This window comes from Girardinichthys multiradiatus, chromosome 22 (assembly GCF_021462225.1).
Source record: "Girardinichthys multiradiatus isolate DD_20200921_A chromosome 22, DD_fGirMul_XY1, whole genome shotgun sequence".
NCBI classification, from domain to species: Eukaryota; Metazoa; Chordata; class Actinopteri; order Cyprinodontiformes; family Goodeidae; genus Girardinichthys; species Girardinichthys multiradiatus.
Window position 1 is genome coordinate 19,750,116 of NC_061814.1, and position 72,089 is coordinate 19,822,204.

The following is a 72,089-nucleotide window of genomic DNA, read 5'->3' on the forward strand; positions in this document are numbered from 1 at the left end:
AGCTAAAGTTAAAAATTTATCTTTAGGCACTTCATTTCTTACCTGTAACACTTAAATTATTCCACTTTCTTGAGGCAAATCTTCTCATGCATTTCAAAAGTTCATTTTCACAGACATAAACTAGTTTTGTGCATCAACAAGGTGATTCTGAAAAACTATGAAGAACCTTTAGAAAGCCTTGTTATTTGCACCGCAAAGCCACTTTAGAACATCACAATAAAGCCTGGATATTTGACAGTATAATATAAAGGAGGTAATATAAAGGATGACACAATTCTTTTTTTTTTTACTCAAGTAGAACATATTCTAATTGCATCAAAAATGTATTCTCTAGCACCTTTGTTCAGATTTTAAAGAGAATTTGAAGTGATGGAAGACATCTAGTGCTAACATGTAAGACTCAAGGACCAATTTAACTGTGATATAATTGGATTAACTGAGCTAGATTAATCAAGGTGCCAGATGTCTTTATTTCCTGTTTTGAAGACTGATGCTGATGTCACGACCAATTAAAAATTAGTGTTATGAGAGATGACTGAATCTTTCTCAAAATTCCCTACCTTGCCATCCCCAAGATCAGTGTTACCAAATTCATTTTTTAAATATTTAGATTCAGATAATAACTGAATTCACTTCATGCATTTCTATTCCTGCAGAACATTCAGGGAAAAGCCAGCTCCTATCTCCACCTGTCAAAAGGCAAGAGGCAAGGCATGCTTTAAACAGGTTATCAGTCCACCAGAACAACACAGAGACACACAGAACAGACATGCATGCCTTCAAAACAAAGGCGAGTTTAATGGATCACTTACCGTAACATGCATAGACAGTGAAAACAAGCCGGAATCCCTGGAGAGAACTATCTGATTGTGAGGGATTTGCAAGAAATCATTATTAACAACAACAACATCCAGAACTCAGTTTAATTCAGTTGAAATGACTTTAATTGTAATTTTATTCTGTTCAGTTCTGGTCTGCTCAGTTTGAATAAATGATGAGCTAATTTTAGTTCACCCTTTAGTTTATCCACCATAATAATATGATAAAAACATCATCTCAAAATAATAACCTGTTTAAATTGATATTGAATGAGGTGCTGTGCAGTCCCATGTAATTCCACTGCACTCCCAGTAATAATCTGGTCCAATTTAAATACATTTAGATTCAACCCATTAATTAATTACATACATACACTCATCAGGCAGTGTATTAGGTACACCTTGCAAGTACCAGGTCAGATGCCCTTTTTCCTTCAGAACTGTTAGAGTTTTTGGAGAGGGACTGAATCCCAAGTGGGTTGAGTTGGGTTAACAAGTTCTGTTTGTCAGATGCCCTGAAAATAAAGGCATCCATGCAGTGTTCAATGGAAGTACCTTGGAGTTTTTCTGGTTTTTGGTATTCAATATAATACACAAAGAAGATTAGATCAAATCTAATCTTTAAACCATATGGTATTTCAAAAGGGGTAAACATATAACATCTAACACACCTAACACATTAATTTCCATTCAGTCTAGTAGGTATAAGCAGTTAAAAATCAGCATTATTTGGGGCAGCTAGGCTTATTAGTATTCTAAAAATAACTTTTGAAAATTTCCTCTGCTTCCTTCGTCCATTCATTTTCTCTCCTTCAGCTACTTTGAGCTTTCTCCTGGACTAATGATCTTTATTCTGCATTATTCAATTTTAGATAATTTGCTAATCACTAAGGTGAGGAGGCTTGGAATTTTTGGATTAAATTTTTTCTCCCCAGCTTTTTAATCTACCTCAGACCATTACAGACAAGCTCTGTGAAAGGACTGAACAAAGCCACAACGGGGTTTTAGGCACAAGATCAGATGCATGAAACAGCATTAAATAAAAATATAGTTTACATATAATGGATATAAAGCTGCTAAATAACAATTTGCAAATGCTCTCAGGGATAAAGACCTTAATTTTTGGACACCCCTCTGGTGTAATGAAACTAAAATTAAACTGTTTGACCATAATGCCCACTGACATACTGTCAATGTAGCATCTTAAGACATCAGCCAGGAAGTTAAAGCTTAGAGAAAAATTGGTCTTCCGATTCAACAATGATCTTAAGCATACTGCCAAACTAGTTACAAGGTGGCTTAAGGACAACAAAGTAAATGTTTTGAAGTGGCAATCAGAAACACTTGATCTCAGCCTGTAGGAATTAGCTAAGCCTCACAGACTTTATGCTTCAGCTGGGGCTGGTTTCTATTCCTTTTTTTCTTTTTTCCTAGCCAGTGAAAATGCATTGTGCTGGAAATGGAAAAGAGCATTTACAGCAAGAAGAAAAAAAAATCTGAAGAAAAAGAAATAAAAAAAATCTTTAAACACTCAAACTAAATTCCTATCAACAACATTCTAAGATAGAACTAGGCCTCAGAATAAGGAGCAATCGCACACTGTGCCTCAGGAGGCTCAAACTGCACCACCCTTCAAAAGGGAGCTTTTACCCCAGCCTTTATACTGGAAGCTCCTCCTATTAGAGAAACCATTCATTGGTGATCAATCACCATAACAAACTTACAAATAAATCAATACACAAAGAATATTTATCAATGTGCAGAATGATTAATATAACTATAATGGAATTAAGATGTTTGGTTACATATGCATGCATCTATTCTTTTTTTTTTTTTTAAATGGTGTGGCACACACAAACACCCCTAGGCAGTGCATTACCAATGGAACATCCCATATCCAGCTTGTCCATACAGGTCCTTCTCAAAATATTAGCATATTGTAATAAAGTTCATTATTTTCCATAATGTCATGATGAAAATTTAACATTCATATATTTTAGATTCATTGCACACTAACTGAAATATTTCAGGTCTTTTATTGTCTTAATACAGATGATTGTGGCATACAGCTCATGAAAACCCAAAATTCCTATATCACAAAATTAGCATATTTCATACGACCAATAAAAGAAAAGTGTTTTTAATACAAAAAACGTCAACCTTCAAATAATCATGTACAGTTATGCACTCAATACTTGGTCGGGAATCCTTTGGCAGAAATGACTGCTTCAATGCAGCGTGGCATGGAGGCAATCAGCCTGTGGCACTGCTGAGGTCTTATGGAGGCCCAGGATGCTTCGATAGCGGCCTTTAGCTCATCCAGAGTGTTGGGTCTTGAGTCTCTCAACGTTCTCTTCACAATATCCCACAGATTCTCTATGGGGTTCAGGTCAGGAGAGTTGGCAGGCCAATTGAGCACAGTGATACCATGGTCAGTAAACCATTTACCAGTGGTTTTGGCACTGTGAGCAGGTGCCAAGTCGTGCTGAAAAATGAAATCTTCATCTCCATAAAGCTTTTCAGCAGATGGAAGCATGAAGTGCTCCAAAATCTCCTGATAGCTAGCTGCATTGACCCTGCCCTGGATAAAACACAGTGGACCAACACCAGCAGCTGACACGGCACCCCAGACCATCACTGACTGTGGGTACTTGACACTGGACTTCTGGCATTTTGGCATTTCCTTCTCCCCAGTCTTCCTCCAAACTCTGGCACCTTGATTTCCGAATGATATGCAGAATTTGCTTTCATCCGAAAAAAGTAATTTGGACCACTGAGCAACAGTCCAGTGCTGCTTCTCTGTAGCCCAGGTCAGGCGCTTCTGCCGCTGTTTCTGGTTCAAAAGTGGCTTGACCTGGGGAATGCGGCACCTGTAGCCCATTTCCTGCACACGCCTGTGCACGGTGGCTCTGGATGTTTCTACTCCAGACTCAGTCCACTGCTTCCGCAGGTCCCCCAAGGTCTGGAATCGGCCCTTCTCCACAATCTTCCTCAGGGTCCGGTCACCTCTTCTCGTTGTGCAGCGTTTTCTGCCACACTTTTTCCTTCCCTCAGACTTCCCACTGAGGTGCCTTGATACAGCACTCTGGGAACAGTCTATTCGTTCAGAATTTTCTTTTTGTGTCTTACCCTCTTGCTTGAGGGTGTCAATAGTGGCCTTCTGGACAGCAGTCAGGTCGGCAGTCTTATTGTGTTCCCGGCAGAGTACAACACAAACAAGAAACAATTCAATGAGCCAGCGAGATGTAAGCAAATAAAAAGAACTGTGTAGTTGGTTGTTTGTCTCTATTGTGTGCAAGTTACTTATCTGAAGGCATGGGTCATCCCATTACAGAGACCACAGAACATTTGAGTCCAGAGCTGAAAAGATGTTTACAAGAACAGTGGCCTGGAAATCTGATTCAGTTACACAGTTCTGTCTGGAGGAGCTGTGAGAATCTTGTGGAAGGACACCAACAACATTTAACTCAACTCATAAAGTTTAAAAGGCTAGTCTAACAAAAACAAAGGATTTATTTTAACTCCTGAATTTGAAAAAAGTTAAAAAAGAAAAAGAAATCTATTATTTAGTTGTTTAGCATAGATAAATCAGGGAATCCTAAATGACCAAAACCAGGAAAAGATTTGTCTTTTTATACAATGTATGTAAGTACCCGGTTTCAGCTGTATACCCAGGGATAGAATATAAGTGAAATCTGCTTGCAAAATAAGAAAAAGGAAGGAAGGTTCACACTGAAAAAGAATAAACAGAATCCAATAGCTCATGCTCATGACAGGAAGATGTAGAACCTTATTAAAATAAGAAAGAAAAACGTGAACCAAGACAATCTTTGACCTTAACCTTTAACCTTCCAGGTTAAGTGTTTTGTTGTCAAATAATGTCTGATGTAAACATTGATCTTACGGTCAGTCAGCGCCAACAGTGAATATTGTTTTTCAAGGCTTGTTTTTTCCACATCTACATGTATCTTTTCAATACTTTATTGTGATCCTATTACATTACATTTTTTTTTTTTTTTGGTTTAATAGGCTGTAGGTGAAGGAAAACATATTTGAATAGTAGGCTACTGTTTGTTTTATTTTTAAGATGGAGCTCTGCAGAGGGACTGGGCACTCTTTGTTAGAAACAGGTGGTTGAGAAAACAAAGAAAATGATCAGCCAGCCTGAACACATCCTTTCAATGGGATTCCCTTATGTTACCTTCAGGCTGATGGTACTGTACATTGCGCCCAAGCCAAGAACTAACCGTAATCTTAAGTACCTTATTCCTCCTAATATTAGGCTGCTGAAGAGGGACATTTCTTATCTAAATGCAGAGGACAAATTTCGTTGTAATGTACATGTGCAATGACCAATAAAGATGATGATCTCAAATAGTTTTTACTGACGTGGTTTACTTACATGCACGTATATATGCCAGAGCCAGATGTTATGATAACAGCAGTAATAGGATGTGGTTTGTCGTGAATGTTTAGCTTTGATTTGTATTTAGTGCCCTCTTGTGATCAGTCTCTGATATGTCATGTCTGTTTCTAACAACAAAACCCCTAACTCTTCTTTACACCTTTTTTGTTTTTATTTCATTCAATTTAAGTTAAAGAGATTGTTCTTATTTCAAATGTGTGTTAAATCTTGCTGTTGCTTTCTTGTATACTTCATCTCTGCATCTCTGAATTCCAGTTCCTGAATTTTTAAATAAAACAAATATAGATGTTATGCACAGATGTGAACACATTTCACCATCAATCTTTGGAAACCACAATGCCAACATGACTTGAGCTATTAATTTGACTGCTTGACCTTTACACTTAACTAATCTTTGAGCCAAATTCCGAACTAAATCCTGCACGATATGGAATCAATAATTATATTAGGTTCACAGATACATATTTAAGATTATATCAAAATCTTAAAGACATTGTGCAGCAGCCCAATCCGCTCACACACTAGTGCCAAATCATCCATCTATCCATCCATGCTCTGTACCCTTAATACTTGAAGGTTGGGGGGATAATTATCCACTTTAAATTACAAACACATGTAATTTAAAGTGGATAATTAACCAACCGTTATTTTGGATTGCTGGAGGATGCTGGAGTACCAGGAAAGAACCAATGTATGCACAAGGAGAACATGCAAAGTCCACTCAGAAACACAAGGCCTGGCATTAGAACCTCAGTCCTAGAGTTGCTCCAGCAATCAGCCTTTACTGCTAATGGTTAATTTCCAAACAGAAGAGATTCAGAAAATCTTGAAGAATGCAATTGTTGTAAGAAAGAGCATGCAGAGCTGAACTCACACAGCATTACACAAAAATGTAAAACACTTCACCGACAGTTTAAGTCTCACATGCTTTAAATTCCTTCAAGTGCAGCACATCTATAGTTGTATCCAATCCTATTTTTTTGATTACAATCTTTATCATGAATTAAACCAGCTAAGGTGAAAGTGATGTAAAAGCCAGTCACAAAGCTAGACTGTATGATCCACCAGTCTAATCTTCACTATGCTGTTTACAATTTTACATTGCTTTATATGGCCTGTTTTTCACCAGTGTTTATTTCATTTTATTGTTTTTATGAACCATGTAACCTCTATAACAGAAAAAATGATGTCCAAAAAAACTTTTTTTTTTTTAATACTAGATTTTCACACCCTTATGACAGAAATGAACAATAAGAATCAAATTTGTTTATTTGTACCACATATAAGTTTAAAACACTGTATTACAACGCATGAACTTAACCCAGTCTTTTCAGTTATAAATTAGGTGGAAACTTTAAGGCTTTAAACATATTGTTGCATGGACTCTAATTCACTTTGTGAAATAAAAGTTAGTTCATTGTCATATTGACTTGAAGTGTCCTTCTTTCAAAGAACCAGAAACATGAGTTCGTTCACTCTAGATTAACTTCAGGTATTTTAACTCTTTGTTTGGTGTCACATTTCTCTCTGATCTTTCACTTCCATCTAATTTCAATGCTGCTCAGTCTGCTTCAGCTGTAACTCCAGAGAAAAGCCTTTTTGTCCAATATGCTGGCTAGTTTACTGTTAAAAGGCTGGTAAAACTGACTAAGGAGGGTTCTGGTGGCTGGGAACATAGGACCAAGGCTCCTGTCTTTTGCCCGGCGCGTGTTGGACATGGGACGTTTGGTCAGTGCTGCTTCCACTTGCTCTGACAGAGGACCTGTGGGGAAAGTGGAAAAACATAGAGGTAAATAGGAGACATTGTGAGTAATTTATACCCAGGGAAATGCAAGCTTTCCTAGAAATGATGGATACATGCTACGTACCTACACTGAGAAAATCAAAAACTTTCTTAATTGTCTTTTTAAGGTTGGCTGCATAGTCCTCCAGTCGAAGAACTAGAATCTGCTCTCTTTGGAAAATGGTCAGCCAGTCCAGAACAAACACATAATACATTCCCAGAGTCAGTCTCACCTGTGAGCAGAAAGCAACATAAATAAAAAAAATTAGTCCCTAATGATGGGGTTGTTTTGTCAGAGATAAACACATTCAATTATGCTTTAAACTCAGCTTTATAAAGAATTCAGCTCTTAAACTTTTTTTAAATGTAAAATATAGCTTAAAGGACAGAAGTAGAGAATAAAGCATCAGTACCGCTTCTGTTTCACTCTGGGCAAACCTGCAAAAAAACATTGATGCAGCACTGCTGCACTCTGTGACATCTTTCACTTCAATAATCATGTCCATTCTGGGTTGGTGTGTGTCAGTGCTTTAAAGACCAACCTATGGCTGTAGACCTTTTTTAAATAGTTGATGTGCATATGCTTTTGTATCACCTATGTACATCATCTAAGAAAGACTGAAGAATTAGGATGTGTGTTTCACTCTGAATACTGAACAATGTTCTTTATCATTAAGTATAACACAGAAAAGTAGAAGATGTGTTAGACTATGTTTTAAGCCAGCTAATCACATAGTCACGGACTGTTAAAATGAACCTCATTATTAAATCTATGTCAATATCATCCTTATTTCTAGTTGAAACCTGGAATTTACATACACCGTAACAAAAGACAACCTTTTAGTCTCGGTGTCTAAGAGTAATTAAGACATTTTTTCCCGGTTTAGGTTATTTAAGGTTCCCAAAACTACTTGAATTTGCTAAATGCCAGAATAATGAGAGAGAGAATGTTTTTAGAGGTTTGCTGGAAATTTGGCTCATTCGCCCTCGCAGAACTGGTGAAACTGAGTCAAGTTTGTAGGCCAACCTTTTTTCACACAGCCCACAAATTGTCAATGAAGCTACGATCAGGACTTTTTGGTCCACACTTCAAAATTTGGACTTCGTTGTTGTTAAGCCACTTTGTAATTAATTTGGTTGCATGCTTAGGGTCATTGTTCATTTGGAAGACCATTTGGACCAAAGTTTTAACTTCCTGACTGATGTCCTCATGTTCTTTCCTCATTGTGCCATCTGTTTAGTTAATTGCACCAGTCCCTTAGCATCAGCTGGTACATTTCTCTCATCCTTTTTGAATGTAGGGCACAGATGCCAAAGTTTAAGTGTATTGGCAACCTTAAAAAGACATAGTTTAAATGCCATCCAAAGAAAAATCCTAAAAAGGCCAACAGGTACATAAGAAATACATTCAGTATAAATAGAGAGAGGAAATGCTTCAAACTGGTACAAACAACTTGGTTCCATTTAGTCATTAATTTGTGTGATCGATATTTAAAAGCCATTAATGTCCTTCTTGTGTTGCTAGGATAAATATTTCATTCTTGTTTGCTCACAAGTAATGGTAAATAAAAGAAATACGCCTTCATCCAAATGTTGTTACACACTAGGTCCTCCAGAGGTCACTAGAATATCTAAAAAAAAAAGAAGCTCTATGCCCCTTTAGAAGCTAAACAAATTTAAATGCCCGATTCAGTGTTGATTTAATAATATTTTTGATGGATTCAAAACTAATTATGGCTCCTCAAGTGAGCTTATAGTTGCTTTATAGTGAAGCCAATCTCCCAAAAAAGTTGTTTTGTCATCGACCATTTGGCACCGAAAAAGGAGGAGACACCAGTAGATAAGTTTTAAGTCAGAACATTATGTTGGAAATATTTCCCCTTTCAAAGCATGAATTGCTTCATTAAAGTTCCAATTCTTCTGCAATTCTTCTAAAACTATCTCTGAAGCCACGGTTATAGCAAGGAATGAATATAGTATAAAGGATTTTGAGCTGGAATATGTTTTTTTGTTGTTTTCTTGTTTTCTTCTTGTTTCAGAGATAATAACATATGAACAAGTTTAGAACAATACATCATAATGAGCAAATAGAGCTGTCAAAGAGAGGAAAGTTATTGGACACCAAAATGTGATGCAGGAATATAGCTGACCGTCATGGTGTTAAAAAGGCTGGTATTGTAGACGCATGATCGCAGTGACCTCTCAAGGAGACAGCACTGGAACAACTGGACAGACTCCACGACCTTCTGATGAAAATCCTCTGCAGACTTGTTGGCCAAGGTAAAGTACAAGTAGTCGGAGTAAAGCCTGGGGACAGAATAAACTGAGTTCTAGTTGGACATTGAAGTGCCTGTGACACTCTTTTATCACAAATGCAGAAATTGAAAGAAAACATCTTAATATTGTTAATATTGATGGGCAGTAATTGCCATGATAATAGGATTAAAGATGTGATAAATGACAATTGTGACACAAAATAAGCATATATCGATGTAAAATTTTGCAAGTCCAAAGTTCCCCGGAAAGGGGAAGTCTCCAGTCATTCACTGTGTGAGCGTCAATCAAACGGTTCAAGTAGTAGCCAAGTTGCGTTAAAAAGCAGCGTTAATATGGTAAAACTACGATTGCTGGTTGTGGCAGCAATACAATGACAGCAGCCGTTAGTCTGCATTATTTCCTGAAGTGAAGAAAATCAGAGCTGCCTGGATCAGAGCTGGAAAACTGATGAGGGACAGATGGGCTGGTCCCACCAAGCACAGCCAGTTGTGAGCGGAGGACTTCTCGGCAAACTGCTTCGAACAAGAAACCACTGAATTCACAAGAGAAACAATGTCAGAGGTCGGGATATCTGACAGACGAAAGAGAATGTTTAAGCAGATTGTACAGCCACGCTGTTCAGAGCAAAGTTCACCAAAGAAAAGGTTGTTGCTGTTGCTAAATGGATCAAGGCTCAGCAGGTAAGAACACATCTTTGTCACAAAAGTACATTTATATATCGGCAGTAATTGTTAATAATTAAACATTTCTAAATTATTATATTTATTATTAATAATAATAACCCAAAATTATTATTATTGTTAAAACAAGACAAATTACATGCACATACAATATATTTAAATAAATGTTTTTCTTTTTTTTTTCTTCTTTTTAACCGTGTCCTGTCCGGCAGAGTAGCGCTCAGAACTTCAAAAGATTCTAATACTGCTCCATGCTGCTCACTTCGCCTCCGGTGAGCAGCATGGGTTACATATACTGTAACCCTGGATTACACTGTATCTGCTCCGGTCCGCTGTGGTTTACTGCGAAGCCAGGAGGAGCTTCAAGAAGCAGACGCAGATCACACAATAAAAGCCAGTGATAAATGTGGTAGCAAGTTCAAAACAACTCATTCTGTGGAAGTTAAACCAGTTAAACTGATTCACTTTTCGTTTCATGCATTTTCATGTGTTTAGTTCTACAATGGGTAAGTTCACAGGGTGCAGCGAAGGTATATTTGTTGATTAGTTTGGTGCATTTAATGTTTAATTGCTAAGTTTATAATACCTTAGTTAACCCAGTAACTGATCTAAATCTAACTGATTGATCTAAAGTTAACAACTGCAAACATATACACGTGTATATATAAATATATGTGTGTGTATATATTATTTATCCGTCTTTAGTAAATTATTTTTAAAAATCCGGATATTGCGCTCGTTCTGTTTCCTGATGGTGAGGTATGATTCATGCATATTGACTCCAGTCGTGCCCCGGCATCTGGCAAAAATAGACTCTGGTCGAATCAGATGGCCGTCTGCACGCTGCAGCACTTGTGCTCTGCCATCTGATGACAGCTGTCTTTCCTCCTCTGACTCTGCTGCGTCTCTCTCTGATAGTGACTGAAATATATGTAAAGAAATATCCGATTCTTCGCTGCTGTCTGTTGCTGGCCATTGTAGCAGCAGTCCGTTTACGTTCCGGGGTTCCCCTTTTACATCATAAAAGAGCACAGAGGAGTAGTCTGGAAGTGCCTTTTTAGTGAAATTTATGACCATATACAGTATCTCAACAGCTGTTCATTTCTGTGGCATGAATTTACTTTTTAAAATATTTATTAATGTTTCCTTTCAGTAGATGTAATTGGATTTATCATGAAAATTCGATGTCACAGGCACTTTAAACTGTACTGGATGAAGGAGCGATTCTTAATCAGAAGAAATAGTTCATTTTGTTTTGCAACAATGACACATGACAGAAAAGCTTTGTTAAGTGAAAGGAGTTTTTTTTTACCTCTCCACTGGATCCCTGAGCATTATGATGATCTTGGCACCGGGTTGGACTGCATGGATGAAATCCTGAGCCAGGAAGGGAGGTCCTATCCGCTCCTCGTATCCACTGAGATAGCTCCAGGCTTGATTATCCCACATTGTGGATGCACTGGCTTCACCTGGGAAACAGATTTTAAAGGCATTTTAGTTAAATGCAGTTAACTTTTATTAACGTCAATTCACTAAGAAATGGTAAGTAAATCAATTCAGTTACAGTCATGGGAAAAACTACTTGCACTGTGATTAAGTGATTTGTGGTACCACCTTGAGCAGCATTAACATGAAAGCAGACATTTTCTGTATGACATTATCATTCTCTCAGATAACTGTGTTGGCCCACTACTCTTTACAAAATTGCTTCAATTCATTCAAGTTTGCAAGACGTTTATTTCTGCACAGCTTTATCAAAGTCCCACTGCTGAATTTCAATGCAGTTGAAGTTTGGAATTTGACTGGGGCATTACAACAACTTTATTCTGCTATTTTCAGTCATTCTGTTGTAGATTTGCTGCTGTATTTGGGATCTGTAAGGGTGAAATATTTGTTGCACAGGACAGTAGTTAAGAGACTAAACAGAGCTTTTTGAGTGTCTGTTCACACTCTTATATTGCTTTGCAGATCTATTTTACACTATAAAATATCCCAACTAACAGGAGAAATATTTATCTAGCTGGTCTTTGTGCCTTGCTCTACAGTATCACTGTTATTGGACTGAGTTGTGAGAACTGTTTATCCTCTCTGGTTTCATTTTATTTCTTCAACATTTTTGAGAATCTCTCTTTACTTCTAATGAAAACAAGGACATAAAAAGAATCAAAGACAACGTTTATTGTCCAACAGGGTGAGGTAAAAACACAATCTATAGAGATCCATAAACCTCTCACTATAAACTGATTTATAAGCACCAAGAAGTCTGAAATATTGCATTCAACTAAAAAAGTTTAACATTTGCAACACCAGCAAAATTTCCTTGCTGGCTGAAGAACAGTAAAATGTTGTTCTTCCTGTTAAAATAATGACAAAAAACACGCTAGAACATTTTTTATCTTCAATTCTCACATTTGACTGTAAGAAAGAAAAGTATTATTGCCTTTGTCTACATTCGCACTGCAGGTCTTGATGCTCAATTCCGATTTTTCCTGAAGTCCGATTCATTTTTGCATCGTGGTTCACACTACTATTTAATTGCGACCACCATCAGACTTTAATCTGAACGATTAATGACCCCAAAGCGACCTGCATGGGCAGAAAGAGAATGTAGACACCACACAGCAGAACACTGTTTCCAGAAGTAATAATGGATGCCGGTGTCCCTGTGTCAAGTTGAGCAATGGAAGCCGACAATATTATGACCACATCATAACAAGCCGGAGAAAAGTAAGAAAAAAGAGAGCACAACTATTAGCAATAGTCTTTGGTGGAGACGTGACTGCTACTTCTGTAGAGAAGTCTGTGTGGAGCCGTAGTCGGAGCCAGGACAATGATGTAAAACACGAATAAAATGCGACATGACCATTCTGAGAAGGACGCTTTGGAAATTAGCGGATACATATCCGATTTAGTACAACGTATGGAATTGGCACAATTTGGATTTCTTGGAGGTGAAAAGATCGTAATTGGGACTTTCTGACTGTCATGAGAAAGTTGGATTTGGGCCGCCTTTGGCTGCAGTGTGAATGTAGCCTAAATGTATAAGCATTTTAAAAAGAGATGAATATTATTATTTTTTAATAATTTTATAGATCTAAGCAGCTACTGATTGAATTCAGGCTGAGATTGCCTTCAAGCACGATGATGTCCTCTAATGTAATGTCTTAAAAGCCAACATGCTAAACACAATTCTTTTCACCAATGCATTTAACTAATGTGCTCTGACTAATTTGATGAATTTTATTTTAAACTTCCCACTCTCCTATATTCACTCAATATTTTTTTCAGTTTTGGTCTTAGTCTATTTTTTTTGTTTTGCATTTGATGCTGCTCTTATGAAAATTATTCCAATGCATTAACAATTGGGGCAATCTTTTCTCAGGTTTTCTGTTTTATGTTTGTTTTTTTATTCTCACTCAGAGTTTCATGTCAACAGTTTGAAATAAATGTGCTTCATAAAAATACTGCAAGAAAACGTTTAACAAGAAACCTGATTTAAAATGTTGCCATGAAAGAGCTAAGGCTCCTAAAATATAAACAACAGAAGGATAGATGTATTCTTTTCTTTGAAATACAAAAATCATTAACCTTTCTTAATCTCCTCACTCAACCACAGTGACAACCCCCCTCCCACCCCCCACCCCGCACACACACAACCACACTCACCACACATTTATATCTTTACAAGAACTTTGCATTGCATTCCATTATTTTCCATTCATTTCTATGGACAAACCCTGACCCTAACCCTATCTAACCATTACCAGAACACACCTAACCCTAAACCTAACCTAGACTCCATTCAAATCTTAGTTCTAAACGTAACCCCAAACCCAAAAACAGCACTTCTTCTCATGAGGCCCAGGTCTGGGCCCCATAAGGAGCAGTGGGTCCTAATAACACAGTATATGTTGGAAAAATGGGCCTTACACTGTGACAAATGCTACAACACACATACACACATAGACACACACACATGTTCACCTGTTATAATCTGAAGCACATGCTGCTCCGTGGATGAATTCCCACTGATTCCTTCTTGGATGTTTATGGCTGCCATGTCAAACAGATCCAGGTAATCCTCAATCGGAAAATGCTCCTGGAAGCCTTTTTTGAAACGGATGTAACCTGCAGAATTAAATTTAAAACAGCCCTCATTATAAGCTCATTATTGAATTGCTTTGCCAAAGAATGTCTTGAATAAACAAAGCCAAGCTTTCTTTGTTGCAAATTTTAAATGGAGACCAGTGATTAGTGGCATATGCATGCAAATTCTATAGTATAACCTAACTTTTCCCTTTTGTATGTGCTAAATATGTTCAAATAAACACACTGAATTATGATTTTCTTTTAACATGTAGTATGTCCTGCCAGACAATAACTTTCCAGGGGGAAAAAAATTGTGAAAAACCTGTATATGTCGAGTAGATGCAGAAGGTCTCATTTAAGCCACAAGTTCATTTGGATTTTTTTAACATTTTATATTTTTGCTTATAATGACTCAAATGACTAAAAATGTAGCCAAAAGAAATATTTGTCTCAACTGAATTATTATTAATGGTTTAAAGACAAGAAACAGTAAGAGTTGGAAAACTTGCAGGACTGTTAACAATCCAACTAAACATAGAATCAGCATAGGTTTATTTAATGCTAGTATTTTTAATATTTAAAGCATGCTGAAATGAACTTAATACTGCATCTGGCTGCATTTTCAATGACTGTTTTAAATTTTTAAGTCCAGAACTAGTTAAGTTAGAGGACTGAATTAGCAGTTAGGGGATCCAAGTGCCTAACTTATTCAGACCCCTTCAACCATTTCCAGATTTTCACACATTAGAGCCAAGAACTTCAATGAATCTTGAGATTCCACAAGTCTGGCCATTATAACAGGCTGGGAAGACCAAAGCCACTGTTAAAAGACAGCCATAAGAAGTCACACTTCAAATTTGCAACAAAGCATCATGTGAAAGAAGGTGTTCTGATCTTATAAGACCAAACTTATTTGCCTACATGAAAAAACACTCATGTTTTTTCGTGCATGTTTTGGACAAGAATCCCAAATATACAACCAGGGCCACAATGGTATGGTTTACATCAAAGCACTTTCATATGTTGGAATGGCCCAGTCAAAGTCCAAACTTAAATCCAATTGAAAATGTATGGCAAAACTTGAAAATTGCTGCTCAAGAATGCTTTCCATTCAATCAAAGTTAGGGCTGTTTCACAGTGAGCAAAACATTCCAATGTCAACATTTTACTTTCACTTCACAATTGTGTTGGTTTATCACATCAAAATCCCAATAAAATACATTACAGTTTGTGGTTGTAACACGACAAGATGTAAAAGAGTTCAAAGAGTATGAATACTTTTTTAAGCCACTGTATTTTGAAATTCCGAAAAGACCCTCTTCTTTAGAGTTGAATGATTTAGCTCTTTCACTACCAAAGATTATCAAGAGGTGTCAAATATGTCCTTTGCAAACCATGAAGCATGACTGCTCCTGTAACAGGACAATAATAAGGGGTGTTCTATTTTTCTTCTACTTTTGTCAGATTTTTCTGATGCAATTCTGCTGCAAATAAGTCACAAATTACAGCATCTTCCATCATACAATATGACACTATCAAGATTTTATAATATGAATCTCACACAGTTTGACATGTATGAGTCTTTTGTAATTTTTTCCTTAAACCACAGTATTGCAAATGTTAGAATCACACTTCCAGATCCAGATCCTTGTAGACTCACCAAAGCGTTTCCTGGTCCACCAGTGTGGCTCCTTTATGGTGTTAAATGTAACCTCTGGAAGCATCAAGAGTCTGTGAAACAAGTCTGTTGTGCCACACTTTGGCTGGCCTATAATGTAAAAGTATGGCAAGCAGCGCAGGCGAAAGAGTTTCCCGTCTATGTTGCAAACGTGCTGATGGAATCTGGCTCTCATGTGGTCACACACATTCTTGAAGCTTTTTGAACGTAGACTGAAGTGGTTGTTCTTGTATGGGTCTGTGCCAATATCACTAGATAACTCCTGGTACCAGCATGGGCTCTTGATATGGGGCAGGAAATGGTCAGGAATCACTGAAAAGAACTAAAGAAAAAGTATAAAATATGCAGTTAGAATGGGGGCAAAATAAAGGCTTCTGTTTGACACTGTATAAAATCCTAATATTAAAGTACTTTTTTTCGAGGCACTGTTATCTTTATACCTGTTGGCTTGTGTTTACATTTCCATGACTAAAACATCAAAATCAGGCATTTAAAATGAAGGGTTATATTACAGGATTTTGCAGCTTTACTCTAGATTACTCATCACCTACTTGGCCATGTTTGTATGACTGTTTTTCACTTTGATACATGCCTGACACAGAAGACTAACTGTTATTTAACTTAATGACTCAGACGTGTTGCAGCATCTGTCATTGATATTTCTAAAAACACTGCAGTAGTGTGGGCTGTACATGGAAACCTATAATGAGGCTATAATGAGCAGAACAGTATTAGCATATTATACTAGAGATTATTACAGGGAACCCTAAAGCAATACTTAGAGAGAGTGTGTCGCTTAGAAAAACAGGTCATTATAAGCTTCCCCAAAAAGGTATTTTCTGCAGGGATTATTCCAAGGAGAAGCTGCTGCTGACTAGTTCTTCACTGCTATGATCTACTGAATGATGGGTACAGTTCCTTGCAAAAGTATTCACACCCCTTGAACATTTTATGCATTTTGCCAAGGCAAAGAGGTAATTAATCACAGAAGAGACAAGAGCCTCATTGTGACTGTGAAGGAATGACAGAGATCTACAGCTCAGTCAAGAATCTCTCGAGAGTTGTGCACTCCACAAATCTCCCTTTTATATAAGCGGAATTATTTGTAATTTGCCACAAACTAGCAAAAATGTCAAACGTACTCAGCTCAGATGAATCCAAAATGTAACTTTTTGACCCAGAAGTAAAACACTATGATGTAAAACTAACACTACCCCCACCGTGCAGTATAGTGGTGGCAGCATCAGGCTTTGGGAATGCCTTTCTTCAGATGGGATAGAGAAGCTGGTCAGAGTTAATGGGAAGATAAATGGAGCTAAATAAATAGGTAATCCTGGAGGAAAACCTGTTAAAGGCAGCAAAAGACTTGAGACTGGGTGCAGGTTTACCTTCTAGCAGAACAACAACCCTAAAAATAGTGCCAGGTTGAGCTGTTTTGCAGAGAAGAATAGGAAACATGTTTGGTCTCTAGATGTGCAAAGCTGGTAGTTGAAACACCACAAAGGTTTCAACTTTTCAGTCCTAAATATCAATGCATGCCACATTTTCTGAATTTCAAACCATGTATTCTTTTCCTTCAACTTCACAATTATGTGCTACTTTGTGTTGGTCAAGCACATGAAAACAATTCAAAAATATGATGAGGTTTGTGGTTATAACATGAAATAATGTGAAAAAGTTAAACAATACATTTAAAGGCTCTGTGCAATCTGTTCCTATAGAATTAACATATTTTAAATTATTTAGTTGGCTAATGCATATCAAAATGTTCCTCAGACTTACATGTGGGTCTGTGTTGATGACATCCTTTTTATCGGGTACCTTCCTGGATGTGTTCTGCTCATTGCAGTTAATTATCTCTACAAGCACTTTCATGTCAATTAAACTCTTGTCCAGAGAAATGTCAGCTGTTGTGCTGGTTGTGACAACCACAGGTGTGAAAGGATGGGGAAAGGCAGAGAGCAAAAGTCCTTTTCTCTCCCACATCAGTATGTACGAAGCCGTGATGAGGAACATCAGCATCAAACCCACGAGGAGGCTAACTACTTTGACTTTCGAGACGCATGTCAGGTTGACTAAACACAACACTAGGAACCCCTTGATGTCCAGACTTTCAAGCGTGTTTGTGTTCCTGAAGTCCAGAAACGTCTTGATAGATCTTTTCCCAAAGTTGTCAGTCAGGGGCAAATTGTGGGGCCTGTGGTCCCTGTGTGTGTTGCTTCCATGTTGGTTGTCTTTTAGAGACATGTTGGCAGAGAAGCAGAGCAGGCACGTGGAAAAGGAAGCCGGGATATTGCTGTCTTAACATCCACTTTCTCATTTGTCTTCATTTTACATGAGTCCACCACTAGTAAAAAGGTCCTCCTGTAAAACAGAAACAGGTGTTAAAGACATGGCTAGAAAACCAAAAAGCAACATTAGCTGCCTAAAAGTCCTTCAGCAATATTCCTTACTACCACAAACAGGGAGGGCAATATTTTTGTATGGGTTATTTAAAGAAATTTTATTTTTAGTCTCATGCATTCGTATTTGCGTTTAAAACCATGCATTTCTATAACACACCTGCAGTGTGTGTGGTCTGCTATATAAAGATCTGTTGCCTAATGGAGAGGGCTGTACCCTGCCCACAAAGCCTGGCTCAGTGGTAAATGTTTAAATTGCATAATAATGGCACGCCATTATCAAAACCTGTGAAGTGCCTTACTCTGGTAACCTGCAAATATTATTTTTAAGGTCAGTGTTTAACAACAACGAGGATTAATACAGGAGGATGTGCATGTGGCCAGCTTTATTCCTGACTCTTCATTGGGACTGGCCTCTGGGGTGGCCATGGCTCACTTGAAGACTATCTGTCTTGCCGTCAAAAAGAAATAGTTTGATTCCACCTTCCTCTTCCGCCACTTGTAGACGTGTCCTTGGGCTAAGCACTTAATGCCAAATAACCTACCGATCTGCGTATCAGTGTATTAATGTGTGCACGCTTATGAGTGCAGCTTGGTGAAAGTCACTCTAGTGTAAAAGTGCTTCGACTATTCTGTATGACTCGAAAAGTGCTATAATACTTCAGTTCATTTGCCACTTATTCCAGCTCCACCTGTATTGCTATTTAACATATATCCAGTGTCAGCAACCCAGGGTTGAATTACAAGGTTTTTAGCCAGCTGTGTAGTACCACTAAAGTATATTCTTCAACCTAAGGGTTGGTTAAGCCAAATCTCTCAAAACATTATCTAGATATGTTAGGAACTTGATTTGTAGTACAGGGTCCAAGTGCAAATATCATCCTTTGTTTTTCAGTTTGCTCTGAATCAGCATGATATCAAGTAAAAATATTTAAATCGAAAATGGATTTTTCAGTTTCATAATCAACACATTGAATTAGACAGAGGTTATTTAGTGTCTTTAGCTGGTTTTCTATTAGCCTATCATACCAGAATCTAGTTAACGTAGCAGCGACCATGGCTATAACATAAAGGCATGACAGGCAGTCTTTAACATTTTTGGTTTTTTTGCTCCTGGTTTTCTGTTTCAACTTTAAATATGGAAAAACTCTATTACCTGGGTTACTAAAGCAAGGTCTGAATTTATGTGATGTTAAAAGGAGGTTGAAAAAAGTCTTGTAAAGTCACACAGAAAGCTCTCACACAGATCTGCAGATGCTTTAATGGGACAGTGCTGAGAAGATTTATCAAAAATCCATTCTCATATCCTCATGCCTATTTGGGTAGCTGCTGGGCTTGAGAGGAGAACTTATTTCGGATCCCTCTAGAGGTATTAAGGGCCTGATTTAATGAAATATCAGAAGACAGAGATGCCCTCCTTAAAATGCCACAGAAAGCAACTCATAATGAAGTACTACAACTTAGAGTTGAGGTGTCATTGATTATATTCATAAATGTCCTAAATCCAACACTACGCTTATAGTTAATATACAATTCATTAGAAAATATATATAGTCATATATATATATATATATAAAATGAAAATATAAGCAGAAGATTTGAAAATGTAACAAAGCTACAGTAGATGCAATTGAGGCATCTGTGTTATGTTTCATTGACGTAGTTTGAAATAGAGGAAACTGGGTTGAAACCAAGAAAGTAAAGGAGCCATTTCCAAACTTTTTTAAACAATTGCAGAAACACACATACAATATTTAGTAGCTTATCTATATATCCGACAAACATGATCGCTCATGTGCACTTCCTTTTCTTTATATTTGTGTGGTTTTATTTGCTGTGTTCTACTTAACAGGCCTTGTTTTTTTTTTATTTGCTCACATGATTTGGAGAACATTTTATTTTCAATGTTGCAACATTTACTGCAACACTATACAATACTCACAGTGGCAACCAGCCATGTTCTGGTCACTGCTCTGCTGGAATAGTGCATTTGATGTTTAAGCTGTTATTCCCATTGTTGTCTAATCATTGTCCTTGCTATTTGCAGGTTCAGAAGCCTAATTTTTCCCAAACTACAGAAAGTAAAACTCATATTTTATATAGATTCACTACACGTAGAGTGAAATGTTATAATCCTTTATTTCTTGTCATTTCAATTGTCTGTAATTACCTGTAAGCCATATCAATGAATATGGCTTCTTGATATGAAAACCACAAATTCAATCTTTTTGAAAATTGTGTTACATAACACTAATTAAAAAAATATTATGGCCTACACAATCATGGGGAAGTCTGCTGACTCGACAGATGTTACGAAGACGATCACTCAAGGTAAGCCACAAAAGGTCATTGCTAAAAAAGCCGGTTGCTCACACAGGGCTGTAGGAAAATGTGCAGTAGGAAAAGGAGCACCAGCAAAACAATAACCATAGCCTTGAGAGGATTGGCAAGGAAAATCCACTCAAGAATATGGGGGAGCTTCACAAGGAGTGGACTGAGACTGGAGTCGGCACATCAAGAGCCACTTGACACAGACAGATCTTACACATGGGCTAAAAGCATCTGGGCTAAGAAGAAAAGAACTGGGCTGTTGCTTAGTTTTCCAAACTCCTCGTTTCAGATAAAAGTGAAATAGGCATTTCACTTGCAAATCAAGGTCCCAGAGTCTGGAGGAAGAGTGGAGAGGCACAGAATTTATGTTGCTTGAAGTACATTGTAAAGATTTCACAGTCAGTGATGATTTGGGGTGCCATGTCATCTGCTGGTGTTGGTCGATTTGATTTTCTTCAGTCCACAGACAGCACAGCCATCTACCAGGACATTTTGGAGCACTTTGTTGTTCTTTCTAATGGCAAACCTTATGGAGATGCTGATTTCTTTTTCCAGCAGGACTTTGCACCTGCACACACTGCCAAAGGTACCAAATGCTGGTTCGTTGACTATGGTGTTGCTGTGCTTGATGTGCCGGCAAATTTGGCTGACCTGAACCCTATAGAGGATCTATGGTGTATTGTCTAGAGAAAGATGAGAGACACCAGACACAATAATGCAGATGACTTGAAGGCCGCTATCAAAGCAACCTGGGTTTTCATTACACCTCAGCAAAATCACAGGCTAATCTCCTCCATGCCACAATGCATGATGCAGTAATTCATGCAAAAGGCCCAACCACATATTGAGTGTAAAAACATGAGCATACTTTTCAGAAGCCTGACATTTCTGTTTAAAATTTTCTTTTTTACTGGTCTTATGTCATATGTCAAAATATTTACTAAAAGTTAAAAATTGTCCTGTCAAACCTGTCTGTATTACAAATGGACATATTACAAGAATCCTTCAATCAGTATGCTAAAAATATATCAGTCAAAAACCTTTTTTTCTGTATAACATTCATCAGTATCCCCATCAGTTGTTTCTGCTGCAGTCCACTTGCTATAGCAAGACTAAACTGGTAGCACTACAGCGGAGCACACAGCATTTTACCTCTGTATCAGATCTAGGTATAAATGGTCATAACTCATATTTTAGCTCACCAACATCCCATAACTGAAGAAATCGTAAATTGAGAAATTTTAGGAAAAGTCATGAAGAAACATAGGGCAAACAATTTAAAAGTTTGTGAGGCTTGAACTCTTATAGGGGTAAAAATGACCCCTAGTATTACCAGTGATACAGACCTGAGGAGCATAGAAAGTAAATGGTTTCTCCACTTCTTTAGTTCTGAAATACTCATAATATTTTTTTCTCAAGGAAGCTGAAGGAAATTTTGACCCATTTACTGATTGATACTATAGACACAATCAATGACTGTAAGTGACTTGGCCACATGTAGAGATGTTATGATACTCAAAAATCTGAGCAAGTGGGAGCATGTAGATGTTTAATAAAAGTGGCCCGAGAATGGAACCCTGAGGAACCCCGCATGTAATCTCTGTTTGCTCAGATTGTTTATTTTTAAATGACACAAAGTAGCCCCAGTCTGGCAAGGACTCTGGCACATCTATGATAATATTATTAATTCAAAACAGGTAAACAAATTGCATCTTATGTCATCGAATCTTATCTACATCTAATACTCAGATTATGATGTTTCAGTATGAATCAAAAAGGTTGAAGGGACTATTACTACTAGCAAAGCAAAATAATTATAAAGTTATTAATTTTCTTTTCAATCCAGAAGCTTCAAACTTTGTAGCGGTTTGTGTCATATAGTTTCATCCTCTTCATTCCTTGGACAAGAAATACCATATTGCTTCATTTGCAGATTATATATATTGTTGTAGAAACATTTGTTTTTACCAAGACAGAGACCAATGATTGTCACTCACAATCAGCTTTATTATAATCTTGCAACAGAGAAGGATTTTTTTACAGCATTGGAGATGCACTCAGTAGTGCTGCCAAATTGTTCTGCCTAGACAAAGCAAAAGTTCTTCTTATAAGCTACAACAGTTTTCAAGGTAACTCTCGTGGGACCCAGAGAGACGTGGTGAAACCTGTTGTCCTAGACATGTTGACAATGGAAATTCAATTCAATTCAGTTTATTTATATAGCGCCAATTCACAACACATGTTGTCTCAAGGCACTTCACAACAGTCACGTACATACATTCCGATTAATCCTAATCATTGAACAGTGCAGTCAGAGTTAGTTATTAATTCAAATTGGATAAAACGTTTTTCTGTCTAAGGAAACCCAGCAGATTGCATCCAGTCAATGACTTGCAGCATTCCCTCCTCCTGGATGAGCATGTAGAGACAGTGGACAGTCACTAGCGTTGACTTTGCAGCAATCCCTCATACTGAGCATGCATGTAGCGACAGCGGAGAGGAAAAACTCCCTTTTAACAGGAAGAAACCTCCAGCAGAACCAGGCTCAGTGTGAGCAGCCGTCTGCCACGACCGACTAGGGGTTTGAGAGAAAGAGCAGAGACACAAAGAGAACAAAGAAGCACTGATCCAGGAGTCCTTTCTATGGGAAGGAGAAGTAAATGTTAATAGATGTAGCTCCTTTAGTCGTTTCACCTAGAAAGAAAGAACAGATAAACTCTGAGCCAGTTTTCATGGTTAGAGTCTGAAAGAGAGCACATAGAGTTAGTCACATTAAAAGCCTAGTCAATTGCCATGTCTAGGAGAGAGAAAGGGTTAAACAAATGGAACCTTACACAGTGTGGCATACATGTTATCTCATACAAGTGAATAGGAGAAGGTTGAAAAAGCATCTCGGTAAGACTAAACAGAACCATCTGTCTTAACCCTGGAGGCAGAAAAGAATAACACAGAAGGGTTTGAATACTTTTATCAGATCCTGCAGAGACTCTAGAAGAAAAGAAAGCAAGGCACTAACATTTTCCATAACAATATGCACACAGAAAATCCACAGACTTCTGTGTAATGATTATTGTGTTTTTACTGAGTTACTGTATTTTATTTTCACCTTTTAGAGTTTAAAAACCAAAACAATGAAAGAAAGTCCCCAGTCCCCTTGGGACATTATGACCCTGGCCCCATCCTCAAGCCAAAGCCAAGTTAGTATTAGATACTCACAAGCAAAATGCAGATGTAATAAAATGTGTGTTTATAGGAAAAAATACTATTCTTAATTTACAAGGAGATTGAATGTCTTTACTCAGTCATCATTTATTTATTAATTCTTGCAGGAATGAGAAACATTTACAGAATAAGGTGTGTTCAGAAGTTATTCTGCATGTGCTCTGCACCGACAGAGAAAAGCACTGCCCTTTCGACAATTTGTTTATGAGAGGTGGCCTTCAAGAGCAAATTCTTGGGGCGTCTGAGACTAAATGGAGCAAACCATTAAATAGGCCATCAGCTGTGCAAGACAGAGTGAATTAAAGCAGACAGCATAGCTTCTTATGCCCTGTGTTTTTTCTGAACCCATTACGTCAATGTTTTTTTGAAATTATAGGGAAATTAAATTAAAACGTGTTTCAACAAAGCTGAAAAATCACAAAACTGTTTTCTTTAAGTACCATACTGTCCAGTTGTATTTGTGATCTATTATCCCCAATGCAACATCTATTTAGTAGTTACCTCAGAAGTATTTTTTACATTAAATCAAATTGATGTGGCGTCTGTCTCTTACTTTGTTTTGAGCTTTCTCTCTTACCTCTTAGTCAGCTTAATTTTTCTGCTGTACCATATCTTGCATCAGATATCATTAAGCCCACTAACCTGTTTGAGTCATAGAAAATTTAAATTTAAATACTTGCCCCAAGTCATTAAATAATTCAAATATAAAATATGATTAGGCAGTTCTTACTGGGTTTCTCTGCGTATTACTTTACCCTGCAGTGTTATTATTAGTGGACCCCATATTAAAAATTTTTTGCATACACACCATTCGTACATGAGGCCCTTGGAAACCCATTCCATAAAGATCTCTACTCACTGTTGTAGAGCTAATCAGAAAACCACATGAAGTTTGAAGATATTGACTCCGCAGAAATTTGCCAACTTCTGCACTTTTATGCTCTGCGCTTGGATGAGTACTTAGGAGCCAAGCCACCAGTCCTTCGATGCCAATGTTTTTGCCCATGTGTACCTGTGAGGTGTGGGCGTGTCCACTTATCCGGAACCGTGTCCTAACCTGGATCACTTACAGGGGTTGGACAATGAAACTGAAACACCTGGTTTTAGACCACAATAATTTATTAGTATGGTGCAGGGCCTCCTTTTGCAGCCAATACAGCATCAATTCGTCTTGGGAATGACATATACAAGTCCTGCACAGTGGTCAGAGGGATTTTAAGCCATTCTTCATGCAGGATAGTGGCCAGGTCACTACGTGATACTGGTGGAGGAAAACGTTTCCTGACTCGCTCCTCCAAAACACCCCAAAGTGGCTCAATAATATTTAGATCTGGTGATTGTGCAGGCCATGGGAGATGTTCAACTTCACTTTCATGTTCATCAAACCAATCTTTCACCAGTCTTGCTGTGTGTATCGGTGCATTGTCATCCTGATACACGACACCGCCTTCAGGATACAATGTTTGAACCATTGGATGCACATGGTCCTCAAGAATGGTTCGGTAGTCCTTGGCAGTGACGCGCCCATCTAGCACAAGTATTGGGCCAAGGGAATGCCATGATATGGCAGCCCAAACCATCACTGATCCACCCCCATGCTTCACTCTGGGCATGCAACAGTCTGGTTGGTACGCTTCTTTGGGGCTTCTCCACACCGTAACTCTCCCGGATGTGGGGAAAACAGTAAAGGTGGACTCATCAGAGAACAATACACATTTCACATTGTCCACAGCCCAAGATTTGCGCTCCTTGCACCATTGAAACTGATGTTTGGCATTGGCATGAGTGACCAAAGGTTTGGCTATAGCAGCCCGGCCGTGTATATTGACCCTGTGGAGCTCCCGACGGACAGTTCTGGTGGAAACAGGAGAGTTGAGGTGCACATTTAATTCTGCCATGATTTGGGCAGCCGTGGTTTTATGTTTTTTGGATACAATCCTGGTTAGTACCCGAACATCCCTTTCAGACAGCTTCCTCTTGCGTCCACAGTTAATCCTGTTGGATGTGGTTCGTCCTTCTTGGTGGTATGCTGGCATTACCCTGGATACCGTGGATCTTGATACATCACAAAGACTTGCTGTCTTGGTCACAGATGCGCCAGCAAGACGTGCACCAATAATTTATCCTCTTTTGAACTCTGGTATGTCACCCATAATGTTGTGTGCATTTCAATATTTTGAGCAAAACTGTGCTCTTACCCTGCTAATTGAACCTTCACACTCTGCTCTTACTGGTGCAATGTGCAATCAATGAAGACTGGCTACCAGGCTGGTCCAATTTAGCCATGAAACCTCCCACACTAAAATGACAGGTATTTCAGTTTCATTGTCCAACCCCTGTACCTACTGTTTGACCTTGGATCTCCTTCATTTTTGGCTGTCTGGTTTGGCTCCCCAAGACCCCCTGGACTCCCAGATTCCCAACCTCCCCTGCAACCTCCGTGAACTATCTACCTGCCCGGAACCCAAGAAGCCAAGAAGCCTTTGTGCCCTCCCGTGGTTGACTGACCTGAGAAAGACCTGAACTTTTTTTGTGCTGTGAAAATAAACCCTTTTCTAAAGAACTATTTTGCTCCTGAGTGAGGTTTTGTGATGACAGTTTCTTTTTTTTCAGTCTGATCACTTTAATGCAAAATTGAAATGAACAGAAAAATCATCTGGGGCTGCAAGGAGGTACATTTGTTAGGTAGTGTTGTCTTACAGCGACTTGTACAGGTTAGGGATGGGAAATTATTGCACCATTTATTATTACTGTGAATTGTTCACAGTAATGACAATGATTCTACAAGATGATATGTGCCAACCCCCAAAACCTAAAATACTGTTGGGTTTGTTATTTTTTCAGACTTTTTCACTGTTGATCCCAGTAAGGCAGCAATAAATATAAATATCTCAAAACATATGACTTAATGTTTATTAAAAACAAAATCCCCTTGTTAAACGGTGTCATGAAGTAATCTTTTCAGTATTTTTTTGCTTTTTTGTCTGTTTTTTAATACGCGTATTTGAGTTTGTGGGTGTTTGACTACAGTGACATGTATTCACACACATTTAATGTATTGCCAAAAAACAATTCAATGGATTTCTAAATACTTTTTTTGTCACCAGTTTATCATAATAGCAATAAATGCCACATAATATCATAATACTCTTAAGTCCATATCCCCCAGGGTGTACCTGCCTCTTGGGCACTGGACATTGGAGATAGGCACCAGCACTCCCATGACCCTGAAAGAATGAAGTGGGTATATAACACCTCACAGAAGTAGATGCCCACAGCCAACACAGATGACAGGGCCCAAGGTGCTAAAGATCACAAAAAAGTGTAGAAAGTAGAGATGACAAAGAGAAGAGTGAGGAAAATGTGGATTTATCACAACTGATGTCGTTATTGCATGATTTTCTAATATTGTGCAGCTCCAAAAGCATTTCCAAAGACTGGATAGATGGATAAAGATAAGTTACTGCAACGCAAATACTTGTTCACTAATCTAGGTTATGGGTTATTCTCTTCAGCCCACTCATTGGTGGCCTTGACATTAAACTTTAATTACTTCATCTTATTTTTTAGTTTAAAAACATAAACCAATAACCAATGGTGTCCAATGTCAGTTCTCAAGGATTGATATCCTGCATGTTTTAGATGTTGCCCTGGTTCAACACACTTGAATAAATGTGATGACATGCTGAGGAGATAATCCAGCCATTTGAACCATCTGGGTTGGAGAACAGATACATTAAAGCCTGCAGGATGTCAGCCTTTAAGGACTCAAGTTGGATACCCCATAACCAAACCCTGGTGTGTTAAATTAACCAAAGACTGGTTCAGTCACTGTGATTAAGAAGTGAGTTAGCAACGTAACCCGATTGCTTTATTTTTAATCCAGTTGTTTTTAGAGTGTAGCCCTGTACTATTTTACCAAACATTGTTTGTTTCTTGAACATTTTGTTCCATTTTATTTAATGGCAACAACATTTTAGTAGCTTACAGCTGGAAAAAAACAAAGGATGGCCCTCATTATTTTTAATCAGCTGTGGATCTTCAGACTCTGAAGCTGTGTTATGTTTGGGGTGTTAAAATGGGGGCAGGCTCTGACATTAAATGGGAAACTAAAGCTCTGCACGATTGATGAATGATTGTATGCACACAAGGCACAAAATGGACACTAGCATTTTTGTTACATAGTGACCCTCCACCTTGCACTAATAATAACTTGATGCTAATCCGGCAGGTCTCATCCTTCTTGGGCAGCGGAATAATAGCAGCTGATAACAAGGACTCCCCTACACAGAAATGTTGCAGGACAAGTAGAAGTGTACAGCTTTATTTTGGCTTTGCATCATGAATTTAAAAAAAAAAACTTCCCAAAAAGGTGAAAAGCTTATCATGAGGATTTTCATTAGTTAAACTAAAGAGGCAATCAGAGCCAGCACTCTGCACAGACGCACACATGGAGATATACACGATCCTGCCTCACTTGAAATATGTTTAAATCATGTCTTTAGGTTTATAACTTTGTAAGCACATCTTGATCCATTACAGTACACTGTGTGACAGAACCTTGGACACAGAGGATGAAAATTGGTAGCAAAACAAAATTCTAATGCCATTAAAGGTCTGGTCAAACAGAGATAAATGAGAAAACTGAGGTAATAATAAAACCTTCTCTGTGTGGGCAGGAAATACTTAAAAAGTCAAAGTGATATGAAAGAAACAAAACAACAAAGTTTCCTGATTCTTTGACAGGAAATGTCAAACTGGCCTGACAGCACAAACAGCTCAGGAAACCGCCTTAATCCATCTCTCCATGCTGGACTATGCTCCCTTCTCTTTTCACTCTTCACAGAAAGAATGAAATGCTTAGGGTAGATTTTCAGACTATTGAAATGCCTGGCTATTGAAGAACAAAAGGACAGTCTAAACAAAAAGGGTACATGCCTAAAAAAGGGGTTATAATAAACTATTTATAATCCCACTCCACAGTGACATATGGAGCACAGATATGGTATTAAAGTAGATTTTGCATCTGTGCATGTCAGTTTATATATAAGCATGCAAATGTTTTAGTTACAGCCATGTGTCGTTTGGTTCAATGTAACTCTAAATTGAAACATTGCCCGAGTGTAAAGGAAAAGTGTTGGGAAAGTCTGAATACACAGGGTACATTTGGTTTCAGACTGGATGGGCAGTGTAAGATGATGGCAGTCCTGGGTTTTTTTTTCAACGTTTGTCATAAAGCACTGTGTTCATAATGTATTGTGCCTTCCTTCACCATTGAAATAAAAGCTAAAGAGAATTTATTATTTGCTAATTCAAATATTACATCTTATATGACACTTCCTTGAACCAATTTTTCCCCCAAGCAAAATGCAAACTATATCCAATACTGACAGGCTACTTAATAATGAGGTAGTTGTGAGTTAAAGCAGCGCTACTATTGCAAGATGCACCCAGTGAAGGTTTTGAACACTGTTTTATGCACTGATAAACCTGTTGGATCAGGTTCTGTTTGTTAAAGTTTCACCTCATTATCCTTCTCTTCATAGTTTTTCTAGTTTGGCTGGAACTTTCTCATCCAATCAGCTTGAAGGCAATTAAGCAAGAATACAATTGGTTACATGTAAGCTGTATCCATTATTTCTGAGAGTGATACAAAAACAGCATAAATTGCACTTATACTTGCACTTGCACTGTAAATTGTAAAATGACTGCTTTTGTGTACTTGGCAACCAGAGTTTTTTTGGTCTTTTGTGATTACTGGGTATTACAAAGCTGGTCATCAAAACTGTTATAATTCTTCAATGAAGACATGAATGAAAACATTTTTCAAATAGAAAAAAAACAAAAAGGTAAAAAATTGAGTTTAATCAAAGAGGAAATGGTTGTGGTTTTCCTTTTTTCACAACTAGGCAACTCTATCCCACTGATAACCAAGTTTGAGCTAAATGCTTGTACTGTGGTAAACTCCATGCTAGTAAGAGGTTGGCCTTTGAAAAATAACTTGTTAGTGCAGTTTAGGCGCCTTTGTCTCCTTTGTATTGTGGATTGACACAATGTTGTAAATGCAGCCATTTCTATAAGACTTGTAGCAGCAAGACTGCTCTGCTTATTTGCTCTTGTGAACTGAGAGGGCTTTAAACTTTCAGTTTGATTGATACCTACAGGAAAGCTTTAGTTCTATCTAAATACTTCATGTTTTCCTCGCAATCTAATAAACATGTATTTAGAATGGAGACTTTTTTACTTTGAATACTGCTACTAGCACCTCCACTTTAAGCAATTTGGTGTGTGATATTCACACATGCAATTTTAATCAAGAATAGTTTATCTATGTTAATTGAACTTTAACAAATTGTTGCTCTTTGTCTAAGCACTTTGGTGACACTGCATGGGTAAACCTCTTAGATTCCAAGCAGCTCAGGGTCGGTTCGCCCATTTGCCACTTCAAACCCCCATTTCGGCAGGTAGGTTGCCATTATGTCCCAACCTACTCCTATTTCAGCCCCATAAACAGATCACTTTTTACCCATGGACCTTTGAAAAGCTTGCATGTGTGCAGAAGATGGCTGACGTCAATTATGATTTATGAACAGCCACAGTTATCTTTGTGGGTTATCTTTGGATTTTGAAAGACGCTCATTGATTATAGGAAATTGCTTTAAATCTTCAGTTGTCAACGGTTGTATGAAACCTAAGGCGTGAACTAACTGATGCATAGTCAGAACAAAATGGTCCTATAGTATACAGGTAATTTTTGTATCCAAAAAAGTCAGGTACAAAACCACCAAAACTGCAAAAGTAGAAAATGGCAAAGGAGCAAAATGACCAGTAGCCAGTCCCAATCAGATTGAGCATCTCAAAGATGCATTCGAACTCACCAGATGTGATCAACAGGATTCAAGCTCACAGTATCTAAACTCTGGAGTCCATCTAAAGGCATTTTGTGTGCATTCCTGGAAAAATCAGGAACAGTTTTGATACAAAGACCATACACAGCAAAAGGAAAAAACAGAAAAATTGTGATCAAGACACTCATCTGTGAAAAAAACTCATTAAAAGCAAGAGGCTAGAAACTAGAGTGACAGATATAGATATCTATTTAAAGCTGCAGTAGGGAGTTCTGAGCCAGGAAATTATAACAATCACACCTTACAGGTCCCTCCCCCTTGGTCTCTGCTGTGCTACACCCCTCCCTCCACAGCTCCTCCCCCACAGTGGAGCCTGCCGATGACACTCGTTTTACCCTCATTTTAGTTCGGGCTCGGCCTAATTCTTTCTTCTTAGCTTGCTTTTCGTCTTCTTGTGTTTACCTGTCCTTGTTTTCCAAACAAGTGCCCCTCAAAACATTAGGTTGTAACATTAGGTTGTAACATTGCCACCGGCAATCTTTAGCTCGAACCACAGTACGCGCTGTGTGGGGGAGGGTTGTGAGCAGTGAGTACACGAGCGTGATTGACACTGCTAAGACATTCGTCCTTGCTCTGATTGGTTGTTTCTGACCGGGAGCAATGTGTTTCTGCAAATGGTAGTAGGACCACTAGGAGGAGCCGGGGGAGCTTGATTTTTTCACAGATTATCTGTCTCATATTCTACTGTCAGGTTTTAACAATTATGTGAAATTACGTTTTTACAAAAGTTACCTACTGCAGCTTTAATAAAACTTAATCTTTCTAAAATAAACAATGTTCATATCTGACATAAGATAGAGCTACACAAAGTCTATGTCTCATCTTTAGTAAAACGTTACTATCTTGAAATATAAGCTCTAGGATGTTGCCATAACATTTTTAAATCATTCGTTCCTCCCACATTCCAGCACCTAATGAATGTTTTTTTTTTTTTTCATAGAATCTCTTACTTCCATTTGTGGTGGACCCCAGTGTCCAATCTAAACAATCTAATTTGGTACAACTTATTCCTTCTCCCTTATCATAGTTCCACTATTACATAAGCCTTTCTACACCAGGCCCTGCCAAGAGAAGCATTGGTTTGGCAGCTTTTCAGCTTAGGAGTTTCTTCCACAAATTGTGTCTAAAAGCTCTCCGCCCAGCTGACTAAATAGGCTGCAAGGTTAGGCACAGCTGAGGTTTAGCTTAGGTGGGTGAAGACTTATGGACTGTGGAGAGATGCTGTAACTTCTCCCATTGGATCTGTCTCTCCGTTCCATTACACTAAGCTTCAATAGTTTCCTTCTCAAGCTGACAGCAAAAAACAACCCGAGTGATTTAGAAGCTGCACTGAAGCCTTAGAAGGGTATGTCTGTCTAAATGTCACCTGCCTACCTGTCAGGCTTTCAGCTCAGCCTTTTAACAGAGGAGATAGATGGAGAATGTGACCACATTGTCAGACTTTAACAGTATATGCTAGATACGTCTCATATTTTATAGGATACTTTTAATTTAGAATAAACAAGTCACTTTGTTTTCTGGCATGCACAATGAAACACATTCAATGAATCCTATAGGTAAACTAAAATAATTTTCAGATGTCAACCAAAAGATGTCAAACAGCAAGAGAGCTGCAGGATGTCAGCCTTTAAGGACTCGAGTTGGATACCCCATAACCAAACCCTGGTGTGTTAAATTAACCAAAGACTGGTTCAGTCACTGTGATTAAGAAGGGAGTTAGCAACGTAACCCGATTGCTTTATTTTTAATCCAGTTGTTTTTAGAGTGTAGCCCTGTACTATTTTACCAAACATTGTTTGTTTCTTGAAAATTTTGTTCCATTTTATTTAATGGCAACAACATTTTAGTAGCTTACAGCTGGAAAAAAACAAAGGATGGCCCTCATTATTTTTAATCAGCTGTGGATCTTCAGACTCTGAAGCTGTGTTATGTTTGGGGTGTTAAAATGGGGGCAGGCTCTGACATTAAATGGGAAACTAAAGCTCTGCACGATTGATGAATGATTGTATGCACACAAGGCACAAAATGGAAACTAGCATTTTCGTTACATGATGACCCTCCAACTTGCATTAATAATAACTTGATGCTAATCTGGCAGGTTTCATCCTTCTTGGGCAGCAGAATAATAGCAGCTGATAACACATTCCAGCACCTAATGAATGTTTTTTTTTTTTCATAGAATCTCTTACTTCCATTTGTGGTGGACCCCAGTGTCCAATCTAAACAATCTAATTTGGTACAACTTATTCCTTCTCCCTTATCATAGTTCCACTATTACATAAGCCTTTCTACACCAGGCCCTGCCAAGAGAAGCATTGGTTTGGCAGCTTTTCAGCTTAGGAGTTTCTTCCACAAATTGTGTCTAAAAGCTCTCCGCCCAGCTGACTAAATAGGCTGCAAGGTTAGGCACAACCAAAAGATGTCAAACAGCAAGAAAGCTAGTGCAGAAAGAGCAACCTGGTCCTCAGCCTGGACAAAAAGATGGAAATCATCATCGGTCTGCAGAGCTTACAACCTGAGCACACACCATCAGCAACTGTACTGTATCGAGAGTGGATGGCATGAGGTACAGATCTCTGATGACTTCACCTCGCTACAGAGGCCGCTCTTTTTTAGGTATTTCCATTTACAAGTGGACCCTGCAGAGGATAGTAAGGATGCTGAGAAAGTCTTTAGAGTTTCCCTACTCTTGGTCTAGAATCTCTTCAGAGTACAGGACCAGCGCTCTGAATATTGTCAGAGACTCCTCATACCCTCTTTAGCGAGCTTTTAAAATGGTTGCCATCAGGCAAACATCACCGCAACATCAACACCAGAACCAGTACCACCAAACATGGCCGTAGCTACCATTGAGGACGCCGAGGTCCAGACCTCAGTATTTTTCTGCTGTGTATACAATAAAAAATTAATCAAAACAATACTTTCAAACGAAGTGGTTCTCTGAGTAGCTGCACCAGGTTACTGTAGGAGGGGCCAGCACTGTGTAAGGCAGCCAAACTCAATGTTTACAAAGAAGAGTGCAGCTTTGCATACCCTACCACTAAAATAAAGACCAGAAGAAGAAGAGTGTAGCTGACAGTGAAACGTAACTTGCTAATAATATTCTACTTGAAATCTGTGCTTCACCAAATAACAGTTCACTAGTCTTCACCCTTCATAACACTGTTTAAGTTTAGTTAGAATAGTTACTGCCCATTGATGACGTTGTTTGATTTGTGTTGGCACATTTTTTGTGAGCAGCTGTGACAGACTAAGAGCTAATGTTTTCCTCCGTTAAATTAAGACAGAATGTTTTTTTTTAAGTTTGACTTCTATTTTAAAAAGAGATTAAATAGACAGCTGGTGTCCATTCCCTCCAGCCAGGATACGTTGCTGAGACCCATGTCCCACCTGTGTTGTCCTAAACAAACAAAACCCCCCCAGAGAAGAGCAAGGGAGAGTCCCAGGGGAACCACCCAGGGAGCTGCAGCGACGAGCCCAGAGGCCCCGCCAGCAGCTGTCCACGCCCGAGTACATCCAGCATGTACCCAGAGACCCAAAACCCCAGGACATATCACTCCCCAAGCAGAGGCCCAACAGGCCCAGCACTCAACAAAGCACCCAGTCCCGGATACCGAGAACCACAAGTACACCAGCGGGCAGAGACACCAACCACCGCCAGGTAGTGTGGCGGGGAGAAAATAGGACCCACATTTGATGAAGGACCTAAACTGATCCAGGAGAGAGAGCAGCCCAAGACCCAACCTGACACAAAAAACAGGCACACACAGTCACAATTACACATTCCCACCCTCATGCGTACACACAAAAACACTCACACCCATGCACCCAACGTAAAGACAAAAAACAATAGACATCGTACACTCACTCACACTCCCCATACATACTCTATACTCCCAGGTCCAGGTGCCGATACTCCATGGGCACAACCAGCCCCCGGACCCAGGAGGTGGTCCCCTTCCCCTCACACTCCCCATACATACTCTATACTCCCAGGTCCAGGTGCCGATACTCCATGGGCACAACCAGCCCCCGGACCCAGGAGGTGGTCCCCTTCCCTTCGGGGGAGAAGACAGGCACCTGAACCTGGCCTGGGCTAGCCCTGAGCGACCCTGACCCCCGCCCCGACCCCTGTCCCCAACGACCCCCATCCTCATCCAGAGAGGGGGTCATGTACAAAAGAGGGGTGTACATGGTCCAAACTACCCCACCAACCAGAGCCTCCACAGAATAGAACATGAATTTCCCCACAGGGCCACCCCCAACCAGGACACAGATATCGAACACATGCCCCCTCCCCACAGCACTGGGCACCAAAAAGCCAAAAAAGCAACACCTACACAGCACAAGCTCCACACACAGCCCCACTCCAAGCACCCCCACCGCTTCCCGCCCACATCACACAGCGTGCCGCAAAGTCAAGGCAAGGGCCCCGTGCAACGCTACCCCAGCCTCCGCCCACAGGTGCAATAGGACAGACACAAACGAGCATCAAGCTCACAACGGAACCCCCGACCCCACACCAAGACGGGACAAACTCACCCGGCAAGAGGTCCTGGGACCGGCGTCCCCCACCACGCCCCCACAATCACACAGACACACCAACCACATCACTGCCACTGCAACGGTATCCCAGGTAGAAATGTTATCCAGCTCAGCTCCACCACCGCCGCTCAGCCGATCCAGATGCCGGTGACCCCACATCCAAGAAGAGAACACAACCCCCACACCCCACACGCTGCAGGCCCCCACGCCACCTTCTAGCCGACCACCCCTCCAGACACAACAGCCAGCAGAGCAGCACACTGCCAAGCCAGCCCAACCATTCGGCCAGAGCCAGCAGCCCCAGCCCATCAGTTCGTGAGAGGGAAACAAGCACCAGCTGGGTAACCAGGCCAGTCAGGTCAACCGCTCCAGGCCAAGTACATCCTGCACTTATTTGTTTATGTTTGCTTAGATCACTATGTTCTATAATGCTATCTGATAGGAAAACTGCAGATGTCTTTGTCTTTATTGTTAAAAACATGTATTTTTAGGGAAGATTAACAGTATTAAAAGTGGCCATTTGACCTTTGACTTTATATTTATGTTCCCAAATGTCCACTGCTTACGTTTGAGTCATAACAGAGTGCTGTTTGTGTAAAGGACTCCAGCAAGTCCACCCCAAGGGAAATGTCACAACGATATTCTCCAGCTGTTCAGGGCTGCAATGAATTTAACCAGGACTTGGGAAGTGTATACTCACATTTGACAGCAGAAGAATCTCTTTACTTTGTTCTGTTTAGCTCAGCTAGCAATATTTGGCATAAATGGATGAAATGTCAGCTAAATACTACAGTCAACAAAAACATTGCGTTTTCTATTTAAAATCAAGTAAATTGCTAAAAAAACAAAACAAAAAAAACTTAAATGAAATAAATGGGGAACCGTTTTGAAAATCAAGGTACTTGATTTCTAGTCCAAAAAAGTCATAAAATCAAACACACGCTACCAAAACTATATACATATTCATTCCATTAAAATGAGAAAAATACTCACATTGCACTTGAGTCGACTTCATCCAGCGTCTTTTCATTAACCTCATGAAACCGATTTGCCATGAAGGTAGTCCGCGTATCTTCAGTTGGATCCGTGACTGTGTTGGCAAACAGCGACAAAAAACAGCGCCGTCAGGAGCGGCTCCATCGGTCTGCGCGTTCTGAGCTCTGCTGCGTGCAGCTCGGTGGGGAGGCGGAGAGTGCTGGGTTGGTGCGCATGGAGCAGCGTAGGAAGAACAAGCGGAACGTCCAACAATAATGTGGAAGCGCTGTTACTGAATGGGTTTGTTTCAAATGCAGTTACTTTAACTGAGGATCGGTGGGATAACGCTGTTTCGCAACGTTTAGGCTCATCTTGGTCGATATTTGAAGTAAATACGCACAAAAATAAAGAGAAATGAATTAAAATGTATTGTTTTTATTACTACCGTGAGCTCGTTGACCTATATTGAAAAATACAGGATGAGAAAAAGCTGCTTAATAAAGTGTATTTATCTGGGGAGACACTCCCTCACAATTTTCCAGTGTTTATCCTTGGTGAGCTCCTTATGAAACTTCGTCTGCTGCTTCAACTCTGATTAATACTCTAACTCCCTACGATTATGTACTCTCCTATAAAGACTTTACATGATTACTTAAAGCAAAAATAGATACATCAAAGTGCCAACAATGAACAAGTAAGCATCAGAATCAGATGCAGTATTTAAACAAAGCTAATTCAAGGTTTAGTTTTTAAGATTTTTTCTAAGTAAGCTTCAAAAGTGTGACATCCATCAGATTTCCATTCATGGTTTTCTACTAAAGACAGCTCAAACAAGTTGATATTTTGCAGAGCCTAGCCTATCTTTAGAAAATGTCTATATTTTACTTGACACATGACAAGAAGGACGGTAGAGATTTTTTTTTTCATATCACTCATACTACATGAGTGGGGTCCAAAGAGGCATATTCTGATAGTAAAATGATAGGGTCTAGGCCTTAATGATAATGATATTCGTTGCCTTGTTTTGATAATATTCAACCCATGTTCATACATGCAGTTAATTACTAAATTAAGGCAAATATTAAAACTGTACCAAATTCCTACATCTTCAATTTACAATCTCACTGTTAGATTAATTTTCTTGTTAATGCATATGTGTATCAAGTATTGCCCTCACACCCTGACTGATCTCCATCTACATATCTTATTTCGACATTAGGCATGCATTTAGTGTTATGCTAAAGAGCAGCAAGCCTAAATACATTTTGGTCTTATCTGCAAAGATAAATTAAACACAAGGATAAAATGCTGTCTAGTAGAACTGGTAAGCTTTGATTGCACATCCCATACAAGCCCCTTAAGTCAGTGACATGTTTCCTCATCTTTACAGGAAATAAATTAATTCCATGTCACAAGAGGACTTAATTCCCATTTGTCATGACATCTGGTTCTTGCAGGGAGCAAACAGAAAAAGGAAAGGTGAAATGAAATGTTGAGAGCTGCCACCATATCGATCTTTGGAGCTCCAACCATTTGTGGCTTAGAGAGACGAGATGGTTCCTTTCTGTTACGTGAAAGACTACTCTCTGGGAAACTACTGCTGCTAAATAAAGATAAGTCACATTTGAACATTTGAATAAACTGGCTTCCCTTTAGTGCATATCCATGTGAATGAGAGCATGAGTGTAATTGCTGTCAGTTCTTGATAAATTGATTGAGATCGCAGTTGTGCCTCTCCGGAAGATGCAGTCAGTGAATTGGTTTTGATCAGCGTGGAAGTTTCACAGTTTTTCATTTTTGACAAATGTAATTAATCCAAGGTTTTTCCAGTCAAAAAAGATGTTTGCTTTCAGTATGTGACACTTTGCTCCAGAGAGTCATTAGCACAAATATAAGTATATTTAGACTGTGCTCAATTATTTTCCTTTCACATTTGACTACTGCGCTTTGTATGGCTATATTTAATATAGAGATAAGGCAGTATCTTTTTAGTTTGGTGATTGTTCACTTGCTGTTCCTTCTGCCTGATTGCATCAAACAGAGAAGCACCCGAGAGCCCGATCCAAAGCTCAGGTTGGACAATCTTCAACAGGACAAAATATTGAGTCAGGGGTACTGATAACCAGTGTACACCACACTTTTGACATTTTTATTTGCAAATTTGTAAATCGTTAATCCGTCCTTTCTCCTTTCCTTTGTCAGTCCAAATACATAGAGGTTTGTGAGCTGCTGAGATGATAACCAGAATGATTCCTGCATGTTTTTTACACCTCATCACCTCAATTAAGCTTTGCACAGCAAATTATTTATTTCCAAGTGAAGCACGATGCACAGGCAAGCTTACTGCCAATCGCATGTTGTATTGCAATGTGCTAATCTACCTCTCACTGCCCCAAAGGCCTGAACAGTTTATCTACTTGTGAATGAGGGAGGACAGTCATCCAGCACAGTTCTTGACTTTCACACACCATGTAATTAACAGCTCTGTCTGAGTTATTAGTAGGCTGCTGAACTCTTTGTGCTCCCCTGTGTTATTAGCACTGATGACCTTTGAATCCATGCAGCATGTGAAGCAACCCTTCTGAAGAAAGAAAGGAAGATACTAAAAAGAGTCACTGAGAGAACACAGACTGAACACAGACATTTGCTTCTCTGCTTTGACCACGGAATATGTGAAAACCAAGATTTGCACAATTGTTATGGGACCCTGATAAAGAAGCTACCTCTTTTACAGTGGCATCAGAACAACAGTGAAATACAGTATGTGGTAGCCCATACTGAACATATTAAAGGGTCAGCACTTCAAGAAAAAGTCTCTTAAAAGAAGTGATAATAGAGAGCTGTGAAAGAATTTAGCTTAAAGTTTTGGTTGATTCAAGCATCTGGAATCCTCCTTAATTTTAGCCACTGACTCAAGCCTCTTCCTTGGAAAATCTGCTTTTATCTGCTGCTCAACCTCTTTGCCAGTGCTCATGTAATCATAAGTGTGTCCACCTTGGCTGGCATCCACAGATTACAACACATGAAGTCAAAAGGTTTGTGAGGGAAGAGGAAACATGGATCGGACTAGTCTAAATGGCATGGTCTGCCGCAAATTAATTGATTCACAGAAGACATGCATTTTCCAGACTTTCTTGCGCAAAACCTTAACTGGGAATTCTTCCAAGTATTTCTCCAGAAAGAGGCTTGTTCTCAAGTCTCTAAATCACATTTTACTTTTGCTCCAGTCAGCTTGTACAGATATAAATCATTTTATTCTGCATGCTTTCTCTCAAAGAAAATTTTAAACTTTTGCACCATAATTGCTCTGTTAAAATTATGCTGTACATAATGTATAAAAAAGTCAATATGGCAGGGCAAAGACGGCCTGATAAAATCTGAGTATTAACTTGATCAGACAACACACAAAATAAAGCTTACGTTTATAAACCCCAGTTTGGAAATTATGGCCTAAAAAACATTTGGTTTCATCAAACAATAACGCATTCTCCCAAAAGCTTTCAGAGGATTTACGCAAGATCTGGGTGTTTCTTTGGAGGAAAAGGTTTCTGTCTTCAACCCTACTTTTTTTGTCCAGATATACAAAGGAGACATGACAAAGTTGTCACATGCGAAGCTATCGATTTACCGGTCGGTCTACGTTCCTACCCTCACCTATGGCCATGAACTTTGGGTCATGACCGAAAGAACGAGATCCCGGACCTGTCCTGGTCAAAAGCGAAACGCACGACACCAAAATACTTGCTAGCTGAGGTCTCTCTCTCTACGATTGTATGTTCGCTTACAGAAAGTGACACTAAGGCTGTGCCAGTTGAGTTGCCCCAACCTGTACCAAATGTTGCCAAGTGCAGTTCAATGCAGACATGTGAACCATGTAAGCTTTCCTTTGACTTGACAGATTCACCCCTAAAAGGTGAGTGGAAAGAAAGAGTTACAAAGACATTACTTTTAATGTTGGATGTTTTTGCTTTAAATGACATTAACTATGGTCACACCACAGAAGGCAAACACAAAATCTGTTTTTCTGATCCCAGTGCTTTCAAATAAAGGCCTCAGCTTATCCATGCATCCGATGATGAGGCTGTCAAACTCCATTTAAAGGAGCTCCAAGATGCAAATATCATCCGCAAATCAGAGTCCTTTTTCATCCCTTGTTGTGGTGAAGAAAAGAAAAATGACGCCATCGGGCTTTGTATAGATTTCTGCAAGCTAAACAGCCAAACCATAAAGGATGCTTACGCATTGCCCAACACTGAAGAAGCTTTCTCAACCTTATTGGGTTCAAGGTGGTTGTTTTCCATTATGGACCTTAAATCTGGATATTATCAGGTGGAAGTGGAGGAGCATGATAAACACAAAACAGCCTTTGTGACACCAGTGAGATTCTGGGAGTTTTACAGGATGCCTCAAGGGTAACTAATGCTCCCAGCACTTTTCAAAGAGCTATGGAGAAGTGCATGGGTGGCATGAATATGAGTGAGGTGTTAGTGTTCCTCGATGACTTCATTGTTTTTTCTGAAACCCTTAAGGAGCACGAAGAACGGCTTTTAAATGTGCTTAACAGGTTCAGGAAATTCGGCCTAAATGTTCCCCAAAAAAATGCCAGTTTTTCAGAAAGTCTGTCAAGTACCTTGGTCATGTTGTGTAAGAAAAGGGGGTCAAAACAGATCCATCTAAGATAGAGGCCCTTAGCCCAGGCCAAATAACATCAAAGAGCTAAAGTCTTTCTGTGGGTTTGCAGGGTATTCTAGGAGATTTTTATGAGATTACTCCAAAATTGCGAGACCGCTCAATGACCTAACTGCTGGTTACATACCCCTAAGGAGAAGGCATCATGGTACCACCAAAGCCTCTACAATGAAAAATTTACAACAACCTCTGAAGATGCCTTTAAAATGCTCATTCCAAAGATGACAACAGCTCCTATTCTTGGATTTGCGGATCCAAAAAAAACATGCCAGTATTATATCAGGAGCAGGAAGGCAACATCAAAGTCCGGGCAAAATTCACAGTAGGAATGAACTAATTAGTGCTAACTAGAGAGGTCTTACACAGAAAGTGTTTTGATCAAGGAAAGCTCTGCTGTCAACTTGTCCTCCCGACCAGCTACAGACACCAAGCGCTCAAAAACCTTAATGATGCTGTTGTGCACATGTGTTTATAGGACCTTAGATCTTATGCGCAGCCATTTCATTTGGTCCCCAATGGCCTTAGATGTAAATGACAAAATCCAAACATGTGAAAGATGTGTGTGCAGGAAAGCACAAGCTGAAAAGAGCTCTCCTTTAGTAAATACTCAAGCAAGTCGTCTATTGGAATTAGTCTGCATGGACTACCTTTCACTGAAGCCACATGGGAAAAGGACAAAGAACATTCTGATCATAAAGAACCATTTTACGAAACATGTGTTACCAGTCCCTACAGCAGATAAAAAGGCTAGGACAATTGCTAAGGCCCTCTGGAACAAATTTTTTTATTTACTATGGGTTCCCTGAGCGTTTACACAGTGATCAGGGTCGCAATTTTGAATCAGCCCTGATCAAAGACTTGTGTTCTCTGCTTGGCATAATAAAAGACTAGTACAACGCCATATCATCCCCGTGGAAATCCCATGGAGAGATTCAATAGGACTCTTTTAGAGATGTTGGGAACACTTGAGGATGTACACAAAAATAGGTAGAGAGACTTTGTGCAACCTCTTGTACATGAGTACAATTTCACTAAAAATGATACTACTGGTTTTTCTCCCTATCAGCTCATCTTCTAATAGACACACAGGGGTTGGACAATGAAACCGAAACACCTGGTTTTAGACCACAATAATTTATTAGTATGGTGTAGGGCCTCCTTTTGCGGCCAATACAGCGTCAATTCGTCTTGGGAATGACGTATACAAGTCCTGCACAGTGGTCAGAGGGATTTTGAGCAATTCTTTTTGCAGGATAGTGGCCAGGTCACTACGTGATACTGGTGGAGTAAAACCAAAGTGGCTCAATAATATTTAGATCTGGTGACTGTGCAGGCCATGGGAGATGTTCAACTTCACTTTCATGTTCATCAAACCAATCTTTCACCAGTCTTGCTGTGTGTATTGGTGCATTGTCATCCTGAGACACGGCACTGCCTTCAGGATACAATGTTTGAACCATTGGATGCACATGGTCCTCAAGAATGGTTCGGTAGTCCTTGGCAGTGACGCGCCCATCTAGCACAAGTATTGGGCCAAGGGAATGCCATGATATGGCAGCCCAAACCATCACTGATCCACCCCCATGCTTCACTCTGGGCATGCAACATTCTGGGTGGTACACTTCTTTGGGGCTTCTCCACACTGTAACTCTCCCGGATGTGGGGAAAACAGTAAAGGTGGACTCATCAGAGAACAATACATGTTTCACATTGTCCACAGCCCAAGATTTGCGCTCCTTGCACCATTGAAACCGACGTTTGGCATTGGCATGAGTGACCAAAGGTTTGGCTATAGCAGCCCGGCCGTGTATATTGACCCTGTGGAGCTCCCGACGGACAGTTCTGGTGGAAACAGGAGAGTTGAGGTGCACATTTAATTCTGCTGTGATTTGGGCAGCCGTGGTTTTATGTTTTTTGGATACAATCCGGGTTAGCATCCGAACATCCCTTTCAGACAGCTTCCTCTTGCGTCCACAGTTAATCCTGTTGGATGTGATTCGTCCTTCTTGGTGGTATGCTGACATTACCCTGGATACCGTGGCTCTTGATACATCACAAAGACTTGCTGTCTTGGTCACGGATGCGCCAGCAAGACGTGCACCAACAATTTGTCCTCTTTTGAACTCTGGTATGTCACCCATAATGTTGTGTGTATTACATGCTTTGAGCAAAACTGTGCTCTTACCCTGCTAAATGAACCTTCAAACTCTGCTCTTACTGGTGCAATGTGCAATCAATAAAGACTGGTTACCAGGCTGGTCCAATTTAGCCATGAAACCTCCCACACTAAAATGACAGGTGTTTCAGTTTCATTGTCCAACCCCTGTAGCTTTTGGTCTTAACCCAGGGCGATGTAGCACGGTATTCAATTCTGAATATGTCAAAAAGCTGACAGAATGTCTATCAGCAATCTATCGGTTTGCTACTGAGTGTAGTCAAAAGTAGGCATTGCAAAACAAACAAAGGTTCAACAACAAAGTGAGAGAGCCCATTTTTACTACAGGGGATATAGTCCTTGTTAGAAATGTTGGCCTCAGAGGCAGACATAAAATTGCATAGAGAGAGTCCTGCCCCGAGATTTACTGTTACCTTGTGGATTTTTACTCTTGAGGAAGCAGCTCCTGCCAACTTAAAACTCAAAATAGTAAAAAACAACATCAGAACATACTGATCCTTTTGAAATTTAGGAGGAAACAGACTCACCTGACCCGGAGGATGAAGTTCACTATTACTCCTCTTCTGAAAAACCTTTATGCGATACAAATGATATTAAGGAAAATAATAAACAAGCAGACACAGTCTTGCAGGTCAATGAGTGCGTGGAGATTCGTAATGCTGAAGAGTCACTCCAAACTCATTTTTAAAGAGATACATGAACATACGTGAACAATCGAAGGTTGAGAGCGGAACTTCAGATCAGCTTCCTTTGAATCCTGATGCTGTAATATGCCATCCAACGTCTGCACAGGAAAGTGGACAAAGTGAATGCACACCTGACCAAACTATTTAACTACAGGCAATACTCCAAGTGAACACTGCGGTTTTGACAATGGGCTTGAAAATTAACCCGGAGCCACAAATGAAGCTGAGAATGTGAATGAGCAAAATTAACTAAGGGAGATAGGCACAAACAAAGAAGCAGGACTGAGGAGATCTACAAAAGAAAGGGTGGCTTTAAGGAAGCTTACTTTCCCTACATTAGGGAGCCCATTAGTGACTGTAATGCAATGTACCTTACAGGGGTTAGACAAAGCCTGATCTGAGAGTTTTTTATTCAACCCAGTAGCAATTAATAGTATTACCCTTTAAAATCGTTTTAAGTACAACGTGCAAGGATGCATGCAGATTTAGAGAGGGAGAATGTAACCCAGCTGAGTTCAACATATAGTATATGTAAATATGTAGATCTCTTCAGCCATCATCTGCTGGGTTAGCAGCATCAGAACCAGGGACTTGGAAAGCTCAACAAGCCAGTAAAGAAGGCTGGCTCTGATTTGGGGACTCCTCTGGAACCTCTGGAGATCATTGTGACTGTTCATGAGACTGTTGAACAACAACAGAGTGTCTTCAGTCAGAGGCTTCTTCCGATCTGCTGTAAGACAGACCGCTACAGCAGACCCTTCTTGCCCACAGCCATCAGCATCTACAGCTCTATAGCTCTTTGAAGAAACCTGTATAAAATGAGCTACAGCAATATTTATTTTCCATTTGGGATGAATAAGGTATTTTTTGATTGAATTTTAATTGAATTGAATATGAAGAGTGAATGGAAGAAAATGAGAAAAGAGTAGAGTTCGAGTTTTTTTATGCTGAAGCTGACTGCGAGAGGTGCTGTAGATGAGAACTGCAGTTTTCTCAGTATTTTTCGGTGAGCGAGTTGATTCGTGTTGAAGGTGACTATATATCGCTGTGCTATTGCTAATCACAGCTAAATCCATTTTAAAATGTAGAAGTTTAATGTGATATAAATTCAATTTTTGCCTTATTCTATGCAATTTCCCACTTAAAACCAATCGAGCGAAAATACAAAAACTATTTTCAAACTGTTGAACTTTATTATTGAAATATAGCTATGTCAATGCTATCTGTAAAAAATGTAATGTGTAAAGGCCAATGCACCATGGAAAGGCTAGAATTGTGCGTGGTTTATGTCATGTCTGGTCATTGTATTTAGCCTTTTGATTAACATTCCCCGTGCCTATGCAGGTTGGTTTTAAATTTACCTTGGATTTAGATGGACTGTTTGGATGCCGAGCTACCCCTGGATTGGTGAGCCAGGAACGAGTTGAATACCAGGACCTCACTCCATGGTGGACCAGAACCTCATTATAATCAGCTAAGCCAAGTGAATAATATACTACCCAGGTAGTTGTCAAAAGCATTTTTTCAGAGCTCTGAAACCTTTGATATTTTGTTGTGGGGATTTTTTGTAGCCCTCCTTAGGTAGTTTTTTTTGACTGGACATTAAAATTGCAATTAAAGGGATTCAAAGAACACTAAGGTAAGGAAATCGACTACAAAGACTGACTGCAAGGACTACTGATGAGTGAACAAATAGTTAAAAAGGGAGCATCATAAAATATATATATATGGCTGCTAAACAAATCTTGGCTTTGGTTAACAAAGTTAACAAAGTTTCTGAAATTATTTTATCCTTAGTCCTCCTTTTGAACACAGAACTGTTTGCGTGTATATTAACCCACAATTGTTCAGCAAAAACTGTATTATACTTTATACACATTACTACAATATTCTGAAGTTTTACAAAAACATGCTTATTGTCATAATCTGTCCACAATAATTTCAGTAATATACAGTAAAAGAATGAGTTTTCTAAACCTCATATGAGCAGACACAGCAGGACAACACAGCCCACATACTGTATGGTGGAGAGAGAAAGAAACCAAGTTTTAAATATGTGGCAGAGGCGTTAGGTGCAAAAATCTGAATCAAAGCCATCGTGGTTTGTAGAGGAATTCATTGGGAAGGTACCACCTTCCACACTGCAGTCTGCACCCACATACACCAATTAATTTAAAGTAGTTACAATTACATGTTATGTGTGTGCGCTTTTTAGGCTGGTTTTGTATACAGAATTTACAGCTTTTTTCTGTTTTGATCTGATTGCAAATACAAAGCTTCTGTTTCCATGACAACTGGCTGAATCCGAGTGAAATCCATCTAAAGAGGAAGACTGTGAGTTGCGGTTCTATCTACCACTGTCATGTACAGTCATGTACATGTATAATGAGGCTTATTTGTCTGATTGAAAGCACCGTTTGAAAACAACAACCCTTGAGCAGGTATTAAACTTATACTTTTCATTAAGCCCACATTTCTGTATTAAAAAAGTTTTATTATTTGTCTAAAGTAAAATTTTCATCCTAAATGTTGTGGTTTTCCTAGCTGTATGTGAGAACTCATAATCATCATAATTTACATAAATAAAGGCTTGAAAACTTCAGTCTGTGTTATTAATCTAATTTCACTGAACTGAGTTACTGAAATAAATGTTTTTGATAATATTCCAATTTCCTGAAGGGATCTGTATCTAGTCTTAAGGAAAAAAAAGATTTGACACGTCCTTTTTGGGTCCAGCTTAAAGTAAACAGTAAAAAAAAATAATAATAATATTCCCACGTGTAATCACTGAATTAGTCAATTAAAAATAAGACTTTGGTCCTTAATTTGCAAAAAGATGCCCGAGCCACCTCAACTGGCTCCTCTTGATGTGGAGGAGCAGCGGCTCTACTCCGAGCTCCTCCCGGATGGCCGAGCTCCTCACCCTATCTCTAAGGGAGTGCCCGGCCACCCTACGGAGGAAGCTCATTTCAGCCGCTTGTATCCGTGATCTCGTTCTTTTGGATATGACCCAAAGTTCATGGCCATAGGTGAGGGTAGGAACGTAGACCGACTGGTAAATTGAGAGTTTGCTTTTCAGCTCATCTCTCTCTTTACCACAACAGACCGGCACGGTGCCCCCATTACTGCGGCAGCCGTACCGATCCGTCTGTCGATCTCCCACTCCATTCTTTCCTCACTTGTGAACAAGACCCCGAGATGCTTAAACTCCTCCACTTGAGGCAGGAACTCCTCTCCAACCTGAAGAGGACAAGCCACCCTTTTCCAGTCGAGAACCATGGTCTCGGACTTGGAGGAGCTGATCTTTATCCCAGCCGCTTCACACTCGGCTGTGAACCGCCCCAGCGCATGCTGTAGGTCTTGGTTAGAGGGGGCCAGCAGGACCACGTCATCTGCAAAAAGAATAGACGAAATCCTCTGGTCTCCAAACCAGACCCCCTCTGGCTCTTGGCTGCACCTAGAAATCCTGTCCATAAAAGTTATGAACAGGATTGGTGACAAAGGTCAGCCCTGCCGGAGTCCAACATGCACCGGGAACAATCCGACTTAGTCCCGGCAATCCGGACCAAACTCCTGCTCCGCTTGTACAGAGACCGGATGGCCCCTAGTAAAGGGCCCCCTATTCCATACTCTTGGAGCACCCCCCACAGGGCATCACGAGGGACACAGTCGAATGCTTTCTCCAGGTCCACAAAACACATGTGGACCGGTTGGGACAACTCCCTTGAACCCTCGAGTACCCTGTAGAGGGTATAGAGCTGGTCCAGTGTTTCACGGCCGGGACGAAAACCACACTGCTCCTCCTGAAGCCGAGATTCGACTATCGGCCGGACTCTCCTCTCCAATACCCTGGCGTAGGCCTTACCAGGGAGGCTGAGGAGTGTGATCCCCCTGTAGTTGGAACACACCCTCCAGTCCCCCTTCTTATGAAGGGGGACCACCACCCCAGGCTTCCAGTCCAGAGGCACTGTCCCCGACCGCTACACAATGTTGAAAAGGCATGTCAACCATGACAGCCCCATAACATCCAGAGACTTGAGGTACTCAGAGCGGATCTCATCCACCCCTGAAGCCTTGCCACCGCGGAGCTTTTTAACTACCTTGGTGACTTCAGCCTGGGTAATGAAAGAGTCTAACCCCGAGTCCCCAGCCTCTGTTTCTACCAGGGAATGCGTGATGGCAGGATTGAGGAGATCCTCAAAATACTCCTTCCACCGCCTGACAATGTGCCCAGTCGAGGTCAGCAGCTCCCCACCACTACTGTAAACAGTGTTGGCGAAGCACTGCTTCCCCCTCCTGAGGCGCCAGACGGTTTGCCAGAATCACTTCGAAGTCACCTGGTAGTCCTTCTCCATGGCCTCACCGAAGTCCTCCCAGGCCCGAGTTTTTGCCACAGCCCGGGCCGCAGCACGCTTGGCCTCACGGTACCCGTCAGCCACCTCAGGAGTCCCACAATCCAACCACAGCTGGTAGGACTCCTTCTTCAGCTTGACAGCGTCCCTTACTGCCGGTGTCCACCACCGGGTTTGGGGATTGCCGGTGCGACAGGCACCGCAGACCTTACGGCCGCAGCTACGGGCAGCAGCATCGACAATAGATGCGGAGAACATGGTCCACTTGGACTCTATGTCTCCAACATCCCCCGGAATCTGGTCAAAGCTCTCCCAGAGTAAAAGAGAGTCCAGCCTCTCTCGAGGAGACGGGTTCCAGAGCCCACGCTGTGCGTGGAGGCGAGCCCGACTATTTCTAGTTGATATCTATGACCTCCCGCACAAGCTGAGGCTCCTTCCCCCCCCCGCAGTCCAAACCTGGCAACTATTAAAATATCTGCAGCATAATGAACCAATAAATACTTTACAGAAGGTCCCTGGTGATTGAAGAGTTAATTTTTCTTGACAAGCCAGAAAAAATATTTTTAATTCAAAATTGATCAAATTAGTGGCCTCAAATACTCCATTAGAATGGTAAAAGAAAAATGATTTTTGACATTAGCATTGACTCAATATTTGGTAGACTCATTTAACAAGAAAAATAATGTGAGAGGGTAAAGATATAATGTTACTGCCTCCTTGAGATGTTTTATTTACAGAAATCTTGTAATAAAGTCAGGGTTAAATTATATTCTATTTGTTTAGCACAATTTTAAGGAGCTAAGGATAATCAAACCATATTATTTTTCGTATATCAGCATGCTGCTTTAAACGTTTGCCACCCTTTCACAATAAAGAAGTCTCACTCTTCTTTATGTACAAATCTTTGTCTGCCTACGACCTGTAATTCCTTATAGAGAAGAGCCCAGTCCCTGTGGACCACCACAACTGAACATAACATCCACACATTACAGATATTACAGTCCCTTTATATTATTTCAAGCCTGCAACTTGGATAAGTACAAGGAACAGGGGCTACATATTACATATGGAATCCCCCCCCCCGCCCCCCCTCCCCCATACATACCACTGGCTGCTCCAACACACACACACACACACACACACACACACACACACACACACACACACGCGCACATACATGCATGAATCACAGACCTGTTTGTGACATTGTCTCTTGAAAATCACCGAAACATAAATTTTAAGAAAGCACCGTTGTTGCCAAGATCAAATGACTGCCTCAAATATGATGCCAAATTATTCATAATATTGACATAACTGAGCTGCCTAAAGCCAAACTATGGCATGAGATCCTCATGCTAGATTTCAGAGAGTATTGATCGAACTGTTAAATCTTCTGCATGCCAGAGATTGTCTGAGTGAAAAATATCCCTGAACCGAAAGGTAGACTTTTATTTGCACCAGTATAAAACTAAGAAATCCATCAGGGATATATATTTATTTATTGCTGAGCTGACTTTGTGAGTTGGGTAGCCTTTCGAAAGATATGACTAAGTATAGGTGGATAAAAAGAAAGAGCCAGGAAGATAGAAAAGAAGAATTAGAATATGAATTACAGCCCTTCAGTCACAGGCTGACATTGTTCGTGTTTTGACAGAAGTGAAAAAATCCCATTTAATTTAAAGATTCTTGACACACATCTAATAATCAGAGTGTTATAAGGAGGCTTTTGTTTACCCACCAGAGTCAGTTCCTCCATCAGCAGCATGTGCATTGCATGTGGATACAGAGAAAAGGCTCTAACCAGGCCAGAGAATCTAAGAAATGAGGGTGCAGTGCACTGCAAAAATGTCAAGATATGATGCTGGCTGACAACAGCTTTAAATCTTTCAATTCTCACCTGAAGGATGACACAGATCAACACTGCTTTCTTCTTGTCTGTCTTGCTCTGATGGCTTGTTGGGTATAATGTTGCATCAGGCAAGCATACATGAATGGAGTGATACAAAATCTTACAGAAAAAAATCATATCTTCCAGACTACTTCACATTTTTAACATTACTAAACTTTGATGTATTTTATTGGGATTTTATGTAATATAACGACACAAAGCTGTGCATAGTTGGGGAGTGGAATGATAACATGAAAGGCTTTTTCCAAATGTTTTTACAAATAGAAATATGAAATGTATGGTATGTATTTGCTTTCAACCCCTTTTAATCTGATACCTCAAAATGAAATCTGCCGCAAGAAACTTTTTTCAGACATCCCTTAGTATTAAATATAATTAACAAGTATTCAAAAAGTAATCAGTAAGTGTTTTGGACTATTCAACATAAGTATTATATTGTTAGACAACAGTTGAATAGTAGAGTAGTTCAGTCGCCCTATAATGATCTTAACAATTCCTACATCTCAAAGAAAGCAGCTGTACTGCTGCTGTTTGTAAACAGAGGAAAAAAAACTGAGATTTTATTCAAAGTAAGCTAAAAAACAGCGACACTCTGTGGTTGTATCATGGAAGTGAGTATTTTATCCTGTGGAGAAAATGCTGGTTTATAACTCAAACCACCGACTATGATTATTATTAATTGTTTTTGTCACACTTTAAGATGTTAAAGAAACAATGTTCCAACTTTATAGTACTTACAAGACAACAATGTAAAGTAATTTTTGTCAGGTTGCTTTTTTCTTTCTGATTGGGTAAATAACATTAAAGCATATCTCCAAGCTGCATTAAAGAGACAACAAATCTACAGCTGAAACTGCTTTTAACACCTGGGTCCTTTTTTGCTGTAGCCTTTGTCTTTAACAAGTCGCTTATTCATTGGATGCAGAATAATTTACTTTGACATTGTCCACCAACTATAGCGCAAAGACGATAATCATATTTTTTTTAAATATATGAGCAAATTCTCTCATGCTACCTGAAATACTAGAAGCAGTATTTTAAGTTTCTAATGAAACTGATATCAAGCAAATAGACAGCACCCATAAATGTACATAGTGTAAAATCTCAGACTGTTGCTTTGTTCTACTTATATAAGATCAATTTCCTATTTATTTTTGCACTTATATAGACATGAATTCTGCATGCCAGTGGAGGTATTTTATTAGTAAGGATTCAATAATTTTTCAAATGTGTGTCACATTTGTACAATTATAGATTTTAGCAAGTTATTAAAATACTGGAATGTGGGGGTTTTGTGTTCTTTTAAGCCATTTCCAGTTATATTTTCAGAGTCTGCTCTCATAGTGGCCCAATTTACTGGAAAAATTACAATAAATTGGTTTCAGTAGTTTTATTTTTTCAAAAAAGTCTTGAAGCTCCACTCATCAACGGTGTTATTGATAGCTAAATAATGTATTTTTCAGCACACAAAGACCAAATCTGTTCAAGTGAGGATTTATTTTTTCAAACATTAACCAGGTTTGAATAATTTTTGTATAAACAGCTTATAAAAGTTCTTTAAAACAAACCTAAATCAAACATTTAGTTTTTCTGGTGAATGTTAATAGTCTAAGTACACATTAACTTTTTAAAAATTGAAATTAGAAGGAGAAATTACAAATGAGTCATTGGAATGAATAGTAAAGTTAAATTAAAAAACAAAACAAAACTAGTTTCAGCAAGAATACTTACGTTTAACTTAAAACGTTTAACTAAGTTAAGAACCAACCAACATATGGGCACATTATTTTATCAGAACTGTGAACAAAGGACTGATTAAAAATGACTAATAATGGGTCACTTCTGATTTTAATTACAAGAAAACATGGAGTCTGTTAAACTGCTTTGTTTTTATCACACTACATCCTATAACAGCATTGGACTTTAATAAATAATCATCTTCACTGATTGGTTGATAAAACACACAGCTCTGCTGCTACATATTAGAGATGACTGTTTCACGAGCAGGCAGCCAATCACAGAGGATCAAGTGCAAAGCAAGACCAGCAAATCACCAACCTCCATCTGCACTGCTACACAGTATATAAAAAGGTAAGAACTTACAGCTTTCACACTGCTTGACATTATCTCCTAATTGTGTCACTCTATAATCTTTGTAGATGATCAGTATTTCATAATAATAATAAAATCACCTTAAAAGTAATGTAAAAAATCATTATCTTTGCTCTTTTATACACTTACTAGCCTCTTTACTAAGTACACCTTACTAGTACCAACCTGCATCTTCTTTTGCCTTCAGAACCAATGTAATTCTTCATGCCAAGATTCAACAAGATTTTAGAAATATTACTCAGAGATGTAGGTCTGTGTTGACCAGATTTTGATCTATTTTGACATGATATCATAATGCACCGGCTGCAGATTTGTTAGCTGCACATCCATGATGTCAATCTTGTTTCATTGCCATCCCAAATGTGCTCCTGTTAGAGAGATTTGGTGATTGTGCAGGTTACTGAAGTACAGTAAACTAATTGTCATGTTGAAGAAATCCTGCCAGAGTCTGAGCTTTGTGACACTGTGCATTATCCTGCTGGAAGTAGCCATAAGAAGATGAATACACTACAATCATACAGGGATTTACATTGTCACTAACACGACTAGGTCAGACTGTTAAACGATGATCAGTTGTTACTAAAGGGCCCAAAGTGTGCCAATGCAGAATGGATCCAATCTTTACACCAGGTTCTGATCCTACAAACTGAATTTCACAGCTGAAATCCTGACTCACCATACAAAGCACCATTTTCCTAATCTGTATTTGTCCAATTTTGGTGAGGTTGTGTAAACTGTAGCCTTGCTTCATTTTGCTAGCTGACATGAGTGGTACCGGTACCTATGTAGTCTTCTGCTGCCTCTCATTGGATGTTTTCTCTTTTTCTCACCATTGATTCAAGAGATGGTTATGTGAAAAAATCCTATTAGGTCAGCAGTTTCTGAAATACTCAGTCCAAACACCAACAACCATGCAATATTAAAAGTGACTTGCTTGGGTGATTTGATTGGCTAATTTCCTACTTGTGCTAACAGGTTAGTGTACATTACATTATAATACTTGACAAACAGATGTGTGAATACCTCCCAGAAAAGTAAGACGATGCATTGCTTTTATAAATTGAACATGATTTTGTGTGGGGCTGCACAGTGGAACTGTTGTTAGCACTTTTGCCTTGCAGCTAGTAGGTGCTGGAATCATATCCTGGCCCAGGTTCTTTCTGCATGGAGCCCACATGTAAACTGCCCTTATATACAAGTGTGTGCATGCATGGTTGTTTGCCCTTTGAGTCTGTGTGTTGACCTGTAATGGACTAGCGAGTTGTCCAGGCCGTACCCCAGTCTCTCCCAATGACAGGTGGATGTGAACCATTAGATCTGCTTTAACAAGCTGTCATATGCAATCTTCTGACTGTCCTTCCCTGGTTTTACATTTAGAGAAAATTCTGTCTTACTACCAAGATATGTGTTTTGTTTTCCACTGGACCTTTGACAAGGACAGCCATAAAAGTATCAATATATTATATATATATATATATATATATATATATATATATATATATATATATATTAACAAACAATATATTAACAAACTGTTCTCAAGATCTTTGCAGAACCGTTTGCTTCCGAAATGTTGTTTGCACAGTGTAAAATATATATGCCACAGTTATAAGCTATAAAATACAGTAAGCGGACGTTTCAGCAAATACAGACAGAAAGTTTTAAATCAGAACTAAGAACTCAGGTTGGTTCATACTTATCTCACGTGCATCATTATGATATTCAGCAACATTTAAAATCATATGATTAACACACTTTAAAACCCCATGGATACATGTGTAAACTAGCTGAGCATCAATGAAACCTTAACAAGTTATATATATAGATATAGTATGAAGAATTAGCGAAAATAATTTTGCAAAAAAGAATTTAAAAATGAGTTGGTTTAAAATCTCAGAATCAGTCTTGGTTCATTTTATGTCAGTTAAAGTAAGTCGGTTGGACGAATCCACTTGACATAAAAGGATGAAGGAGCCCTCCAGTGGATGAAAGCGGAACACCATCAGCTGTGTGGAAAATCACACTCCCAGAGCTGAAGTTGGAGAAAGTTTGGTGGAAGGCGCCGGAACCTGAGTTGCAGGATGGTGGGTTTGGACTGACGTTGACCAGGGAGCCGGAGCCGCTCTGCAAGGTACTGTCCGCCCCGGGGTTTTGTTTTTTCCACTTGGTTCTCCTGTTCTGGAACCAGATCTTCACCTGCGTTTCGGTCAGACTCAGGGACAGAGCCAGGTTCAGTCTCTCGCACACGGACAGGTACCGAGTAGCGCGAAACTTGTTTTCTAGAGCCACCAGTTGTTCGTATGTGAATGCTGTTCTGGCGCGACGCGGTTTGGCACATGCCGGGTCTGCACGCCGCCGCTTGTGCGGTGGGTCCTGCGGGGTTGCCACGGTGCTCCTGCCTGAGTTCTCATGTTCGCTGGAAGAACACGTTAGAATGGGATCAGGAAGGACCGCAGGATGCATGGAGTCTTCATCTCCTGTCTCCTCTCCTGTAAAAAGAAAAAGATGTTAAGCGCAGTGGCGCAGCCAAGGGAGGGTCGGGGGGGCAAGGGCCACCTCACTGCAGCCCCAGACAGAGGCATATGTTTTGTTGTTTTGGGATGGATGTAGAAGCTTACTTCTTTCAGAAAATTGAAATAATTATTCATTTGTTTATTCATCCATAGGTAGTTTTTCTTTTGTCTTTCATAGTGTGTTTCTTTTAAATATATAGCAAAATTAGTTAGGTCTTATTTAAATAGCACCTTTCACAGATAAAAAACACAAAATGTTTCAAGAAGACAGAGCAGGCACCTTAAACTTCAAAATGAGGCATTAAATAAAAAAAATTTAAAAACGCATTGCCTCTATTTAGAGGCACTCCTGCACATCCTGCAAATAAAGGTCATTTGAATTATAAACAGCTTTCTGTTACATTATAACATTTATGGTTAAAAAAAACAAAAAACAAATACCAACTCAAATTGTGTTGTATTTGCAAAAATCTGACATTTGGCAGGTGTATCTAGTTTTCACTTGATGAATCTTAATTATTTCCAAATAAGTTGCTAATTCTGCAAGATTTAGTCAATACATTTTTACCAGTTCTCTGTCTTGGCTGGGTTTTTGAATCAATGTGAATTAAGAAAACATTTCTCATACACTTTGACTTGGTTGTAATTTTTCATTGTAAGGATTTGGAGTACAGGTCTGATTAAAAAAAGAATTCGCTGAGAGAGAAGATTACATTTTGGTATTTTTCTTTAAATGCCTCTAAATCCGAGTTTCTGCTCTGAGAATTGCTGCTCTTAAACTGCGAGAAAATGGGTTTACTGAGTGTCTTATAAATCTAATCACTTTTTAGAGGTTATGCACTCATCAAAATGTTTATCACGCTCCTGAACCTCCATGTTTCTTATTCCTTCGTCTACAAAAGGACGTAGTTATTCACTAATTATTCATTTGTATTTATTTCGTTCTGTCTTATTTTTTGCTTGTTCAGTTTATGTTAAGATGACACTGACTGTATAAAATGCAAAGGAAATTCAAAGAATTTATTTTTTAAAATAAGCATAGACCACTCAAATGACAATTTTTAAACTGATAACTTTAAGGGATTTTTTAATCAAAACATATTTTTAAAACCTATATAAATGTACAGGACTCCTGCAACAGCAACATCTACGGATACCACTAAAACATTGTTTTTTTTTTTTGTTGTCCCCCAAAAATACTGTGGCCCCTTGGAATAAGTCCGTGGTGCTGAAGGACAGCTCCTAACAAGTCAGAAATCTGTCATACACCCTTGCTCTAAACATTTTCACTATGCTGAGATATTTTCATTAGTTTTTCATGATTAATTTAACTATAAAAACAGTGATGATATATATAATTTTTTATCTGAGAAATATCTGATTTGGGGTCAGAGGTTGTTGGAGCGGAGAGCAGCATTCAGAGAAGAAGGAAGGCTTGGTCACTAAACCTTAAATAATTTATGAAGCGCTTCAAATGTCATGTTGCGGAAAGAAATCCCGTCTAAATCTAGCTTCCCCCCCACCCCAGCCGTGACGTGCTAATGGAGTTTCATATTTGCTGCGGGGATCGATAAATGTCATCTATTTAAAAGGAAGTTTTAATCGAACGATATTTAGGATCAGACATGGATGGGGTGTGATGTTTGTACCTGCAAGGTGCTGAAGGGAGATATGCAGGAAGCAGTAATGGGATATCGATCAAAGCGCGCAGAGGCATCCTCAATGGGACGATTTAAACAATTATCTGGCCTGCCTGTCCCGGTGCCAATCACAGGCGGGGGCTCTGGGAGCAAGCCTTTGTGGCTTCCCCCAAAGGAAACGCAGCTTTGGAAATTAAGGGAAGGTCATTCAGAGATGACAGCAAATCTTATAGCAAATCACTTTCCTGCGTTTAGGTTCAACACATTTTGTTTTCAAGACACAAACGATTTGTTGTATTAATTTTGTTTTCTTTTTTTTTTATATTTCTGTATATGTGTGTTTAATTAACCAGATTTAAAAGCGGACGCCTCCCTGCGTCTGAGTTTTTTGAAATTTTAATATTAAAATAATTATAAGGAAATTATAAGTAATACATATCATGCAAACATATGAATGGAGAGTCACTGTAAAGATTTCTCTACCTGCATTTGTGTCCTCATCTCTGAAGTCTCTTACCGCTGCGCTGTCCCATTCCAAACTTGTTTCTTCTGCATCCGGCGCAGTAAACTTCTCCTTAGCGATGGGAAGTTCGATTGCTCTTTTGCTGTTAAATTTGTTCGGATCCAATATATCAGCTATAGAAAAGGAAATCTTATGGCTAGCCATCATTATCGCTCCGTATGTATCATCATTACTTGATTGTTTGAGACCTGGAATGGCAAAAGAAGCGGTTGCTGTGCGTAATAACGCGCGTGTAGAGGAGCTTCTCAATTTTCAGCCAGCTCCTAGTCCTTAAACTTCATGTAAGGCGGGTTTTGAAGCGGTTCTCTCCCAGAGTACAGACTTCACGCCCCTCTTCTGCTGTCAGTTTGGCTCGAAGCGTGAATGAAATGACCGGTGCTCAGTCTTTAAAGCGTCTGAGCCCACTTCTCTCCCCCACCCCCAATTTTCTCAACCAGACACGTGACACAAACACTATTAGTGTTTCACACGACCACCTAATGGTCTCAAAGCGTCCAACGATAATCACCCATATCATTAAACTCAATAATTGACGAGCTGTATGTAAATTGTACGCAGATGGCACTTGAGTCATTGGAAATCGTCCTGTCTTTGCAGCTTGGACTGTGTTACAGTCTTGACGGAATTTTTTGACTTGGCTGAGACATAAAAATATATTTAAAAAAAAAACAACCCCAATTCGAAGAAAACCCGTTTGTTTTTTGTAGAAACAGTTGTGTCTCTGGTTAATATGATTTTTGCTTTGTAAATGAATTTGTGTCTTGAATTAATTTATATACAACAGCACCGACTTTAAAAGAAAGTCATTCTCATTGTATATTTAAATTTTACTGTATATGCTATAATATAGTATTGCCTGCAAAGTGAAAGCTTTTAAGTATATCGAACATGGGCATTATTAATTATATTATTATGCCTTTATTTAACCAGGAAGGCCCACTGAGATCAGAAATGAAAGCTGGCCAACCAGCCACACTAATTAAAGCTATTTAAAGAGAGCCTCTATATTACAAAATACTACACTGCTTTGCTAAAACTAATCATACAGCCATATAGTACCTTGAAAACGTTTTCATATCTCTTGAACCTTTTTACATTTTGTCATGCTTTAATCCCAAACCTCCACAATGGGGAATGAACATGCAAAATTTTGCAGTGGAAGGAAAATTATTGTTTTCAAAAAAGTTAGAAATAAAAATCTGAAAAATGTGGAATGCATTTGTCTTCAAGTTTTCAGGTAATATGAGACTGAAATAAAAATGTTGCCCTTTGTTCAAAATGCTGCATGATGAGAAACTAATACCATACACCACCCTGAACACATCATTGTCAGGATGTGACATTTTGGACTTTGTTTTGTGGCTTTGTGTTTTAACTTTTGCTTAGATGTTTCTATTGTGTTTTTTGTATCATGTATATTAGTTCTTTTCCTCCCTCTACTTCCTCCTAGTGTGTGTTGTTTTCTTCCTCTCGCTCTTAGTTACTTTCGTGGTTGCTTTCTTATTACTTTGTGTGGTATTATTATCATTATTATTATTATTATTATAGTTCTTTGTCTTCCTTGGATTCTCATTTAGTATCTCTGTGTTTATTTATGGTTATGTATTTGTTCTCTTTCCAGGTCTTCCTTAGCTTTAGTTATTGTTTATGTTTGGGTTGTATACTTTTGTAAATCAGGTTCTCCTTACGGGCTCTTTGTTTGTTCTTAGGTTGTTGTTGTTGGTGTTCCTATGTTTCCCTGTAGTTTCTCTGTTTACTTTAGTTCATGGTTATTCTAGTTTCCTTATGTTTCATTTGATTAATTATCTTGCTTATAGTTTTGCTTGGCCTGTGTTTCTGTTTATTGTTTATTAGGCTTTTCACCCATGCTCGGTCTTTGTATTTGTTTCACCTGTTCCTTCTGCCTCCCTGCCTCCTTGTCACACCTGTTCCCTGTTTCTTTGATTACCTGCCCTTTGTTATCCCTCAGTATATTAGTTGGTTATGTGTCATTGTGTGTTGCTGGTCCCTCTTCGTCACAACCCCGTTCCCTACCATGACTATGCTTTGTTTTGGAAAACCATGCTACGTGTTTGCCATGAGAAGCTGCAGTGCTTGTGTAAGTTTTTGATCTTGTCTCTGGTTTGTTCCTGCAGTGTTTTTGTTACGTTTTTTTGAAAATAAACCAAAAATTACTAAGATGCTGCTGCCAAGCTCTTGTCTGCACTTTGGTCCAACCCAAAACCGCATCATGACAATCATCTTTAAAGTAAAACATTGTAGTGTCAGCTGGACAAAGTTGATGGGCAGTTGGATTGACCTTAAGGCAGAAAAAAAAAATTAAAACTGCAACAGACCTCAAACTGAGGTGGAGCTTCAAGTCATTTGTAACACTTCCAATGTCTCCAATCAAGAACAAGTCACAAATATTGTCATTCAGACCTATACATACTTCATTTAGTTCACATGGCTCATGTGAAGAAGTTTTTTCCTTTACTTATTTTTGTAAATATATTTAGTGTATTTGCTACTTTTAAGTCTTTGCTTGAATATGATGTAAACTCAGTTCAATTCAATTCAAAAATACTTTATTAATCCCAAAGAGAAATTAAATGTTGTTGTAGCTTGTAGTATACACATTTTTCTTCAAAGAGCCGTTGTAGATGCTAATGGCTGTGGGCAGGAAGGATCTCCTGTAGCGGTCCATCTTACAGCAGATCTGAAGAAGCCTCTGGCTGAAGACACTGTTGTTGCACAACAGTCTCATGAAGAGGATGCTCCGAAGAATCAAATAATCCTTATTTGCACAATCATTTCTATAGGTTCTAGAGGAGTCCCCAGAACAGAGCCAGCTTTGTTTAGAACCTTGTTGAGCTTTTTTAAGTCCCTGGCTATGATGCTGCTACCCCAGCAGATGATGGCAGAAGAGATCACACTCTCCACAACAGACTTATAGAAGATATGCAGCATCTTGCTGCAAACACTGAAGGACCTAAGCTTCCTCAAGAAGTACAGTCTGCTCTGTCCCTTCTTGTAGACGGCTTCATGGTTGCATCTTCACTTCAGTCTGTTGTTCAGGTGAACACAGAGCTATTTATATTCCTCCACGACCTCCACTTCTTCTCCCATGATGGAAATAGTGTCTGACCTAAAGATGTAACTTAGATGAAGGCCTCTTCACACTGCTTACATGCACTTGACACAGTCTACCATGAACCTTTGAGTTTCATTACAAACCCTAAAGCTCATCACTGTATGTTTTCTAACCTTAAAAAGATCTGAGTGGTCTTCTATTTGCATATTGTTTTTAAAAATGTATTCTTGGTTTTCCACCTTCATATAGATCCTATATCCATTTAAAAAAAGATCAGGAAGTTACCATATTTATTTACATAACCCGTGTTTGTTAACTGTGCAAAGAGCTCATACTAAGTTGGTGAAAAAAAAAAAAAAAAAAAAACTGTAAAATATTCTGCTCTTCACTCCTAGAATCAGCTCCAAAATCCACAGAATTAAAAAAAAAACCTTTGAAGAACCTAAATGCTCAAATATCTGGGTGGAAATGTTTGCTGATGATTGTATTGGTCACATTCCACCTGACTCTATGTTTTGTATTTCTTTTGAATGATTGTTTATCTTTTATAATGTGTAATTTATTTATTTGTGGTTTGGAGACCCACAAATAAAATCTCAATTTCTTTCCTTATTAAATGTTGCATGAATACAACCAAAAAAGGAATAAAACAGTGATGACTTTGCCTGCTTTGTAGTTAATCTCATCAAACATAAGTCATGGCTTGTGAAAGTTGTTTGGGCTGTTGATTTTATGTAAGCTAAATCATCACTACAGTAAACTTGGTTATTTTTACCAGCCATGAAAATGCAATAACTTACACCTACAATTTAATTGTAATTAAATTGTCTTTTCTTTTATGAGTGACCTACCAAATAAATATATAAGAGCTGTGTCTTAAACTCTGTGGGCTAGATTTTAAAAGCAAAATCTTTTATTCAGTGTTGTAAAAAAAAGAAGAAAGTACTAGTTAGGGTCTTGGGTCAATAAGCAGGGCATTTACACATCCAGCATCACAAACGAATGCACACTGTGAAGAGCTCGGGCCAGACTACAGAAACTGCATTTACTGAGTCATCTCTTTGTTTCTACAGAGCATTCACAACGAGAAACAAAAGCAGATGATTGATTTTTTTTTTTAACCAACCTAATTGATTTATATTCACAATCAATGAACACTAAAGTTTTTCTGATTAGAGTTCAACACAAAGAGACACAGTGTTGTTTAAAACTGGATAACCGGCAATGGGTAAATGGTGACACCAGCGCAGAATCAATATCCTCAAGCAGGTGTCCAGTACAGATAAAACCTGATTCCTAAAGGCAGACATTTTGAAGACTTGCAAGGTAACTCACAGCAGCACAGATAGAATAATTTGAAGCTATAGTATGTCTTTCAAACGATTTTCAGTTGATTATTTCTGTGTAAAGTTTTATTGTTCAAACTCTACAAAAAACGTGCTGGACAATTTTGCCAACATGTTAAAGTCTAAAGTGGCTGGCAAAAGATTTCACACCATTTGATTTATTCACATTTTCTCACACTTCAACCTTTTCACAGCATTTTATTTGGTAGACCAACACATAGTGGTGCATAATTATAAGGTTCTAGGGAAAGGATGCAAGTTATTCACAACTAGAAATCCTAAACGTGTGGCATGAATTTATGAGTCAATATTATGCAGACACCTCCTTTTGCTGCAATTGTCGATCCAGGGCTGGTATGTCTCTAGCAATTTTGCACATGTAGAGAATTAAAATATTGTCCGTTCTTCTTTGCTAAATAGATCAAGCTCTGTCAGCTTGGATGGAAAACATCTGTAAACAGCAATTTTTTTAGTATTGGCATAAAATTTCAAATGTACAGTACAGACCAAACGTTTGGACACACCTCATTCATTCAAAGAGTTTTCTTTATTTTCATGACTATGAATATTGTAGCTTCACACTGAAGGCATCAAAACTATGAATTAACACATGTGGAATTATATACTGAACAAAAAAGTGTGAAACAAATGAAAATATGTCTTATATTCTAGGTTCTTCAAAGTAGCCACCTTTTGCTTTGATTACTGCTCCGCACACTCTTGGCATTCTGTTGATGAGCTTCAAGAGGTGGTCACCTGAAATGGTTTTCCAACAGTCTTGAAGGAGTTCCCAAAGATGCTTAGCACTTGTTGGCCCTTTTGCCTTCACTCTGCGGTCCAGCTCACCCCAAACCATCTCGATTGGGTTCAGGTCCGGTGACTGTGGAGGCCAGGTCATCTGGCGCAGCATCCCATCACTCTCCTTCCTGGTCAAATAGCCCTTACACAGCCTGGAGGTGTGTTTGGGGTCATTGTCCTGTTGAAAAATAAATTATGGTCCAACTAAACGCAAACCGGATGGAATAGCATGCCGCTGCAAGATGCTGTGGTAGCCATGCTGGTTCAGTATGCCTTCAATTTTGAATAAATACCCAACAGTGTCACCAGCAAAGCAACCCCACACCATCACACCTCCTCCTCCATGCTTCATGGTGGGAACCAGGCATGTAGAGTCCATCCGTTCACCTCTTCTGCGCTGCACAAAGACACGGTGGTTGGAACCAAAGATCTCGGACTCATCAGACCAAAGCACAGATATCCACTGGTCTAATGTCCATTGCTTGTGTTCTTTAGCCCAAACAAGTCTCTTCTGCTTGTTGCCGGTCCTCAGCAGTGGTTTCCTAGCAGCTATTTTACCATGAAGGCCTGATTCACACAGTCTCCTCTTAACAGTTGTTCTAGAGATGTGTTTGCTGCTAGAACTCTGTGTGGCATTGACCTGTTCTCTAATCTGAGCTGCTGTTAACCTCTGATTTCTGAGGCTGGTGACTCGGATGAACTTATCGTCCACAGCAGAGGTGACTCTTAGTCTTCCTTTATGGGGGCGGTCCTCATATGAGCCAGTTTCTTTGTAGCGCTTGATGGTTTTTGCGACTGCACTTGGGGACACTTTCAAAGTTTTCCCAATTGTTCAGACTGACTGATGTAATGATGGCCACTCATTTTTCTTTACTTAGCTGGTTTTTTTCTTGCCATAATACAAATTCTAACAGTCTATTCAGTAAGACTATCAGCTGTGTACTGTATCCACCTCCTGCACAACACAACTGATGGTCCCAACCCCATTTATAAGGCTTGAAATTCCACTTATTAAACCTGACAGGGCACACCTGTGAAGTGAAAACCATTTCAGGTGACTTTCTCTTGAAGCTCATCAACTGAATGTCAAGAGTGTACGGAGCAGTAATCAAAGCAAAAGGTGGCTACTTTGAAGAACCTGGAATATAAGACATATTTTCAGTTGTTTCACACTTTTTTGTTCAGTATATAATTCCACATGTGTTAATTCATAGTTTTGATGCCTTCAGTGTGAAGCTACAATATTCATAGTCATGAAAATAAAGACAACTCTTTGAATGAGAAGGTGTGCCCAAACTTTTGGTCTGTACTGTATATGCCAAACAGGTTTTATTCCAGGTTTGCCCTAGACACAGCTCTAGCATCTTTTTTTTTTTTTTACCACATCCCGTCCAGCAGACTAACACTCAGATTTGTTGTCTAAGTGCCAAGAAGAAGCCCAACAGATTTACTTTTACAGGTAAAGCATTACGGCTAACACTATAATGCTCCACTTGATATGTATATATATATATATATATATATATATATATATATATATATATATATATATATATATATATATATAAATAAAACTTTATCGCAATGGACATGGAAACGAAAAGGAAAAAAAAGAGGGCTCTAGCATTTTTCTATCAACTCTGCTATCGTGGCATGAGTCTGCTACTACTATGTTTTACTGTGGGGTTGATGTGATCAGGGTTATGTACAATGTTAGTTCTCTACATAGTGTTTTGCCTGTAGGCAAAAACAATCAATTTTGGTCTGATCTGTGCTCCTACATTGCATTTAGCAAGCTTTCAACATGACCTATTTTGGCTTTATTTCAGCAATGGCATTTCCCCCCCTTTTATAATAAGGCCAAATTTGTGGAGTGCACAGCTGTCAATTGTCATGTCAAAAGTTCCCTCTTGAGCTGTGAATATCTGCAGGTCCTCCAGAGTACCCATGGGCCTCTTGACATCTTCTCTGATTAATGCTCTCCTGGCCCAGGCTGTCATTTTGGTGAACAGCCACGTCTTAGTAGGTTTCCAGTAATCCCATACTCTTTCTGATTCTTGATAAGGGCTTGAACGGTGCTTTATGAGATGCTCAAAGAATTGGATATTGCTTTATACTCATCCCTGCTTTAAACTTCTCTACAATGTTTCCCTGACTTGTCTGCTATGTTCATTGGTCTTTGTGATTCTGTTTTTCACTAATGATCACTTACAAATCCCCGAGGCCATCCCAAAACAGTTGTGTAGAGCTACACACAAATAAACTAGGTTTACTGATTATGTGACTATTGAATTTTATTTAGCGGTATCCAAATCAAAGGTAGGTGAAAAATATGCACAACTCAAGATTAAGAATCAGATCCAAAAGTATGCCGGATGTCAAAAATGTATCTGCAGTTTTCTACAGAGGTTGAAAGCTTGAGGATCCAGACATGTTTACAGACCACTAAAAACCTCCTTCACAGTTTCCTGTTTTAGTTTGATTACTTTGCTACATGCAGCTTTCATGCTCCCAAGTCATAGCACAGTCTGTAGTTACATAATCAAACATTTGTTAAAACCTTCACTAAAGGGTGTCTGCATGCCAGCATTTGCATGTCCATTACACTTGCATGGGCATTATTGTGGACTCTCCATATGAATGGAGGCTACTGCACACTGGAGGTTTACAACTTCCTGCGAGAAAGCCCAATGGCCGGACATCTGTTTGCATTGCCCAGTGGGACAAAAGGATGAGCCCCGAGGACAAAAAGGCCTTCAGGTAGACTTCTGAGAGCAGGAACAGCAGCTGGTGTTGCCCTGGGGTCTGCTCGGGCCACAGGGAGACTTCAGAGAGGAAAGATCACTGCCAAACACAGCAGGAAACCAAAGAGACACACTTCCATTCAACACCCCCCTTTGGGGTCCATAAAGTCGCCACTTCCCAGAGAGGCTGCTTAACATCAGATAATTTGTCTAATGGCAGGAGCAGGATTATAAATTGCAGTTGTGCTCACAGACTTTTATCTTCATTGTTTTCTTCAAACTCTAACAGAGCCTCCTACAATCTTCTGTAAAATGGGACCTAAATAAAAGAGCAAGACAATTGTTGTCAATCATTAATGAAGGATGTTTCATTCAAAGCAGAGAATTGTCCGTTTTTGGCAAAAAAAAAAGCGATAGGTTTTTTCTTTTATGTATGGCATTTGATCATAAAGAGATGGACAGAACATTTATGTTAGACAACAAACATTCTTCCAATAAAACCTGATGATTTTGGTGACTTTCCCTCTGTGTTCTCACTTCTAATTTTGTCAATGCTTTGGAATATGACCAAACATCTGGACCACTAATGACATTCCCATCAGCATCATATGCACCTTATGTTTAGTGCTAAATAGGAAATGTTACTATCGAATCAGAAGGAAAAGACTTGTCAAGCCCAAACAGTACAGAGCTATGATTTCTATAGTTATTACACATGTCCTGAATGTACCCCCCCAAAGAAAAGCTAATATTTTTTCCATCAATCACCAAAAATCAAACGAGCTGCACAGCAAAAAGTACTCTGTTGATAACCGAACAATAACTGTTCCTCGATGCACAGTATACTTTATCCCATCCTCTTTTTTGGGATAGTTTGTTTCACTGAAGACATTTACAGGACGGACTATCTTCAGCCAAAATGCAAGAAGTATTTTCTTATATCCATGGTATGGCCAGAACAACCATAGAAAAGACTGCTGACTTGAGAGTTGTCCAGCAGACAGTCACCGACACCATCCACAACATAATTCAAGTCAATTCAATTCAGTTTTATTTATATAGCGCCAATTCACAACACATGTTGTCTCAAGGCACTTCACAACAGTCAGGTACATACATTCCAATTAATCCTAACCATTGAACAGTGCAGTCGGAGTTAGCTTTTTATTCAAATTGGATAAAAAGTTTTTCTATCTAAGGAAACCCAGCAGATTGCATCCAGTCAGTGACTTGCAGCATTCCCTCCTCCCGGATGAGCATGTAGAGACAGTGGACAGTCACTGGCGTTGACTTTGCAGCAATCCCTCATACTGAGCATGCATGTAGTGACAGCGGAGAGGAAAAACTCCCTTTTAACAGGAAGAAACCTCCAGCAGAACCAGGCTCAGTGTGAGCGGCCATCTGCCACGACCGACTGGGGGTTTGGGAGAACAGAGCAGAGACACAAAAAGAACACAGAAGCACTGATCCAGGAGTACTTTCTATGGGAAGGAAAAGTAAATGTTAATGGATGTAGCTCCTTTAGTCGTTTCACCAAGAAAGAAAGAACAGATAAACTCTGAGCCAGTTTTCAAGGTAAGAGTTTGAAAGAGAGCACATATAATTAGTTACAGTAAAGCTCAGTCAATCGCCATGTCTAGGAGAGAGAAAGGGTTAAACACTAAAAGACAGGGCTATGTGGATCATCGGTAGAGGGTGAGCATTAAGTTGTTGCCAGCAGAAGCTCGGACGATGCCCCTCTCCAGAAAGGTGTCACAGGTAGACACAGAGCCAGGCAAGGTGTAGCTTCTTAGAAGAAAAAAGAGAGAACAAGGTTAAAACTGAAATAACAGCAAATAATGCAAAATTGGAGAGTAGTGTGAGAATGTAGCGAAGAGGGTGAAAGTGGTCGTTATGTCCTCCAGCAGCCTTAGCCTATAGCAGCATAACTACACAGATAGTTTCAGTTCAGATTATTTAGTTAAACGGCGTTTATTTACAACAATGTCGTCTCAAGGAACCCCACAAAGGGTCCCACTGATGGTCATTGTTATACTAAAAACCACAAGGATTAGGATACGTCTCTCTGTCACACTGATTATAACCATCGGAAAAGAGAAGGGGTCATACAGGTAGCAGAAATGGAGGATGTGTTTGCACCTCAACCATAACTGAGCCGGTTTAGGCTAAATCTGACTCCCCTTTACTCCAACCAACAGGGTGGGAGGAAGGCTCCCTCCCTGATAAACTAAGCCACTCTAACTATAAGCTTTATCAAAAAGGAAAGTTTTAAGCCGAGCCTTAAAAGTAGACAGGGTGTCTGCCTCATGGACTAAAACTGGGAGCTGGTTCCACAGGAGAGGAGCCTGATAACTAAAGGATCTGCCTCCCATTCTACTTCTAGAGACTCTAGGAACCACCAGTAAACCTGCAGTCTGAGAACGAAGTGCTCTGTTAGGAACATATGAAACCATCAGATCTCTGATGTATGATGGAGCTAGATCATTAAGGGCTTTATATGTGAGGAGGACAATTTTAAATTATATTCTGGATTTAACAGGGAGCCAATGAAAGGAAGCTAAAATAGGATAAATATGATCTCTCTTTTTAATTTTCATCAGAACTCTTGCTGCAGCATTCTGAATCAGCTGAAGGCTTTTAACTGCATTTTGTGGACATCCTGATAGTAAAGAATTACAATAGTCCAGCCTTGAAGTAACAAATGCATGGACTAGTTTTTCAGCGTCACTCCTGGATAGGAAATTTCTAATTTTGGCAATGTTCCAGAGATGAAAGAAGGAAATCCTAGAAACTTGTTTAATATAGGATTTAAATGACATGTCCTGGTCAAAAATAACACCAAGGTTTTTTACTTTATTACCGGAGGTCAATTTAATGCCATCCAGGTTAAGTGATTGACTTAGCAGTTTCTTTTTTAAAGACTCTGGTCCAAAGACGACAACTTCTGTCTTGTCTGAATTTAGAAGCAAAAAATGTAAAGTCATCCAAGTTTTTATATCTTCAAGACATGCTTGTAGTCTATCTAACTGGTTGGGTTCATCTGGATTTATGGATAAGTAAAGCTGAGTATCATCAGCGTAACAGTGAAAATTTATCCCATGCTGCCTGATAATTTGACCTATTGGAAGCATATATATATAGTAAAGAGAATTGGCCCAAGTACTGAACCCTGTGGTACTCCACAATTAACCCTGGAGTTAACATAAGTAAGTAATAAAAGGTCATACCTAAAGAAGCTGGTAATTGTGCTGCCTCCAAGCATAATATTGGAAAGTTGGGTGGAAGGAAAAGGTGTTATAGACAAAGGTGTAGAAGTACCAGGTATAACAGTGGCCTTGAGATGTTATGACTGAGATGTCAGTCATAGCAACAGTCACAGCTTCAAGAATCACCACACAGACTTACCCAGGACATTGGCAAAAACTACATTAAATTCCTTGTGTTAAGCAAATCCTGAACCAGGGTTACTGTCAGATGCATCTTTTCCCAGCTAAAGAAAAAAAGTGGCAGGGGTGATCAATGCCAGAATCGAAGCTACTTGAAGTCCAGTGTAAGGTTTCCATGGTAATTGACGATTTTGGGAATCATGTCATCTGCTGGTGTCTGTCTACTGTGCTTTATCAGGGCTAAGGTCAACACAGTCATATATCAGGACATTTTAGAGAACTTCATGCTTCCTTCTGCTGACAAGTATTATGGAGACATTGATTTAATCTTCCAGCAAGACTTGGTACCTGACCACAATGCCAAAAGTACCTGCTTTAATCACCATGGTATCAGTGTGATTTATTTATTTATTAATTTATTTATTTATTTATTTATGTATTTATTAACTTATTTATTTATTTATTTAATTTTTTTAATGTAAACCTGGATGATCAAAATCAACAGAAATGAAGGCTTGTGATGTAAATCTATGCAGTTACAGTAAAAAAAAGGTTTCACTTTTTAAATTGGATTACTGAGATAAATTGCCTATTCCTTGTTATGCAGATTTATTGAGATCCACCTGTATGCATTATTTTTGAAGATGTTGTAAAATAAATATCTGTTTAGATCTTAAAAGTAAGACATCTCTGTTGAGAACTGTTTTAGTTTCTCTTCAGACTGCAGTGAAGCTTTAAGCTCTGCTGTATCCCACATTTCTTTACCTTCGCTTTAAAGCAGATGGCTTTGACGGGTGCCATCTGAGAACAATACAGCATCTGACTTTTAAAGTGCAGAACCTGAATATTGCTGCCAGGTCTCCGGTCTTGAGCAGTTGCCAGGCTTCCTTTCTGTCAGATTCTGTTTGTTCGACTCTCTCCGACAACAAGGTCAGCAGCGTTGCCCAGTAATTGTCCTAACGGTCCCCATACCTGTTGGGTGGAGGCGAGTAATGAGAGTTTTTCATTACTGGGGGGACGGGTGAGTGCGCCTGGCAGATGCTGACAGGCAGCAGATGTGTAAAAGTTGGTGGTGATTTGTAAAGGGGTCAACTGCATCACAGAGTAGATGGAGGGCAATGCAGGGTGGGGGTAAATTGTGCTGAGGGACACTGTCAGTCATGGTGCACCTCCTGTCACAACAAGGTAAAGGTCAGTTCAAACACTGCTGTTGTCAGCTAACATTCTTCTGGTGTGTTCATCAGGGCCTCTTTGTGCTGATAGGTAAAACTATGTTGGTCATTGCCCGACCAGTTTCTTAAATTATCGTTGGGACCTTTTATTTTATTTATACTTCCATCTACATCAAACATTTATTGATTGCTTCAGTTAAATTTCACTGTGTTTAATACTCAGATTGTGTGCATTTAATAAATAATCTTTGTTGTGTTGGCAATCAGATAGACCAAAACAGCAGAGAAAGTTAAAAGACGTCCAGCCTTCTCTGGCTTTTCTAGTGTCTAAAGAGGGATCATGTGTCATTTAGCTTAGTAAACCATCCATCCATCTATTCATTTTCTATACCTGCTTCTTCCATACTGGTTCACAGGGGAGCTGGTGCCTATCTCCAGCAGTCTATGAGCAAGAGGTGGGGTACACCCTGGACAGGTCACCCGTCCATCGCAGGGCAACACAGGGACACACAGGACAAACAACTATGCACACCCTCATTCACAGGGCAATTTAGGGAGACCAATTAATTTAACAGTCAGGTTTTTAGACTGTGGGAGGAAGCCAGACAACCTGGAGAGAACCAATTCATGAACGGGGAGAACATACAAACTCCTTGCAGAAAGACGCCCAGCCGGGAGTCGAACAGAGGGCCTTTTTGAGGCAAGGCAACTATGCTACCAATTGTGCCACTGTGCAACTGCACTTAAACCATGAAGGCCTACAATTTAGAGCAGTAGAAAGAAAAGTGACAAAAATCTCTGTGTCTTGGTTGGTTGTGGATTTAGTTTTAAGCATGGAAACACAGCTTCACTTGCCCAGTATTGAACATCAGAAAGACAAGTTATATTCACGTGTTTTCTCAACTGGTGGGTCGAGACCCAAAAGCACTTCCTGGAACCTTTTTCAGTGGGGTGCAGAGTTTTGCCAGGGCAAAAAAATCAATGGAGTCTCATCTCTTTATCTATTCATACTTCTCAGCAGTAGGTAACGATAGCATTCTGTAATACAAGTTACAGTTACCTGAGTGTAAAAAGGAAGATCTCTTTCTCGGGACTTTGATTTTGGTTCGTCATTAAACCTGTTCTTTGTGTTGGTACACTGTGATTTTCTATTTTACTATCTAAGGTTTAAACTGCACCATCATTCCATTCAACAAATTTGAGAAATTGGAAGATTTGCTTGATTTGGGTCTCTGCTTGCCATTCTGGGGTAATGTTGCATCCCAAAGCCTCACCAGTCATCAAACGCTGACCTGGAGAGATTGTCAGAGAGAGGGCTCTTTGACGATTGGTCTCTCTTTATGTTCCAACCATTAGACAAAGAAAATAAAATTGAGAATAAAATTGAGACTTTTTAACCAACTGAACAGATGTACTGCTAGTAAAAGTTGGATAACCTTAACTGTACGTGAGATTCTCCTGCTTAAATAAATGTTCAATTTAGAATCGTGGAGAACGCCGAAAAGTCTATGGTTCTCCCAGAAATGTGATGTCTTGATAATGACAACTGAGTATATTTAAAATAAATCTGACAAACAAAAAAGTTACAGCTGCCTGTTTTTTTTGGAAGGGCTTAAGTCTGCAAGTAAGAGCCCTGGGATTTGTACAGAGTATACTGTCACTCACAGGGAGCATTGATTAGCCATTGTTCTGAGAAGGTCACATCATAATTCATTTACAATAATTAGTCCCACAGTGCCACCTGCACTCCTTCTCTTGTTTGTCGCGTTAAATTACGAGCAGCCATCACGGTTTACGCGTGCCGCAATGAAGATGTATCCACAACGTAAAGACAAGAGCTATTAGTTACATTATTTAAATGGACCTGTTTAAACCTGGGGAGTTGACTTCATGAAGGGCAATTAGGCACTAAGTGTAATTGATAGTTCAGGCTAATTACAATTAGAAAATATAAATAGTGAGTGTAAGATGAATCATCATTGCGGTTAAGTAGGGAGTAGCCATGGCACAGGAGGGGCTGATGAAATGGAAGGGAATGGATTACGCTCCATTCATCTCCATCTAGTGCATAAACAGATTGTCTTTGTCCCTTTGTATTTCTCCCTTGACCATTATCTCTGTCTTGTTTGGGTGCCCTTGCTAAATAGCTCAGGAGGCTGCAAACCGGGAGGCTGTTGGTGAATTGAGTCAGACGATGGATGTTACTGAGAATTCTGTTGCCTTTTATTTTATTTCCAGTTAAGATTTTCAAGAAAGATAATTCATTTCAGGGAAAAACTTGTGAAATCTTTCTGGAAAAGGTTATTTTATTTGACAAAAGAATTCAAAGGTAGCTTTAGGTGAAACGAGGTATCTTCCACCAGTTTTTTCACTATAATCATAAATCCTGAAATATACTCAAATATATTTTTCATACATTTTGTTATTTACATTGCTTTGCAAAAATGTTGGTGCCTCTCTAGCTTTTCCACATTTTTCATTTTACAAACAAACTTTAATGTATTCTATTGGGATTGTATGTTATAGACAAACACAAAGTAGTGCATAATTGTGACGGAAAATAACAAATGGTTTCAGATTTCTTTAGAGATAAAAATCAGAAGAGTCTGATTTGTGTTTTACCGCCTTTACTGTGAAACTATTAAAAATTCAACACAAACAATTGCAATCAAAGGTTATCTACGTAATAAAAAGAGTCTACCTTTGTGTAATTAAATCAAAGTGTAAACTCAGATGTTCTGTGAAGGTTTCAGAGATTTGTTAGACAACATTATTAAGCAAACAGCATCATGAAGACCAGAGAACAGAGCAGACAGGTCCGGGAGAAAGTTGGGGC

At 39.3% G+C, this 72,089-nt stretch overlaps 2 protein-coding genes across 3 annotated transcripts; both read right to left on the minus strand.

The window, feature by feature from the left end:
* Positions 1 to 6,495: 6,495 nt before the first annotated feature.
* Positions 6,496 to 36,541, minus strand: LOC124858744 (carbohydrate sulfotransferase 15-like). Of its 2 annotated transcripts, none has more exons than XM_047350937.1 (8): positions 36,153 to 36,523; positions 17,534 to 18,115; positions 15,734 to 16,073; positions 13,969 to 14,112; positions 11,297 to 11,453; positions 9,178 to 9,334; positions 7,113 to 7,260; positions 6,496 to 7,006 (listed from the first exon to the last, which is right to left on the minus strand). In XM_047350937.1, the coding sequence occupies exons 2-8, from the start codon at positions 17,996 to 17,998 to the stop codon at positions 6,816 to 6,818; spliced, it is 1,602 nt and encodes a 533-aa protein (XP_047206893.1). In that variant the 5' UTR covers positions 17,999 to 18,115; positions 36,153 to 36,523; the 3' UTR covers positions 6,496 to 6,815. The 2 variants fall into 2 exon arrangements, with proteins under 2 accessions (XP_047206893.1, XP_047206894.1); XM_047350938.1 differs by having other exon boundaries at positions 6,835 to 7,006; positions 7,117 to 7,260; positions 36,153 to 36,541.
* Positions 36,542 to 53,643: 17,102 nt separating this feature from the next.
* nkx1.2la (NK1 transcription factor related 2-like,a) lies at positions 53,644 to 57,330 on the minus strand. The gene is made up of 2 exons (XM_047352385.1): positions 56,695 to 57,330; positions 53,644 to 54,547 (listed from the first exon to the last, which is right to left on the minus strand). Exons 1-2 carry the CDS (start codon positions 56,879 to 56,881, stop codon positions 53,979 to 53,981), a joined length of 756 nt encoding a protein of 251 aa, XP_047208341.1. The 5' UTR covers positions 56,882 to 57,330; the 3' UTR covers positions 53,644 to 53,978.
* Between the last annotated feature and the right edge of the window lie 14,759 nt (positions 57,331 to 72,089).

What these genes read in the sequence shown, in the direction of transcription:
- LOC124858744 (XM_047350937.1), bottom strand. Translation starts at nt 17,998, where the DNA reads ATGTCTCTAAAAGACAACCAACATGGAAGCAACACACACAGGGACCAC. An exon ending in TGTGCTTCAGATTATAACAG is followed by an intron (nt 11,454 to 13,968) that starts GTGAACATGTGT and finishes TCTGTTTCCCAG; the next exon opens with GTGAAGCCAGTGCATCCACA. An exon ending in GCCTTTTTAACACCATGACG is followed by an intron (nt 7,261 to 9,177) that starts GTCAGCTATATT and finishes TTCTGCTCACAG; the next exon opens with GTGAGACTGACTCTGGGAAT.
- nkx1.2la (XM_047352385.1), bottom strand. Translation starts at nt 56,881, where the DNA reads ATGATGGCTAGCCATAAGATTTCCTTTTCTATAGCTGATATATTGGAT. An exon ending in AGATGAGGACACAAATGCAG is followed by an intron (nt 54,548 to 56,694) that starts GTAGAGAAATCT and finishes TTCTTTTTACAG; the next exon opens with GAGAGGAGACAGGAGATGAA.